This window comes from Lemur catta, chromosome 10 (genome assembly GCF_020740605.2).
Source record: "Lemur catta isolate mLemCat1 chromosome 10, mLemCat1.pri, whole genome shotgun sequence".
Lineage (NCBI taxonomy): Eukaryota > Metazoa > Chordata > Mammalia > Primates > Lemuridae > Lemur > Lemur catta.
The window spans coordinates 79,683,945-79,748,732 of NC_059137.1; the positions used below are offsets into that span (position 1 = coordinate 79,683,945).

General features: G+C 37.8%; 1 protein-coding gene and 3 long non-coding RNA genes across 4 annotated transcripts in view; 3 read left to right on the plus strand and 1 right to left on the minus strand.

Annotated features, from left to right (window-relative positions):
* The window catches only part of LOC123646070, a 6,285-nt gene extending 5,620 nt beyond the window's left edge, over nucleotides 1-665 (plus strand). Inside the window, exons 2-3 of the long non-coding RNA XR_006737784.1 lie at nucleotides 477-505; nucleotides 600-665. This is a non-coding gene — a long non-coding RNA (uncharacterized LOC123646070). The remainder of the gene's footprint in view (nucleotides 1-476; nucleotides 506-599) is intronic.
* A 5,812-nt stretch (nucleotides 666-6,477) lies between these two features.
* Nucleotides 6,478-15,881, plus strand: LOC123645707 (ankyrin repeat domain-containing protein 26-like). The gene is made up of 5 exons (XM_045562141.1): nucleotides 6,478-6,539; nucleotides 7,786-7,949; nucleotides 15,099-15,132; nucleotides 15,384-15,525; nucleotides 15,790-15,881. The coding sequence occupies exons 2-5, from the start codon at nucleotides 7,804-7,806 to the stop codon at nucleotides 15,879-15,881; spliced, it is 414 nt and encodes a 137-aa protein (XP_045418097.1). The 5' UTR covers nucleotides 6,478-6,539; nucleotides 7,786-7,803.
* Nucleotides 15,882-35,476: 19,595 nt separating this feature from the next.
* LOC123646072 lies at nucleotides 35,477-37,198 on the plus strand. Its single transcript, XR_006737786.1, has 4 exons — nucleotides 35,477-35,559; nucleotides 36,059-36,124; nucleotides 36,448-36,626; nucleotides 36,910-37,198. It is a non-coding gene; the product is annotated as an uncharacterized LOC123646072 (long non-coding RNA).
* On the minus strand, nucleotides 36,850-49,695 carry LOC123646071. Its single transcript, XR_006737785.1, has 6 exons — nucleotides 49,574-49,695; nucleotides 43,883-43,911; nucleotides 43,717-43,789; nucleotides 42,121-42,191; nucleotides 38,547-38,663; nucleotides 36,850-37,676 (listed from the first exon to the last, which is right to left on the minus strand). It is a non-coding gene; the product is annotated as an uncharacterized LOC123646071 (long non-coding RNA).
* Nucleotides 49,696-64,788: the final 15,093 nt, after the last annotated feature.

Below are 64,788 nucleotides of genomic sequence, written 5' to 3' on the forward strand. Positions count from 1 at the left end.
GTACTTCCGAAGTTACAGGACAAATTGAAGAACATGATAAATACTTGTAGTACAGTGGTATTTAACATAAATGATTCTGAAGGGGTACTTTGGAGACAGGCTGTGGCATTCTCCCATCGGCTTTCACATTTATCCTGTCAGGGTCATGATTTGCGCTTCTGATGAATGATCACATTTCTCATCAATCAGCAAGTTCACGCTGGTATAGGAACACTTTTCTATTTTAGTTATAGTCATTTGAAACATAATCTCACTTTTTAAATCTTAAGTTTATATGTTATGAAACCCATATTCCTGTCTTTTGTCAGTATATTTGTCATGGTCCTGTCCTACCCAGAAAAAACACCGCAAAACCTAAAGTAATCCCATTCTAGGCAAGCGTGAGGATTCAGTTCGATATTAACTCTGCATGGATGTTTGGTTGGCTTTGCCATATTTATATTTAGTGGATTATATATGTCCCTTTTGCTTTTTAGGGTCTCCTGAAGAAGATCTTCATCTGAAGGTAATAACTTGTATATTTTTGTCTTGAATTATTGACTACACATTTTATGAAATTCACCTTATTTATTAAAGATTTTGCTTCAAAACCCACTCAGCCTACAACTAAAGTGAAAGATTCTGTTCCGGATTATGCAGAAGGAATGAAGGACGTACAAAAATCCCCTTTAGGTAAATTGTGTGGTACAAATTTACCTCTGGAAAGAAGTACATTAAAATACTTGAAACGCTCGTAGTCTTCTTATTCCTAATTCTTTCCTTCCCAAATTTAATGGAAGGATTTGACAAAAGTAATGCAGATGTTGTTTTTGGTATCTGTGTTTGACAAAAAGATACTTAAAAGCATAAGAAAAGGATATTTTAAAAATGGAAGCTTTAACTCAGTTGCTTCTACTTTTATGTTTTGACACCCTAAAGTCCCAGTTTGGAATCCTTTTATTTGTTAGGGATTCACAGAGGTGAATTATGAGACTCTGAGATTTTTCCAGTGTTTCACATTGGAATTCTGATCTTCGCCTAGAGGAAAGCTTTGCTTCCTAACGTGTCAACTGTGTTTTAATTTTAATTATTCATCGCAGTGTTGTCACCCTGATGATCTTAAGCCAGTCAAATGTTCTGATTGGCAGGCTGTGTGTGTGTGTGTGTGTGTGTGTGTGTGTGCTATCTTTGATTCTTAAAGATGAGGAAAGTAATGAATCATCCCTTAATGACTGTTTGGTAGTCTCAGTCTTTTAAAAGAGTCATTCTGAAACTTTTTGGGCTTAGGGCCATTTTATGCTATTAAAAATTATTGTATAGAGGTTACACCAACACCCCGAGTTAATTGTTTATCATTCCCATGTATGTTTAAAACATTTTACTACATATGTATATAATCACATATAATATGTAGAATTTTTTTCAGGTCCTCAAATTTTATATCAGTTGTTTGTACACTGTGTTTATTATTCTGCAACTTTCTTTTGTTTGCTCAGCATTATATTTTTGAGACTTACCCATATTGTCACAATTAGCTTTGGTTTAATTTTCTTATAGTATTCCCTTATATGACTGTACCACATTTAATTAAACTCTCTTCATGCTAACGCAAAAGTAAATAAAGGAAAATAAAAATGATTGTGGATTCCAAAGAGCTTTTGTTTAAGTGGGTTTTATCTGTTGATATTAGTATATTAGAAATTAAAACTGAAAAATTCATTGATAGAATACAAGATGCACAGCCATGTAGTCCAATAGCCATTAGAAGCAGGACTCATTATCCATTACAGATCTGACCTTATGATACATCATGTCCCTGAAAAACTCCACTGTATGCTTCTAAAAGAATGAGAGTAACAATGGCAAACAACATTCTGTATTATTTGACCTCTTGAACCCCCTGAATGAATTTTGAACTCCAGGGAGTCTCAATTCACAATTTGGAATCACGGTCTTATACCAAGTGTGTGATTCATGGATGTCAAATGATAAATGGACCCTAGGTGATAAAATGGCCTTTAAAGTTTCACTCCTACAATTTTTTCTTTTTCCTTTGACTTGTCTTAAAAATTTTTAATCTGAAGATTTTGTTCATAAAGAAGAAAGAAAAATCTTTTTGTTATATATTCATTTCCTGTCTCATGACACTCTGTATTCTTTGGAACTAGTGTGGATCTAGATTTGTCTTGTTTTCACATGGGAACAGTTAGGTCACCTGTAGCTATCATTTTTCATATAAATTTCTGATGATTATCCAAGACTTGAAAGGTGAACTCTGAAGATATTGGTGCAATGATACAAGACCATTTCATGGTAATTAGAGTAGTTCTTTACTTAAAACGTATACATGAAAAGTGTTTTCTAAAGCCTGTGTCTCTAGAACATACAGACTCTGAATACTGTCATGAATATGTAAACTTAAAATGGTTAGACAAAATTTTTGTTAATTACAAAATGTTCATATTCCTGAACAATCATAATTATTAATAAATAAAGCTTTCATGGAAAACAAAATATGTAATAGAGATTGCTGATGGAATCAAAGTAAGTAATACTAAAAAGTAAAAATATAAGGAAAGTAAGAGACGATAGTTAAACTCTTTTTAAATAATATCTGAATGTGAAAGGTGTTGAGTCTTTGTTGTTGGCATATATGAATGCTACTGATTTGTATGCATTGATTTTGTATGCTGAGACTTTGCTGAATTTATTTATCAATTCCAGGAGTCTGTTGGCAGAATCTTTGGGGTTTTCCAGATATAAGATCATACAGTCAGCAAAGAGTGATAGTTTGACCTTTTCTTTCCCCATTTGGATACTGTTGATTTCCTTGATTTTCTTCCCCTATCTGACTGCTCTGCCTAAGACTTCCAGCATTACATTGAGTAGAAGTGGTGAGAGTGTCATCCTTGTCCAGTTTGAGTTCTAAGTGGGAACTGTTTCAGTTTTTCCCTGTTCAGTATGATGTTGTTTGTGAGTTTGTCATGTATGGCTTTTACAATTTTAGAGAAGTTCCAGCTATGCATATTTTTGTTAAGCATTCTTATCATAAAAGGGTACTGAATTTTGGCAAATGCTTTTTCTGCATCTATCAAGATGATCATATGGTATTTGTTCTTACTTCTATTTATGTGGTGAATTACATTTATATGTTTGCATATGTTAAACCATCCTTGCATCTCTTGGTCATGGTATACTAATTTTTTGATGTACAGCTGAATTCAGTTTGCTAGGATTTTATTGAGAATTTTTGTATCTGTACCAATATCTAAGGGATATTTGTCTGTAGTTTTGTTTTTTTGTTGCGTCCTTTCCTGTCTTTGGTGTTAAGGTGATATTGGCTTCATAGAATGAGTTGGGCAGGGTTCCTTCCTTCTTGGTGTTATGGAATAATTTCTGCAGTATAGGTACTAGTTCTTTGTAGATCTGGTAAAATCTGGGTGTGAAACCATCTGATCTAGGGCTTTTATTTATTAGAAAATTTTTTATTGCTCCTTCAATTTTGATACTTGATACTGGTCTGTTCAGGTTTTCCTTCCATTTCTTCTTGATTGAGCCTAGGGATGTTGTGTGTTTACAAGCAATTATCCATTTCCTCCATGTTTTCAAGTTTATGAGCATAGAGATTTGTACAGTATTCAGAGAGGATATTTTCTATTTTTGTGGCATCAGTTGTGATTTCTCCTTTTTTGTTTCTGGTTGAGCTTTTTGGAGTCCTTTCTTTTGTGCTTCTGGTTAGGCTAGCAAGAGGCCTGTTGATTTTGTTTATCTTTTCAAAGACCGCCATGTTGTTTCATTAATCTTCTGTATAATTCTTTTATTATCGATTTCATTTAGTTCTGCTCTGATCTTGGTTATTTCTTTTTTTTGGCTAAGTGAATGGCAAGTCTAGGGCATAGTGTGTTTGTGGGGTAGAGGAGGACGGGGGACTGTGTCTGTGAAGCAAGAATTTATACAGGTTAGCCAAGTTTTCGTTACCATTTAGTTTCTAATGAATGAAAATTTATTTTGATATTCCTTAGATTAGGATTCCACTATTAATATAATAGCTGGACTATCAGTAATGAGATTCCAAAATTTCAGGAATTTGAAAGTTGATTATAAATCTCCATCCATAACAGCATCAGTGACCAAAAATTAGTCAGCATCCACAGAACTGGGACAGATGAACTTAATGCAGAAAGAAAAGATTACTATTGGAGCTATATCTCTATCAGGGAATGCTATTCTCCATGACCTGTGTGAATCACAGCTACCAGACTACAGAGAGAACAAAGAATGTAATAGGCCTAGGGAATTAAATCCTGGAGTGCTTGTGCTTGGCTTCATAATACCATAGTTCTGAATTTTAAAAAATCATTTTGTGGCAAAATGTACTTTGTATTTACTCCCTTTATGCAACCAGAACCAAACTGAATACACCTTTTAGCAGGGCATTTGTATTCTTCCTTTAACCAAAGCAAAATATAAATAACCAAGAGAATGAGGAGAAATAGTCATATTGTTTAGGCTAGTATTTACCATAAATGTGAGAGTAGGTACCAGGATTATGTTTAGATTTTAGGGACTGGATGGAAAAACTAGGTAGAGATCTAAAGATTGCCTACTAAAACACAATGTGGTTTCTTTGCTTTATTTTTGCAGCTCTGAATTCACAAGTATCAGGTATGACTATGTGCAAGTAATGGAAAAAGGCACCTTCTAAAATCAAATGTCAAATGATTTCTCATAGTTTCTATGATTTATGTTTTATAGAATTGAATTTTCTCATTTTAATGTGAATCATTGAGAATTTGTTATATATTATCCTCTCAGCTGTGTCCAGAGGTTTAGTGAATAATAGTTCACTGGGAATATTGGTGTGAAGGTGTGCTGGCTATACCATTTAAAAATAACATACGAAAATCAATCTTAACTCTAGTAGGACACCCAGTCCATATTAGAGTAACAGCATCTAATACGTGTTCCACTTTATGGACCACTTAAATGCAGTGCTCTTAATCAGTCATATGATCAGCCTGTAGCAATAAAATATACAGTATTTTTTCTCCACCCCTATGGTTTTCTTTTCTTTTTTTCTTAGCTGTAGAATTTACATTTCCTTGTACAGAAGATGATCAGTTTTCTCCTAGAGTACTGACTGCCAGCTATAAATCCAAAGTTACCTACCTATACAAGTAACTCATTTGCTCTTATTTCTTTGTAAGCTTGATAGACCCCAAAAGCAGGACTTTTAAAACAAAGCATCTAAATTTGTTTCCTCAACAAAGAAAGGAAACATGAGCAACTTCAACAGTTCATGTAGATCATTGCACTTCTCATTTGGCACCTTTTGTAAACTAATGAGCTGAGATCTATCTCCAGTGCAAATAGACCATGAACCACTCCTTAAAATATGAATGTCCAAGTATCTTAAAATTACATAGAAGGCTTTCATCATCTGACTTCTCCTGAACTGTCCATTTTTAGCCATCCCCACTGCCCCTTTCTGCCCTTTTCTCTGGTATTCCTGAACTGCTGGCAATGCCCTCCTCACCAGTGCCTCTACTATAGGCAAATACCTACGCTCTTTCTGTCTCCTCTCCCTCTCTCTCTCTCTTGCTGCTGCCTGGCTCTCATACTTTCTTGCCCTCTGCTCCTTTCACCTGGCTCACCTCACCGGTTAAGGCTCAGCTCAGGCATGAAGTCTAGAAAATCTATCCGTGACACCTTTTATTTACAGTCTTTAAAACCCCACTGCCTAGCACTTAGCAGGAACTCAGCAAACGATTACTGAGCCAAATAGATAAAGACTGTTTATACAAAGATGATTCAAAAGATTGTCCCCTACAGTCTAGGAGCAAATGGGATACACAGGTCAAGAAATAATTTACAGTTCAGATGGAAAAGATACAGTAGAAAAATGGATGAAGTACTAAGGCAGCCCCAAGGAAGGAGATGCCTGTTTATCTGGGGGAAGATAGCAAAGAATCAAGGAAGACTTCACATAGTCTGGGTCTTAAAAGGTGAAAAGAAATTTGTCAGAATAGTAGAGGAAAAAATTTCTGATATAAGGAACAGGGTGTGCACTGATAAATGTGTAAATGATAACAGTAATTTTGGAAATCGTGAATAAGGTACTACTATGAATTAGAGAATAGTATCTGGTGTTACTTTATGTGTTTCTACTATTGATTTAAATTTTGTTTCATTTCTGACAGTTTTGTTCATTTATATTAGGTAGATGAATTTATTTGTGAATCTTTGAGGTATCTATATGCCTGGAACCTGGGTGACATATGGTGTCTCCCCAAGTGGTTTGTTGAAGTTTTGGATAATTAGAAGTATTTCTTAAAGAAGTATATATCCCACCAAAGATTAAGCTCCATTGAAACCCTTAAATTATAAAATAAAAATACATTTTATTTTTCTGCCTGTTTTGATAAAGACTATAGCTTTCATCTAACTGTTCTATGTTCATTTTAACTCAATATATGAATTTGTCAGCAGAACAAGATTTAAAAGTGACATCAGAGGAAAAGAAAAAAAGGCTTGAAGGGAATAAAAATAACCAGCCACAGGTATGTAAAAATTTAAATTTAAATTACTGTTTTAAAGTTGTTTTCTTTGCTTTAATAACATAGCACAGTCCCAATGACATTACCTTTCAGTCTAGCGTTTTAGAATCATTAGAACATAATTTAATATTTCATTTTAAACATATTTTAGCTAGTTATAAAACTTAAAATATATAGTAATTTGTAGCTAATCCTTACCCTTGGAATTGTGGCAAAAAATTTCTGGAAATTTCAGAATTATTATAACCTCCTTATGTGATAAAGGAGGTGACATCACATATTGACTTATGTTATTAAGTGATATAAATCATGAATCAATTTACAGTGATGGCCACTGACCTGGCTTCATGTTAAAGAAGTCATCATTCCCAGTGGTTCAAAGTTTACAGTTTTACATCGCCAGTCAATAATGCCTGGGTGAAAGGTTCGTTCTACGTCGTGGTCTCTGGTTGACCTCAGTGTCTGTGTCCAGGGAGAGAATGGGGTCAAAAAATCAACCCAACTGCCGATTAACAGAATCACGCCTTTCAGCATGGGACCTTTACTGTTAGGATACAAAGAATAACTTTATACATGATTTCAGTGGAGGAACTAAGTCAATATGATCAAAGTTTTTCATGCACTGCCTCACTAGCAAATCTAAACTTTCATTCTGTTCCTTGTTCTATGGCAAACTTTGGTTCCTATATTTCAGTGAGCACCTTCACTTTTTTCATGTCCCAGGATCCAAATAAAAAAACAAAAAGAATGATAAAAGGCAGTGGGGAAAGAATAGCTTAGTGCAGGAAGTGGAAAGCTTCCTTTCTGTTTCTGAAGCCCCACAATGTCACATCCTCTAAATCTGGCTGTTGAATGTAAAGTCCAGGTGGTAAAGACAGAAGCGGGCACATTTTGTGTCTTTGTCTTTTCATTTCTCTGTTTCTGCCTGTCAAACGGTGAAAATTCATATGAGATGGTGAAGAGTGGATGGCAATAAAAAGACAACATTAAGAAGGGCCCTTTTCAAGTTTCAGGGAATTCTATTTCACTCACTCAAACACAAATGGAGCAGGCCTTAGAAAAATTTCAGTGATAAAATTATAATAATTATCTCTTGTAATCATATAATTATATATAAAGTAACCATAAAATATTTTTGTGACTAAAATCAGGACAGACTGAGTCAAGCAATACAATTAATGAAAACAAAAAGTTCTGTTTATTGAATAAGTTAATAACAATTATTCTTAGTATCAAACTTTCATTAAAGGTTGAGAAAGAAAAGGAAATGCACAAAAGTGAGGAAAGGATGGTGTCAGAAAACCTACACGATGGTGCTGCTGCTGCTACTAACAATGAGGATGAAGCAACTCAAGCAAGAAAGAGTGGAAACACTGAAAATCAGCACCTTCCTAGCAAGGAAGAGTGTGATGGGTGAGCCTGCAACACTGTTCAGCACTCGATCATTGTTACCCTACCGTAAAACTAACTCTAGCTTGGGCTAATGGTGACATTTTATACTCTTCCTAGGGATATTCAGCCTTGCCTGGTAAACAGAAAAGTGCAAATTAACAAATGAGATTTTTTCCAATCATGCTGATATTTTATTAAAAGAATAATAACCAGTGTTGGCAATTGTGAGGAAAAGGCACTCTCCTGCACTGTTGTTAAATGAAATCGGTAAATCCTTTTTGAAGTGTAATTTAGTAGCATGTCTCAAAATTGCAAATATATGAGTCCTTTAACCTAACAGCTTCACTTCTTAGACTAGATCCTACAGGAAAACATGACTCATGTATACGCGCACACACACACACACACACATAGAGACACACATTAAGGACATTTATTGTATATTGTATATAATATACAATAGGCCTATATATAACTTATAGATATAAAATATATAACATATGTTAAGGATCTTTATATAAATATGTCACACATACACATACATATGTTAAGGATATTCGTTATACCATTGTCACATCAAAAATTTGGAGATAGTCTAAATGCCCATTAAGAAGGAAATGGTTAAATTGTGATACCCGTAAAATAATGTAGTATACAACCACTTAAAAAATGAGGTTAGGGTTAGATCTATAGTGTACTGATTATTTCACAGTTCAAGCATATTTAAAGCATTTAGGTTGATGACACATCTTAAGCACATTGTGTTAGAATTCTTGTAATATCAGCTGAGCTGCAAATGAAAGCTACATGCTACCTTAGCAATATACCTTCTTGCTAGCAAAATTGCTAGTTATTAAGTTTCTGCTTTTTGTTTTCAATCATGAGTGCTCAAATATTAGACTCTCAGATCAATCTGAATATTGACAAGGGATTGCACATGTGTATCTGTCAGTATTTGGAGGGAAACATTAAAATACATGAAAGGATCTTTGACCTATCAAACTGGGAGTTGACCAACGTTTTCTATAAAGAGCCAAATAGTCAATTTTTTAGGCTTTATGAACCATAGGGTCTCTGTTGTAGTAGTGCACAATCTGTCATAGACAATACATCAATAGGCATGGCTGTGGTCCAATAAAATTTTCCTTAGGAAGACAGGCAGTGGGCTGGATTTGACCCACAAGCACTAATTTGCTGAGCCCTGTGCTAAGAACCAATGTGCTGCTAATGCAGTGAATCTTCCTCTTCAGGGTACCCTGCATGCATGCCATTGTCCTTCCTTTTAAAAAAGAGTGTATTTCAGTATGCACCGCATCCTATTTTTCAACAACAACTTCATATTATGTAATTTGTAAAGATTCAGTTTACAAAGTAAGATTATTTTCTGCATTTTCCCCTTTTATTCCTGTTATAGAATCAATATTTTAATATGAGTAATTACTTTGTATATTTGATGAGTATACAGTATCCTAGAGTTAAGTGATTATTGTCAAGCAAGAAATACTACCCTTGAAACTGCCTTTATTCTTTCTGTGGTCTTTATTTATAAGCAAGAGCAAGATGACAATCAGCTTATATAACCAAGAAATGTGTGAGGGATCTTGTGGTTGTATAACTTTATGAATTTATTATTTGATACCTTGGTCTGGCATTTTAAAAAAATTCCATATGTATGTAATTATAAAAACCCTTAAAATGTTAAAATTTACTAAAAAAAATATAAGCATTGAGAATCACAGCTAAGCTGATAGAAGAAAAAGAAAGTAGGTCTTCTACAACCATGGCACGTGGGAATGATGCCCTTGAAAGAACTGCCTGTACTTCTGGACTCAAATTTCCTTTCCATTCACTCTTCAACTCACTCCAGTCATTTCACTCCCACCACTCCTACAAAATTGTTTTACTCAAGGTTACCACTGATTTTCACATTAATAAATCTAGACATAACTTCCTGGACCTTACTTGACTGAACCTGTGAGCAGTATTTGACCTAATGAGAGACTCTCTCCTCCATACCCCTGTCTTCTCTTGGCTTTCAGGATGTCAGCCACTCACCTGGGTTTCCTCCTGCCTCTGTAGTCCACCTGTCTTAGCCTGATGTGTGTGCTTCTCTTCATGCCCTACCTTCTACACATTGAAGTGTTCCAAGGCTCAGTCCTTGGTCTTCTTTCTCATGACTTTTACTGCCTTGGGTATGTTAACAGTTTCCAAACTTACATCCAGCCCAGATCTCCATTCTTAATTCCAGACCTGTATACCAAACTGCCTATGTGACATCGCTCTCTGGTTAGTTATTAGGTATCACAACTGTATCATGTCCAGATGGATCTACTCCTGGTCTTCCTCATGCCTACCCCTCCTGTAGTCTTTCCTACTTGCATTAATGCCAACTCTTCCAGTTGTTCTGCCAAAAACCTTGGTGTCACCCTTGACCTGTCTCTCTCTCTTACACTTGGCATCTAATCTGTCAGCAAATCTTGTTAGCACTACCTTGAAAATATATCTAGAAGCCAATCACATCTTCCCTGTCCAAGCCCCACCACCTGCTGTCTAGATGCGTGTAATAGACTGCTACTTGTTCTTCTTGCTTCCTTTTCTGTTTTAAATCCTCTTTCCATCAATTCTTAACCCAGTAGACCTATTAAAACATAAGTCAGATTATGTCCTTCCTCTGCTTAAACCCTTCTGATTGCCACTCATTTCACTCAGAGTATGTGCTGCTTGTTTTCCTAATACAGAAAAGGCAGTACATGATCTGACCTGTTCTCTCTCTGACTTAAGCCTCTATTTTTTCTATACCTTCCAGTCTGCTCCTGACACACTGAACTTCTCACTATTCCTTAAACACTCCAGGCAAAGCTCTGTACTTGGCAGTTCCTTCTGTCTGGAATATTTTTCCCTCCCATAGCCTCCTGGCTTGCGCCTTCCGTGCCTTCAGTGTTTTTCTCAATGGCCACTTTCTCAGCAGTGTTTTCTGGCCATCCTAATATTTGTACCCCGCCTCCCCTTCAACACATAAAAATTTCATTTTCCTGCTTTAATTTTTGTGCTCTAACATACTATATTTTTGCCAGTCTATTCCATTTATTGTTATTGTGTGTTTACTTCACTCTCATGAGTAGGATTTTCGTGTGTTCACTGCCATGCCCCAGTGCCTGGGAAAGGACCTAACATATAGTAAGCAGCTACTCAATAAATATTCATTCAGTGAGCAAATGGAGTTGCCCTGGGCGTATTGTTTTAAATATTAGACTAATTACATTTTTTAAAAAGTTTGGTATGGTTCATTGTGGCCATTTTACCTGGCAATTATATGCACTTTTTGGATTCTTTTGGCACTTCCTAATAAGCTGCATTCTCTGTATGTATATTTTTTCATTGAGGGAGAAAAACCCAATAACATGGCTATCACTATTCTTTTACTGGTAACTATGATAGTTATAATTATGGTAAGATGGATCAAAGGAATTGCAAACTTTGTATTTTACTAGCAAAAATGAAATATAATGGAGGTAAATCGAATGGATATAAAAAATTCTTTCTGAAGGATAATGAGCCTTCACTATCTGAAATAAAAAGACAAGGTTGGAATTTATTGCTTTCTCCAGTAAGAGAGCTATGTTGGTCAGGTACAGTGTCTTCTGACAGAGCAGCTGCTGCTCTTCTGGAATGTTCTTGGAAGAGAGGAGTTTCAGGCTGGGCCAACTTTCAGAAGCATAGGTGGGTTGACATCATCTGTAGCAGTGTGGTTATTTGAGTGAGACTCTCGTGGATTGGTTGGCACTCCAGACCTGTTCATTGGAGTGAGTTGTTCTGTGATTGGCTGTTTTTCAGAAGCAGTGATTGGTTGATGAGTGAGAACAGTGGTATTGATTGATTGACTCCATTTAAAACTGGTTCTAGGTGGCTAAGTTGTTACCATAGCTACAGGCCAGTCCTTTGTCAAGTTTGAGGCAACTTTAACCAGATGTTCTCCATTTGAAAGTTGCCTTCCATCAACTGTGTCCAAAAGGAAAAGTTTTTTCTTCTTCTGGAATTGTAGACTTATTTTTGAAGTTTGGATCAAGAGGAATTGCTTTACAATTACTCTCAGGAAGATCTCCCCTTTTTGTTTTAGGTGCTTAGTCTTAACCAAGAGAGTTATCTATTAATATCTATCTGTCTATACATTACAAATAACTGTTAGTTTTGTTTTTGTTTTTGGTATTTTTAGGTACTCCTGCTCAAATCCTAATGTAATAATCTCCAGTGGGAAATTTTAGTCTCTTTGTGAATTTATGTGGGTATATGATAGTGATATTCTTATGTGTGGGTTTACTCCATAAGAAAGTAATTGCGATTTACTGCTGATAAATCCAGCCTATTATACTGGCAGTAGAGAGTAGTGTTAAAAGCTACCCAATTATTTTATTTAAAAAAAATCAGAATTCATCAGAATATTACTATTTTTGAACTATATATAATGACATATAGGCATTCTAAAAGTAAGGTTTTTCCCGGCGACATAATTTCCCAATTTCTTCTTTCATGTTATATGTGCCTCATGCTATTTTTAAAACTTCATTTAAATGAAACATGGTCATATTTAAAAATGAAATCAAAAAAATAGTACATATCTAATTATTACTCCCATGCCTAAGAGTCATTGCTTGTGGGCTGTGAGCTCCAGCCTTTTAGTGTAGCATTCAAGTTTAGGGTAGCATTCCTCTGTTAGCATTCACTTCCATGTATTTTACACTTTTCAAGTTCCTAGGAGACATCTCAATGCTGTGGGCCTAATCTTGGTGCTCACGTGCTGTTCCCTAAGTAGAATGGTTTCTCCCACTTCTTGGTCTAGTGAGCCCCTCTTCTATTTTGCCTTTTCTGTGAAGCCTTCTTGGATAGAACTTTTCATAGATCAACTCTTACATATCACATTGTGTCATAATTGTAAGAGTATGTTTACCTGTTTTGAATGAGGGAGTATATATTTCCTTGTATGTTGCTGGTACTTCATAATTGTTTTTTGAATTCATAAATGAATTGAGATGGAGAGAGCTGGAATTTTATAAAACTTATCTTTTTATTCTTTGACAGCAGAATTATTAGAAAACATTGACTTCTTTTATGGACTTTTAAAAAGTAGTGGTCCTGCCTTGTACAAGAAGGAAGTCAAGAAAAATGAAAATGGAAAGTGGACCTCAACAGAATCTGTGATGATGCCAGTGTTTGAGAAGGCCAAATGACTAAGTGAAAGTGATGGTCTGCCACAAGTGAATGATGGCAGCAGTTTACGTGAAATAGATCAGGATGAACATTTCCTGTGAAGGAATGTTAGTAGTGATTACTTTTTCTGGAATAGAATAGTGTAGTCTGACAAAGCTAGAGAATACTGAGCTACATGAATGCTGCTGAATGATTGATTAAGACGGGGACAAGTGACTTGCACAAGGAGCAGTTTCAGTAAATGGTCACCATGGAACCCTGACTGTAGTGGAGGAGCGTAGACAGCTCTTGAGAGAACTTCTGCTGGGAAGGGCAATAGAGAAACGGGTGATAACTGAAGAATAATGTGGGGTTCAAGGAGTTTTTTTTTTATAATTTAAAAGCAAAGCTTTAGAGTATGTTTGTGTCATGTTGAGAATGATCCAGTAGACAAAGAAGTATTTATGAAATTTAATGTTTACATGTCTAAGCATTAGAAAACTTAATGCATTATCTTCTGAAGATTTAAACTATTTGTCTTTAGAACCTCTATTCTTGTATAGTCTTAGGGTAGGAAGTTCATTCGGAATTGGCTCACAAACGGAATATTCTAATGTAATTGGACGTGCTAATGATGACCTAAAAGTCAAGCTGTCATACATAAATTTTTAAAACATTATGTACTGATAAACATACAGACACTTAGGCCATAGTGAATAGAGTTTAAACACTCCTTGATGATTGTACATAGATTATTAATACCATATCTTTGCCAGTAACATGATGAATAGATATGATCTAGTAAGGTCCTTTAAAATATCAGGTGTTTCAGCTTAATAGTTGTTCAGATTCTGGGCTGAAGGGGAGGATTTTTTTCATGCATAATGGAAAAGCAAACTATTGACAGTTTGTCATGGATTATCATGTTTGGATTATAATGTTTGAAAGTAAAAAAAAAAAACATGTTTCCCTGTGCCAACACTGTCATTGACATGTTTGCTCAATGAGTATTTGTTGAATGCAGGAATAAACAGTTGAATAGATGAATTTCTTTAGAAAACTATATTTAATGTAGTAATTGTACTTAACTGTGTTTAAATTGAAAGTAGGTTTCCCAAATTTCCTAGGTATAAAGTGTATTTATTTTAAAAACTATTTATAGTGTTTAGAAATTATTATTTATCATTATATCCAGAAATGGAATGATAATACTGATTCATCTGCTATCATATCACTTAAGAACTCCTGAAAATAAATACTGTATTCACAGCATATGTTGAAACACATGCTTTGGAGCCAGAATTCTTGGGTCTGCTACCAACTAGCTGTATCAGCTTGGGCAAGTTACTTGGATTTTCTGTGCCTACATTCTTCCTTCATAAAATACTTAACATGTTACCTACCTCACTGAATTGGTTGAGGATTAAAATGAGTTTAGCACACTTAGAATAATGTACTCACTTAGAATAACACACTTAGAATAATACACTAGAATAATGCATATTATTTGCATAGTAAGTCCTCAGAAAGCTAACTAATATCATCATTAAATAGGGTTTCCTTCATATAAGGATGTAAGTAATACTTTGCAGGTAGGTTTTGATGCCAGTAAAAGCTTGTTTTTATTGAAAAGGACAATCACACACACAAAAATCCTGGTGTATTCCTATCAAATGATACCAGAAACATTATGTTTTACCTGTTGCTTTGACTGTCATAAAGTTTGATCTAAATTTAATTGTTATGATATTATTAATAGTAACTTTTCTTTGTCCATTAATGTTCTTCTTTCTGTTTATAGTTTAATCCGTCTTGTAGGGAATTATTGTATTTTACGTTACCTGGAAAAAAATACCTGTAAACATTGTTATTAAAAGAAACAAATTACAATAATAGAGATTTTATATAAAAACAATAGTTTTAGATATTCTTGGTGTTTTACATATTTACCATATGTCTGAAAGAAATTCTTCATTTTTATTTTAGGCCTGCAAAGAAAAGATCAAAGCAAAAGAACAAGGTATTGTAAAAATAAATTATCAAAAGTATCATTGTTAAAAAAGTTATAAAAGGTAAAGTAGAAAAATAGAGAATGTATTTTTGTAAAGACATTTACTTTGAAAAAGGAATTGAGAAGTAATAGCTGTTGACAAAGGTATCCGTTCTTTGAGGAAGTACCTGTGTTTGTGCTCAGATGAAAAGATGGCACTTTATTCAGTATATGCTATAAATATTTGGGACCATGTTGAAACAGTGTTATTTATTTGATAGGTCAAAGAAGAAGAAATGTATGATATGCATGACCTTGATGATTTCACTGAGCCGGTTTCAGCCTCAGAGGATGCTGGGTTTCCTTTCGCTAATTATGATAAATGTCTATTGCAAATTGAGCAACTGGGGAAGGATTGTGAAGGTAAGATCACTGCATAAATATAAGGCCTGTTTATGTATCCTACAGTAACGTCTGCACACATTGCTTAGCATGGCATCATAGAGCACTGATGTGTTATACTGATGTTCATCTCAGAAAGATGCTTTATGTTACAATAGAATGAGAACTAGTGTATATGGTACCCTCTCAGCCAAAGAGCTAGGATAACTGCACTCTGCTACTCTCAGTGTGAGGGCACTCCCAGTGTTTCTGTGACCCTGCTTCTCTCCTACGCCTTTACCCAAGGTCAGGTTATGGTTATCCCCCACTTGGAATACCGCAAGGACCCTAGAACTGTTTTTACTGCTACCCTACCTGCCAAAATCTTGGTCTCCTAAGCAACCATGATTATATATTTTAATAATTTGAGATGTCATCATGATACTCCCTTGCTTAAAACCCAGCTATCACTTCTCATTGCTATAAGGTTAAAGATCTCAGTCCTCTAGTGTTATCTGGCATCATTCCACATCCTTCTTTGTCTCTGTGTCCCAGCCACAGGCTTCAATGTCCGCTCCTGCAATAAGTAGCTCTAGTGAGGTATAACTGATGTACGACAAACTGCACATATATAAAATGTACAATTTGATAAGTTTGCCATAGGTCTCTTTACACATACAAAATCATCACCATCATCAAGATAATTAACATATCCATCCCCCCCAACAGTCTTTTCATACCCCTTTAAGAAGCTGGTATATTGTTTTTCCAAAGTCTTTGTACCATTTTCCATTCCTATCAGAGGTACATGGCAGTTCATTTGCTCTGTATCATCTATCACTAACTCTTAGTATTAGCATTTAAAAAAGTTTCTTACAATTGTGGTTTTTAATGTGCATCACCCTGATGAATAGTAATGATGAGCATCTTCCCACAGGCTTATTTGCCATCTGTATATCTTCTTTGGTGAACTGTCTTTTCAGATCTTTTGCCATTGAAAAAATTAGGTTGTTTGCTTTCTTATTGGTTGAGTTGTAAAAGTTCTTTATATAGTCTATATGCTATTCCTTTACTAGTTATGTTTTACACAAGGAAATTTTCCCAGTTCTGGCTTTACTTTTCATTCTCTTATTGTTATCTTTTGGATAGCAGAAGTTTTTAATTTTGATGAAGTCCAATTTTTCTGTTTATTCCAGTTTGGATTTGGCTTTTCATGTTATATCTATTAATAAGAAATCTTAGGTGCAGTGTGCACTGTCTGGGGGATGAACACGCTTGAAGCTCTGACTTGGGTTGGGCAAAGGCAATAGATGTAATGTAAACATTTGTACCTCTGTAATATGCTGAAATTAAAAAAAATAATAAAGTTAAAAAAGAATCTTTGCCTAGCACAAGGTCACAAAGATTTTTCTCCTATGCTTTTTTCTAGAAGTCATATAGTTTTAGGTCTTATATTTATAACTATGATCCATTTTGAGTTCATTTTTGTATATGGTGGGAAGGATGGGTTCAAGTTCATTTTATAGATATGGATATCCAGTTGTTCCATTGCCATATGTTGAAATGTCTACCTTTTCTTCGCTGCATTGCCATCTTGCTTTTGTCAAAAATAAGTCTGTTATGTACATATAGGTCTATTTTCAGACTCTCAGTTGTGTTCCATTGATTTTAAGATGGTCCTTGATTTATAATGGTGCTACATTCTGATAAATCCATTGTAAGTCCAAAATCCATGTAGTACCCCAAAAAACCTACCATAAAGTCGAAAGATGGTAAGTCAAACCACCGTAAATTGGGCACTGCCTGCATTTGACTTTCTTTATATGGGTTGAGCATCCCTAATCCAAACTCTGAAATACTCCTGGATTTGACAATTTTTGATGGCCAACATGACACCACAAGTGGAAAATTCCATACCTGACCTCATATATACCAATATCATTTCATGCACAGAATTATCAAAAGTATTGTATAAAATTGCCTTCAGGCTATGTGTATAAGGTACATATGAAACATAAATGTATTTTGTATTTAGACTTGGGTTGCATGCCCAAGATATCTTTTTATGTATGTGCAAATAATCCCAAATCTGAAATATCCAAAATTCAAAACACTTCTGGCTCCAACCATTATAGATACAAGATCCTCAATGTGTACCAGTATTGCACTGTTTTTATTATAGTTTTGTGATAATTGTTGCAATCAGCCCCCCAATTTTGTTCTTTTCTCACGGTTATTTAGGCTATTAGATCCTTTGCATTTCCACCTGAATTTTAGAATCAGCTTGTCAATGCAAAAGTATGCTAGCCAGCTGAAAAACTAGATTGGTATTGTGTTGAATCTGTAGGTTAATTTGTGGAGAATTGACATCTTAACAATAAGGAATGTTTCCACTCCTGAAAAACATGTATCTCTTCATTTATATAGGTCATATTTAATAGTCTCATAATATTTTTTAGTATTTTATCAGATTTATCTATATTTAATCTTTTGCTGAAGTAGATGATTTTTAAAAATTTCAATTTGATTGTTTATTGCTACTACATAGAAATACAATTGATTACTCTATGTTAATTTTGTATACTCCAACCTCTCTAAACTCCTCTTTAGTTCCACTAGGTTTTTCGGTAGATTGAGTCAGATTTTCTCTATAGACCAATGATTGACGACCCTTTTCTTTCTCAAACTACTCTCTTACTAAAGATAGTGAATATTTTAGAGCTGTGGCAAAATGGTCTCTGTTGCAGCCAATCAGCTGTGCCATTGAAGTATGAGAAAAGCCACGGACAATACATCAGTTAATGAACATGAATGAGTTCCAATAAAACTTTACTGAGAAAACCAAGAAAGTGGCCCACAGGGTGGAGATTACCCATCCCTATTAATAAAGGCAGTTTTGCTGCTTCTTCCTACATTCGATGCCTTTTATTTCTATTCTTGCCTGACTGCACTGGATAGAGTCTTGTTTCTCTGTTATTGTTTCATCTTTGATGCTGAGGAAAAGTAGTGAAGACAGACACTCCTTGGTTGTGCCTGATTTTATGGGGAAAGCATTCACTTTTCCACCATGGCACACAGTGGCCATAAGTTTATCACAGATGCTCTTTACCATGTTCCAGAAGTTCCTTTGTAGTCTTTGTTAGCTGAGAGTTTTATTTTTTTAATCAGAAATGAATGTTGATTTTTATCAAATACCTCTATATATTGAGATGATCATAACAGCTCTTCCCTTTTACTTTTTTAATATTGTGAATAACAGTGATTTTTGAATGTTAAACCAACCCTGCAATCCTAGGATAAAACCCATTTATTTATGATGTTTTATCCTTTTAATATATCACTGGATCCAATTTGCTAAAAGTTTGTTTAGAATTTTTAAAGACTTTTGTTTAAGAGCAGTTTTAGGTTCACAGCAAAATTGAAAGGAAGATACAGAGATTTTCCATATGCCTCTGTCCCAACACATGCATAGCCTCCCCCCATTATCAGTATCCCTCACCATAGTGGTACAGCTGTCACAATTACATGAACCCACATTGACACATCATGATCACCCGAAGTCCATAGTATACATTAGGGTTCCCTCTTGATGTTGTGCATTGTGCATTCTGTGGGTTTGGACAATGGTCATAATGTCATACAGAGTAATTTCACTGCACTAGAAATCCTCTGTGCTCTACCTGTTTATGCTTTTCTGCCCTTCCCAACAAATAATCTTTTTTATTATGGCCATAGTGTTGCCTTTTCCAGAATGTCATGTACTTGAAATAGGAATATGAAATATGAAGTATGTAGCCCTTTCAGATTGGCTTCATTCAGTTGCTAATACACATTTAAAGTTCCTTCATATCCCTTCATGGCTTGATAGTTAATGTCCTTTTAGTGGTGAGTAATATTCCATTGTACGGCTGTACCACAGTTTATTTGTTCATTCACCTGTTGGAAGATACCTTGGTTACTTGAAAATGTGGTTGAATTTTTATATCCATGCTCATGAGGAAGTTTTCCTTTTTTGGAATATCATTCTCTGATTTTGGTTCAGGGTAATTCTGGCATTAAAGAATGAGTTCACATGTATATAGACTTCCTGTTTAATGGGGGGGAAGACTTTTTGTAGAATTATCTTATTTCCTTCTAAAGTGTTTGGTAGAATTCACCACCATAGCTGTCTGGGCCTGAAGTTTTTTCTGTTTTCAACTACAACTTTGTGTTCTTTTGTAGATAGAGGGTAATTCAGGTAATCTATTCCTTCTTAAATGAGCTGTGGTCATTTTCATTTTTTGCGGAATTTGTTCATTTCATCTATGTGGTCAGGTGTATTCACATAAGCTTCATATTACCTTGTGTTTTTTAATATCTATAGAATCTGTAATAATGTCACATTACTCATTTCTGAAATTAGTCATTTGTATCTTCTCTTTTTCCTGATCAGCCTGGCTAAAGATTTATCACTTTTATTGATTCCATCAAAGTGTTTCCTTTTATTGATTTTCCCTATGGTTTTTCTGTTTTATTGGTTTCATCTTTCATGCTGTGGTCCATTCAGCCCACTGTAACAAAATAGCATAGATTGGATAGCTTATAAACAAGAGATGGATTTCTCACAGTTCTGGAGGCTGCAAAGTCCAAGATCAAGGCCCTGGCAGAATTGGTGTCTGGTCAGGGACGACTTCCTGGTTCACAGAGGCCATCTTTTTCTCTGTGTCTTCACATGGCAGAAGGGGTGAAGGAGCTCTCTGGCGTCTCTCATATAAGGTGACTAATCTCATTCATGAAGGTATGGCTCCCGTGACTTAATTACCTTTCAAAAGCCCCACCTCCTAGTATCATCACTTCTGCATTAGGTTTCAGTATATGACTTTGGGGCCAGAGACATAGACCTTTGGGTTATAGCAAATGTTTATTATTACCTTTCCTCTGCTTGCTTTGGGTTTAATTTGCTCTTCTTCATTCTAGTTCCTAAAGTCAACATTGAGGTCACTGATTTGAGACTCTTCTAATATACACATTCAGTGCTAAAATTTTTTTTATTGAAGTACTATTTATTTAAGTAGCTGCATTCCCCAAAGTCTGATATGTTGTATTTTCATTTTCATCAGTTCAAAATGTTGTCTCATCTCTCTTTTCATTACCACTTTGATCCAGGGTTATGTAGATGTGTGTTATTAAACTTGGTTTCCAAATAATTGAATATTTTTCAGAGATATTTTTGTCCTTGATTTTAATTTGATTGCTTTGTAGTCAGGGAACATACTTTGTGCAACTGAAAACGTTTGACTTACTCATTTCACTGAGATTTATTGTAAGGCCAAAATATTGTCTAAGTTGGTATGTGTTCCATGCATGCTTGAGAAGAACGCTGTTGTTCAAGTGTACTCTACTCTTGCTGATTTTCTTCCTCCTTGTTCTATCACTTATTGAGTAAGGGGTATTGAAATATCAGACTATACTTGTGAACTTGTCTATTGATAGTTTTATCAGTTTTTGCCTCATGTATTTTGAAGCTGTTATGTTATTAGGTGCATAAATATTTAGGACTGTTATGTCTTCGTGATTAATCTAACCTTTTCTCATTATGAAATTACCTTCTTTATTGCTGGTAATATTTTTGGGTATGAAATCTACTTTGATATAATATTAATATAGCCAACTCTGCTCAGCCTTCTTTGAGCATTAGCATGGCATATCTCCTTCCACCCTTTTAACCAATTGTATCTTTACCTTTAAAGTGCATTTCTTATGGGCAACCTGTGGTTGGGTCTTCCTTTCTTATCCAGTGTGACAATCTGCCTTTTAATTGATGTTTTTAGACCAATTTCATTTCTAATGTGATTGCTGATATAGTTTGGTTTGTCTGTCACCATGCTCTTTGATTTTTATTATTTTTCTTAGTCCCAGCTGTTCTTTGTTCCCCTTTTCTTCTTTTGCTGCTTTCTTTTAGATTAGTCAAGTAATTTTTAGGATTTTGTTTTACCTCTGTGTTTCTGCTTATTAGCTATAACTGTTTGTTTGTTGTCTTACGGATTTTTATACACATTTTTAACTTATCATGGTCTACCTTTAAATCATAAATAGTATAAGAAAATTACAATAGTATACTTTCACTTCTTTTCTACCAGCCAGATTTTTGCTAGACCTGTGGGATTACAGTTTTCATAAAGTTTACAATGGTTTTGACCATTTTTTCTTAAATTTTTTAAAATTTCCGCATACTACAGGGATACAAATGTTTAAGTTACATATATTGACTTGGCCCCACCTGAGTCAGAGCTACAAGCATGCCCATCCCACAGATGATGCATACTGCACCCCTTAGGTGTGAATATACCCATCCCCTCTCCCCCCCCACCCCCGCCACCTGCCCGCCACCCAATGAACTAGCTTCTTATATTATCCTGGATGAAGCTGGAGCCCTTTTTTTTGAGACAGAGTCTCACTCTGTTACCTGGGCTAGAGTGAGTGCCATGGCGTCAGCCTTGCTCACAGCAACCTCAAACTCCTGAGCTTAAATGACCCTCCTTCCTGCCTCAGCCTCCCGAGTAGCTGGGACTACAGGCATGAGCCACCATGCCTGGCTAATTTTTTCTATATATATTTTTAGCTGTCCAAATAATTTCTTTCTATTTTTAGTAGAGATGGGGGTCTCGCTCTTGCTCAGGCTGGTCTCAAACTCCTGAGCTCAAATGATCCGCCTGCCTCGGCCTCCCATAGTGCTGGGATTACAGGCGTGAGCCACCGCACCCGGCCCTGGAGCCCCTTTTTAATTTTTTTTCCTGTCTCTTATCCTCCCTCTTGTGGGACTTAAGTATTAGCTGCTTCAAGTTTTCTCATAGTTCACTGAGGTCTCATATTTGTGAATCTTTTCTTTTGTGATGTCTAATAGGTGCTTCCTTCCATCCCGTGTAGTTTTCATCTCTGACATTATAATTGGCATCTCTACAAGTACAATCTGGTTTTTAAACAATATCTTCCATACCTCTACTTACATGCTTGAGCTTCACTTTGGGATGCAGTTGAGTTACTTATAAACAGTTTGATTCCTTCCTGTCTTGCTTTTATGTTTTGGCCTAATTCCCCTCTCCTGAGTCAAGACCTTTCTGATTGTTCATTGTCCTGTGAAGTGTGAGTTTTTCCAACATGGCTCATGGGAATAGACACTCTTCCTGGCACTGTGTGAGCACCAGGCACAGTTTCCTCTAATTTTTTAGGACTTTTTTCCCTTGGTCTTGAGTAGTTTCCTAGCACCCATGTAGCGTTCATCACGCTCCTGCATGCCCAAGAGGGGATCTCTGCAGGTGTCCGTGGTTCTTTCCCTGTGCTGCTCTCTCCTCTCCCATGTTCTGTCCTGTGACCTCTGTCTGCCTTGGTTTTACTAGACTCTCACCTTCATCACCCCTACCTGGGGAGTCTGGTAGACTTGGCCTCACTTTTTCTTTCCTTGGGTCATGGGCTGGAGAGTCTGTCAAGGCAGGGAGCTAGGGTATTCATAAGGCTTCCTTCATTTGTTTCCAGTGGTCATAGTGTTCATTGCCTGAAGTCCTCTGTCCCGAAGATCATGTTTAATGTACTTTATCTTTTTGGTTTTGGTTGTTTGGTTTGGTTTTGGTTGGTGCCAGTAAGACGGTAACTCAGTACCTGTTAGTCTGTCTTGGCTAGAAGCAGATTGCAGTGGAGCTTCAGCACATGCTGTAGACCGGCTAGAATGCTCTCCTTCCTCCTGTGCTTAGCTGCTTCCTTGTCATCCTTCATTTCTCAGCGTAGCCTTCTCTTCCTCTGGGAAATCTTCCCTGGGCCCAGTATAGATCAGATTGTCTTGTGTGATCATGGAATTCTGTTTTCTCACAGCATCTATCTGAATTTTTACATCTGCCACTTTTTAAGTCTTTATTCTTTACTTATACTTTAAGCTAAATAAGAGCAGAGGTCTTGTCTCTTTTTATCTGCAGAGCTGAGTGTAATGTCTTTCACATTGTAGGCACTCAATATATATTCAGTGTATGAATGAGTGAATGTTAAAATATGCAGTCCTTTCTATCAGAAAAGTACTCAGATCTCTATCTTGTTTTCTCTCTGATACAGATTATGTTACCCAGTTAAAAATTCAAGATGCAGTTTTTTCATGTAAAAGATTACTAAAACAAAAACATAATTGGTGTTTACAGTTAAAATTAAGGAAATGAGAAATAATATTTGGGTACTACAACATGAGCTATCTGAAACCAGAGCAATAAATTCCCAGTTAGAGTATCAAAGAGTGAAATGGGAACAAGAACTCTGCAGTTTGAGGTATGACATCCTACTTTTCAAGAAATATTTGAACTATTTACGTCATACTAAAGGCACATAGAAGAATTTTTGTAATTGCTGACTTACCTTCTTGGATTTAACAGGGGAAAACACTTCTTAGTATTTGGGGTGTGAAAATCTTGCAAATAATATAACAAATTCTTAACTGTGAACACTTCTAATAATGAAATGCATATTCTTTTAAATCATTTTCAGGGCTATATGGATATATAGAAGTCAAGTCCACCATCTGCAGATTTCATTATTTATTTAATAGTATTGTGGGTTTTTAAATGTTTTTCTGTTATAATTAATGCTGAAAGTAACATCGTAAAAATCATTTTCTTACATTTCTAATTATTTACTTTGAATAAATCCTTCAATATAGAATAATTGGACTAAAGAACAAGAACTTTTTTAAAAAAGGTCTTTGATGCATATTTCTAAATTGTTCTCAAGGATGTTCATATTAAGTTACAATTCAACCAACAGAGTATGAAATGGTTATTTTTATCAAACCAGAATCCTTTTTTAGAAAATGTATACAGTTTTATTCTTAGTATCCATGGAATAAAAAGTAAAATGGAAAGTGATTTTTGGTGAATTTATTCAACATCTCTTCCTCATACACAGATAAAATTAATTCAAAGTTCTATGTTGAAAACATATTTTTCTTCATTCTTTAATTAAATATTAGATTCTGTCTTGTTCCAAAAGGGATCTTAAAATTGTTTATGAAATGCATAATAATCAACAAGATAAGTTGGAAGTGTTACCAACTAAAGACACATAAAAAGCATGGGGTAACAGATATGAGATTCCTTAGCTTAGTCTTGGATTATGGTAATCTGCAAATATATGTTATATAGAAAACATCTGAAAGTACTGTCTTATACTATAAATGATTTTTAAGGATACCTGCAATATTTCATGAAGGTGAAAATTTCTTTCTAGTGACATTATAAACCTGTGTATCAACTGTAACTTATTTTTATTTAGTTAACTCTAAATGGTCTGTCTTAATTGAGGAGTAATTTTGACTGTGTGTGGGGGAAAAAGGTAATTATTAACTTGTAACTTTTCTGAATAATTTCCAATAGCCTTTTACTTAATATTTATCAGAGTTACTAGTAACAGAAACTTACCAATTAGTAGCATGTTCTTTCATTGCTACCTTTCAAATATGTATGTCCTCTGGAAGAGACTGAAGTAAGGAATTACAAACCTGAGAACTAGCAAGGAAAAATATTCAAGAACATAGAAATTTTGTTAAGATAACAAACTAATACATGAAGAGCCAGGTCACAAAATGACCTTTTAGTTTTCTAACAAAACAAATTTCAAGATAATCATATTTAACTGCAGATTTACCTTAAAACAAGAAAAAGAGACGAGAAGCATTCTCTATACAGTTTATGAAGAAACGATGGAAAGGTTAAGTACAACAGAAGAGCAATGTGCAAAAGAAGTTGAAGAGAACCAAAAACTTACACTGAAAGTGAGAGCACTACATATAAAATTGAAGATTGCAGAAAATAATGTGGATGAGGTAAATTAATCTGGTAAAAATTTTCATATGTCTACTTTTATTTCATCTATATCACTTAAAATATTCCTTTGATTTAATATATACTATTTAGGCCTAAAGCTAACCAAAAATCTAATCTCATCTTAAAAATGAAGTATGATATTATTAGCTATAAGTATTTATTATAAATCTTGGCATCCAAGTAGTATCTTATTTCAGTACAAAGAACTTTTGAAAACATTAATATGCCACACTATTCTCACTTAGTGATAATTTATTGATAAGTATTTTCTTCCTAGTAAAATAGTTCAATGTATTTTTCCCTATTTCACATGTCCTACTGTTTTAAGCATTATGAAGAGGAAAGAAAAGTTATTGTAATGGCCAATAATATCATGATTTTCTGAGAAGAACCCTATAAATTGTATCTTATTTACCATTGGTGTTTTGAAACAAGATTCGTCTTTTGTATTTAGACATTTACACCATAGAAGGAACTGTGATTTGGTGGAAGAGCACTAGAAGTAGGGTCAGAAGACCTGGGGGAAGTCCTGCAGCTTGCTTATATTTTAACCTCTCCTTTCAGAGTTGTAATGAAATGAATTCATTGATGTATGTAGAAATGCTTACTACAATGCCTAGATTTATAATTTATCAATCAACATAATTCTTATAAGTGCCTATCAAAATGTTAAAAAAGTAGAATGTCTATATCATATTTTCAGGGAAAAGGAACTTAAAGACCTTTGGGAAATTTTATCTGTCCACATATATGCAGAGCTAAGGTTCCTACTATGGTGTGTGTGTAGATTAGACATCAGAGTGGAAACCCAAAGTTTTAACATAGTCAAACTTGTGAATCTTTTGTTTTATACCTTAGAGTTTGTTGTAATTCAGAGAAAAGCTTTTTCAGATTCTGAGATTCTTGAAAATTTCTCTAGTGGTTTCCTTTTTACTTTCATGTATTTGTTATCTTCAAATAAATTTTGAACTTTTGGGAATTTATGCTGTATAAGGTTTGAGGTTTTGATCCAACTTTTTCTCCACTTGGATTTCTACCTATGGTGACCTTTTATTGTACGCATGTACAGATTATTTTTTAATTTCAGAGGAAATCATGATATGTCATTTTATTGAGTGTTAGCTAAAAGTTTCCTTTGTTTTACTTAGATTCCTCATAGTCAGGAAAAAGACAAAGCTCTGTTGCATAAAATTTCCATGCTGGAAGAAGAAATTATAAGGCTAAGACTGGAAATAGACAGCATGAGAAATGACAACCAGAAAATGGAAAGGAAATATTCTGAGAACATTGCAACTGAAAAACAAAAGAGTGATGACCTTCAAAAGCGTGTGAACCAGTATGAGGAAACATTAAGAGAAATGATATCCGAGTATGATGGACAGCTTAGTGTTCTGAAGTCTGAGAACACAATGCTAAATGCTAAGCTGGAGAGTGCCAAACAGAATACGAAAAGCCTACAAGCTGAAGTTGAATCATGCCATTCAAGACTAGCTGCTGCTAGGCATGATCTTAAACAAAGTCAGTTCTCAAAAAATGAAGCAAACTTGCTTTCCAAAGAACAAAACATGAGCTTAAAGAAAAAAACAGTGAGTTAATGAAGGAATGCAGTCACTTAAAAGAAAGACTGCATCAGTGTGAAAATGGGAAAGAAGAAACACTAGTAAGTATCAAGAAAGATACATAATTTTCAAACTTCTTGAAAGAAAATACAAAGCAATATTTGGTTATGGCAAAATGTTGAATCTACTTAGATGTGAAAATATCTAGATTATCAATGTATTTGGTATACCGGGCTAGAAACATAACTTTTTTCCAGCAAATCAAAGTTAGAGATGAGAAATGCTTTACAGTGAGTAAAGACATGGTGTCACTTTTGAAACTTTAAGAGATTAACTTACAAATTGTTAATAGATACAGACTAATATTAATAATGTAGTCTTATACTGCTGAAATTATAATGTTAATGGTTCTATGTTATCATATTTTAAGACAGTGGTGAAGCCGTAAATGGAAATCCTAGTACTTAAAATGAGTATTTTGAAATTAAGATTCATATTTCTGCTTCCATCATTATAACTACATTGATCTTTTAAAATAATGATTCTCCTTAGAGAATTATTTGATTATTAAGAATAATTGGCATAAAACAAGACTATTAGGAAAAGAAAAAATTGTGTCTTAGAAGTTCCATCATATTCTTGAATTGTTCTTAAGTTACACAGTCTAATTTTTCAAATTTTAAATTGATTCTATTGTTCCTTGAACTATCAGATTACATGAATACTAACATAACAATTCAAATCTTTTTATAATTCAGATTCAATTCTCAGTTAATCATCCATTTAGGTGATATTGATGGTACATATTTTAACCTTCACCTTTTATTTTCACATATTTAAAATTGATCTCTGAATCATTCACTCAGAACTAAAGGAAACAAATATCCAGTAATTATTCATGTTATAGTTATTTTTAAAATTTATCCTTTTGGTTTGTTTTAGACCCAAGCAGCACCACAACAAGACTTAGAGGAGTTAAGAGAAACTCACATTGCTCCAGCAGTAAAGCAGCTCAGATGCACAACTCAAGAGCTGGGATCTGACCTCCCCGAAGAGAAAAATCAAGGACACTTTATGAGAAGCAGATTGGAGAGATATAAGCATCTCTACCTACAAGAAGTAGAACATAGAAAATCTGTGTCCAATAAGCTAAATAAGTAAGTCAAAACATAGAATCCTAGAAAATAAATTGAGCTCCTTAATTTGGCTTGAAAGTATAATTTTTAGTGAGACAGGTTTCATGAGATTAGTGGTACTGACTGGAAAAGATTCATAAAGTCAGTAAATTTAGAAAGGAGACTTTAGTTCTTATCGAGGGTTACAACCTGCAGGCTGGCTATCCGGGCAGGCTGGGAAGCAAGACAGGCACTTTGGAGGGAGGGAGGACTAAGACAAGCATTCACCCTGAGTGGATTGGCCAAGTATACATATTCAACATGGTACAGGAGGAGCTATGAATATTTATGAAGGAGACCCACATGCACGTGTATTAGGTTTACATGCATGTAACATACATCCAATGATCACTTTGGGATGTAGACTTAACATATGAATGCATTATAAATAGGTCCTATATGGGAAAATATGAAATGTAGGACCCAAGTCCATGCATGAGCTGTGCATCCTCAGGAGACTGTCCAGAACCAGTCCATGGCTGGCAGTCATTTATTGAAAAGAAACTCTTTGTGGTCTGGAATAGCCATCATGTCCAAACCATAAAAACAGGAGGAGGGTGGAGGGGAGGATGGAGTAAGCAGAGAAGTCTTCTGGGATTTTGTTCTTCTCAAGTCAGCCTTTGATAAAGTCTAGTAAAGATTAGCAAGGGGGAGGGGGGTAGAAGCAAATGGAATGTGGCCAGGCTCTCTCCTGTCCTGGCCAGGAGTTTAAAACATTGAGGTCATCTGCTCAAAGGTCTGTCTGCTAGTCTGCTGAAGTCGGGTAGGAGTTTTATTTCAGTCCTCAGCGGGAAGTGAAAGCTAACTAGACTATATAATTTTGTTTTTTTTTTTTTTTTTTTTTTTTGAGACAGAGTCTCGCTCTGTTGCCTGGGCTAGAGTGAGTGCCGTGGCATCAGCCTGGCTCACAGCAACCTCAGACTCCTGGGCTTAAGCGATCCTACTGCCTCAGCCTCCCGAGTAGCTGGGACTACAGGCATGAGCCACCATGCCCGGCTAATTTTTTGTATATATATTTTTAGTTGGCCAGATAATTTCTTTCTATCTTTAGTAGAGACGGGGTCTCACTCTTGCTCAGGCTGGTCTCGAACTCCTGACCTTGAGCAATCCACCCGCCTCGGCCTCCCAGAGCTAGGATTACAGGCGTGAGCCACCGCGCCCGGCCCCTAGACTATATAATTTTGAAAAATGATGTTAGTAAATGAACCTACCTTTAAAATGTTAGTCCAGGGCACTTTATGTCTCTCTGCCTTTTTTTGGTTTTATGTGGGGTTTTTCCCCCTTAGTATTCTCATGTAGCACCTGATCTGTTAGTCTTTCAGCTAAGTATTTTTGAAACTTTCTAATTTAGACAGTGATATTGATATAAAGTTTCTTGTCAGCATTCTCCAAAGTAAAAATATCAGTAAGCTCAACTATTAATATTTTTTGGAAGGTTACAACATAAACCAAAAGGGTCACGTACTACTACTACTCTGGCACACTCTGGCACTGACTGAATTCTTTCCTTGGCTGTGATCTTTGGTATTATCACTAGAGGGCGCCTTGAGCCAAACTATCCTCTACAGGTTTCCACTCTGTGTAAAGGCATACTTGTGAAATAGGAAATGATTAACATAAGGATGAAGGGAGTATGTAATTCACCAAGTGGTCAGACTAAGAGGGTGTGTGGAAGACAGAACGGACAGGTCCCTCTCTGATGCCTTGGTAACCATGTTAGGAGCTAATTGCCTTTTAGGCTTCATTAGTTCTTTTTGACGACCATCTCAGCTACCTCATTCTCCCCTAGAAGATGTTGCTCTGAATTATTCCTCAGTGCCAAATGCCAAATTTTTCCCAGATAATGTGTGAAATGTACAAGGGTGGTGAAAGCCAATGCTTGAAAATGTCTTTGAGGGATGGCTTTTTAAATTGCTAAACTCATTTACAAACCCAAGTATTTCTAGCTTTTTCTTGTTTTAATTTCTAAATCTATTTTAATGTTACAGATTTATTTCATTCATAAAAAGTATTTATCTTGGGTTCCTCTAAATAATAATATCCATATGTGGTTAAGTATTAGGATGTTCAAGGAACACAGCGTGATGTTTTGATATGTTTATTCATGTGAGATGGTTATTAGTGCCAAGCAAATTAACATATTCATAATCTCACATAGTAGCCCCTTAAATACAAATATATCTAATGGCATCCTCAAGAATCTGATAAGAAGAGCTATTGCAGAAGGCAGCAAGTGTTGCCTGTTAAGCCATACATCACTGATAGCCATTTCTCTCTCCTCCTCATTTTGTTTGAATTACTTGTTTGTTTGAAATCCCCCTAGAAATACACATACTGCTTTAGAACAATTTAAAAACTATAATTTTTGGAAGAAGATAGAGTAATGGTCAACAAACATACAAAAAATGCTCAACATTTCTAATCATCAGGGAAATACAAATCAAAACCACAATGAGATATCATTTATTTCCAGTGAGAATGGCCTTTATCAAAAGTCCCAAAACAATAAATGATGGCATGGATGCAGAGAGATAGGAACACTTATATGCTGCTGGTGGGACTCACAAACTAGTATAACCTCTTTGAAAAGCAATATGGAGATACCTCAAAGAGCTACAAGTAGAACTACCATTTGATCCAGAAATCCCATTGCTGGGCATCTATCCAAAGAAAAAAAAGACATTCTATAATAAAGACATCTGCACTGGAATGTTTATAGCAGCACAATTCACAATTGCAAAGATGTGGAAACAACCCAAGTGCCTATCAATACATGAGTGGATTAATAAAATGTGGCATATGTATACCATGGGGTTCTACTCAGCTGCAAAAAACAATGGTGATATAGCACCTCTTGTGTTATACTGGATAGAGCTGGAACCCATTCTACTAACTATCCCAAGAATGGAAAAACAAGCATCACATGTATTCACCATCAAATTGGTATTAACTGATCAACACTTAAGCACATATATAGTACTAACATTCACCGAGTGTCGGACAGATGGGAGGGGGGAGGAGGGGATGGGTATATACACATGTAATGGGTGCCGTGCACATGGTCTGGGGGATGGACACGCTTGAAGCTCTGACTCGGGTGAGGCAAGGACAATATACGTAACCTAAACATTTGTACTTCTGTAATATGCTGAAATAAAAAAAATTAAAATAAAAAATAAATAAATGCATTCTTGAAAGCATGTCATAAAGCTAAATATGTATTCCAAAAATGGTAGAAAGAACTCCTTCCCTTCCTCAACCCCAGGTAGAGGAATAAAATACATATCCAAATTTTTGATAATTTATATTAGCTTTTTGAAATTACTGAAGACAGGTTAAAAGCTTAGGTGTTAAACATTTGAATTTAAAGCTTTAATGCAGTAGAAACATCATAATCATAATAACTGTATTTTTCTGATTCTTTAATGTATTAGAAAATATACTTATATTTCATTAGTAGAGAGAAGGGAATTATAGGAAGTCAGAATTAATATTTTCAGGAATTCTGCCCCCAGACTGTCTTCTCACTCAAGGCTGCAACATCAATTTTTTCCTGGGTCTCTAGCCTGCCTTGAAGATTTTGGACTTGCTAGCCCCCACAAATTCATGAGCTAACTCCTTAAAATAAATTCCTCTCTCTTTCTTTCTCTCAAAAAAGAAAAGAAATAATTAACATTTTCTAAGGTGTAACACTTTGTGCTGTTACTAAGTTCCAGAGAAAATACTTACACACTGAATCATATTTAAAAGATGGGATACTTGCTATCGAAAGGGATTTTGACAAAAATTCTTTTATAAAGCAAAGATTTGTTTCATGTGCCCTCTGTGTATATAACTCTGTGTTAGGTGCTGTGAGACCAGTTTAAAGATGAGGAAGTGCCTCCTCTCATAGTAATTATAAGAAAAAAATGAACATATGCAAATTACTCAATACTGACCCTACACTACATACACCCAATGGAAACTTTTGATCTCACATATATCATAAGGCTCTTTTTAAATTATTTAACTGCTTTATATATAATATATATCTCAAAATGTATTTTACACGTCAGTGATTGCTCCTACAAAGAGTATTTCAAGAGTGAAATCACTCTTAAGATAGTCCATATAAGTTTACTACCAACATCAGTTGTAGGAAATGGGAGGGGTGATGTTCAGTGTTAAAGTTAGCCTACCAAGAGTACTTCAGGCACGTGGAATATAAGCGTAACATGGAAACACAGGGAGGAAAAAGCTTTTACACACAACTGCTGGTTTGATTGCATACTTTAACAAAAGGCTTAGACTTTGTTTCATCAAATCTAAGCCACCATCATTTAAAAGGCATTTTTTTTTTATTTCAGGTCATCATGGGGGTACATAAGTTCAGGTTACATACATTGTCCATGTCCCGCCCATCTCCCCGAGTCAGAGCCTCAAGCGTGTCTATTCACCAGACAGTGTGCCTGGCACTCACCATGTAGTCATACCTCCATCCCCTCCCCCCACCTCCCCGAGTCAGCACCCTCAAGCATGACCATTCCCCAGACCGTGCACAACACACTCATCATGTAGGCATACACCTATCCCCTCCCCCCACCCCCCGTCTCAGTCTGATATCCAATTGGTACTCTTCCCCAATGTGCATTTAGGTGATGATCAGGGAAACCAATTTTCTGGTGAGTACATGTGATGCTTGTTTTTCCATTCTTTGGATACATCACTTAATATAATGGGTTCCAACTCTCTCCAGGAGAACCAAAGAGATGTCGTATCACCGTTATTTCTTATAGCTGAGTAATACTCCATGGTATACATATACCACAGTTTACTAATCCATTCATGGATTGATGGGCATTTGGGTTGTTTCCACATCTTTGCAATTGTGAATTGTGCTGCTATAAACATTCGGGTACAGGTGTCTTTGTTATAGAATGACTTTTGTTCTTCTGGGTAGATGCCCAATAATGGGATTGCTGGATCGAATGGTAGGTCTACCTGAATCTGTTTAAGGTATCTCCATAATGCTTTCCACAGGGGTTGCACTAGTTTGCAGTCCCACCAGCAGTGTATGAGTGTTCCTGTCTCTCCGCATCCACGCCAACATGTGTTGTTTTGGGACTTTTTGATAAAGGCCATTCTCACTGGAGTTAAGTGATATCTCATTGTGGTTTTGATTTGCATTTCCCTGATGATTAGGGACGTTGAACATTTTTTCATATGTTTGTTAGCCATTCTTATATCTTCTTCTTTTTTTTTTTTTTTGAGACAGAGTCTCGCTGTGTGGCCCGGGCTAGAGTGAGTGCCATGGCATCAGCCTAGCTCACAGCAACCTCAAACTCCTGGGCTTAAGCGATCCTACTGCCTCAGCCTCCCAAGTAGCTGGGACTACAGGCATGCGCCACCATGCCTGGCTAATTTTTTCTATATAGATTTTTAGCTGTCCAAATCATTTCTTTCTATTTCATTCTTATATCTTCTTTTGAAAAATTTCTATTCATGTCCTTTGCCCATTTTTTGATAGGGTTGTTTGATTTTTTCTTGCTGATTTTCCTGAGTTCTAAATAGATTCTTGTTATCAGACTTTTATCTGATGTGTAGTATGCAAAAATTTTTTCCCATTCTGTAGGCTGTCTGTTTATTTTCGTGACTGTTTCTTTGGCTGTGCAGAAGCTTTTTAATTTAATCAGGTCCCATTTGTTTATTTTTGTTGTTGCTGTGATTGCCTTAGGGGTTTTCTTCATAAATTCTTTGCCTAGACCAATGTCTGTAAGAGTCTTTCCTACATTTTCTTCTAGAATTCTAATAGTTTCCCCCCTAAGATTTAAGTCTGTTAGCCACCGTGATTTGATTTTTGTGAGAGGTGAAAGCTGTGGGTCCTGTTTTAGTCTTCTACATGAGGCTATCCAGTTTTCCCAGCACCATTTATTAAATAAGGAATCTTTTCCCCAGAGTAATTTTTTGTCTGCTTTGTCAAAGATTAGATGGCTATATGAGGATGGTTTTATATTTGGATTTTCTGTTCTGTTCCATTGGTCTGTGTCCCTGCACTTGTGCCAGTACCAAGCAGTTTTAATAATCATAGCTTTGTAGTATAGTTTGAAGTCTGGTAAATTAATACCTCCCATTTTGTTTTTGTTGCTTAAAATTGCTTTTGCTAAACGGCGTCTTCTCTGGTTCCACACAAAGCGTAGAATTATTCTTTCTATATCTGTGAAAAATGATGTTGGTAATTTAATAGGGATTGCATTGAATCTGTAGATAACTTTGGGCGAATAGTCATTTTAACAATGTTGATTCTTCCTATCCACGAGCATGGTATGGTTTTCCACCTATTTACATGTTCTGCGATTTCCTTCCTCAGTATTTCGTAGTTCTCCCTATAGAGGTCCTTTACCTCCTTAGGTAAATATATTCCTAGGTATTTTATTTTCTTTGTTGCTATTTTGAAGGGTATTGAGTCCTTAATTTGGTTCTCCGTTTGACTGTTATTGGCATATATGAATGCCTCTGATTTGTGTGTATTGATTTTGTATCCTGAGACTTTATTGAATTCATTGATCAATTCCAGGAGTCTCTTGGTTGAATCCTTGGGGTTTTCTAGATATAACATCATATCATCAGCAAAGAGTCAGAGTTTGATCTCTTCTTTCCCTATTTGGACTCCCTTGATTCTGCTCTCTTGCCTGATAGCTCTCGCAAGGACTTCCAATACTATGTTGAAAAGTAAGGGGGACAGTGGGCAGAAAAGGCATTATTTTTTATATACTACTAAGAAAAGAAAATGCTACCAAGCCATCATGCTAATATGAGGGATAGTAATTAAAACAGAGATCTTAGAATCAGTGAAATATAGGATGTTTGAAGAACAGGATGATCACAAGGACTAGAATAGCAGGAAGAAAACCTCCTTTCTCTGCTTTTTCTTTCAACCCTTTGGGCCAGCCAGCCAGCCAACTCTGGATTTCAAATTCCAACTTTTCACCAGAAAACTTTATCACTACTGCCTAGGACTAGCTAACGTAAACATATTTATTTGGTCTTTTAACTACGGCCTGATGGTTTTATTCATGAGTTCATCAAACATTTATTGATCACTACGTGAGGCACTTGTTTGGCCTGTTACTCTAGTAAAGTCTCAGAAAATCACCTGCAATATAAAAGACTAGTGTGCCCCCTGCCTTTTTCTGTAAATTTCATTTTAAAGTAAGTATTAACACAATCACGTAGATATGCACAGTGGTGACTTGATAGCTTCAGAGATTTCCTTCAGTTTCATTTAAAAAATGTGTATCTTTCTAATTGATGTGTTATAGTTTAATGAATTAGCAGCAAGAGAAATAGTTCTATCTGTAACAAGGGACTGCTGTAGCAAAATCACACTGACCTACTAAAAATCATTCCTTAAGAAAAGTTGTTTCTTGTTTTTGTTTTTTTCCAGTTAATTGCAGTATAATCCCTTCCACTTCTTTCCTCGCTGGATTCAGCATAGTAACACAGGAACCTTGGTCCTTGGGAGTTGTGGTAAGTTTTCCAAGCAACAAAGGTCTGAAGTGGAATTACATCCTTAAAGCCATGATGACAAGTGAATGGATGTCCAGGTGTAGAAGTCGAGTAGATCTGAGCGATTGCTGCAGGTTGTGAGAAATGAGACCACTTTTCCTCAGGTGCAGAGTGTGAGCTGGTGGGAGGGCAGGTAGCCAAGAAGCAAATAAAGGGCAGTGACAGCAACGACAGAGGAAGAAGCAAGCACAGATAGCCCTTGCTCGACTGCTGAACGCATACTGAAGTCTCACTGAGTACCCAGAAATGATCTTCATTTTTATGGCATTCCATGCTTTTAGAAAAGCTTTTCTGTTGTTGTAATATGTGCTAAAATTCCCTAAAAGCATTTTTGAGAGGGCAAGCTATTAAAATGTTTAACAGGGAAACAGTTGTTTTTGATAGTTACAGTTTCTATGTGCATGGCTTGTGCATACAGACATTTGTTTCTTTTTCTCCTGTATCCTCTCCCCTCCCCCAGTGCAACTGTACGAGATCATAAACACCACGACCACCATGTACATGGTCATGGAGTATGCCAGTCATGGTAAGAACATTTATATATTATATATTGGGGTTTTTTTTCTTTCTTCCCTTTTAAAAGAATACACAAGCACACTGCCCATGTAATTGTTAAGGTTTCATTTAACATCCAGAGTCATAATATACTAGGATGAGAGTCAAAAAAGCTGACTCTTAGCAATTCTATGGGTTGCCATTAAGTGTTTCCCTATTAGCTTTGTTAATTGATAATAGCCAAGACCCCGGATTTTTTTTATTGTGCAACAACACTCATTGCATAAAATTTACCATTGTAAGCATTCGAGTGTACAGTTCAGTGGCTTTAAGTGTGTTCACATTGCTTTGCAGCCCTCACCACCATCCCTCTCCAGAACTTTTTCATCTTGCCAAAGTTAAACACTAACCCCTCCCCCAGCTCCTGGCAACCACCGTTCTATCTGCCTGTGTGAGTTTGACTGCTCTGGGGACCTCACATAGGGATCACAGCATTTGTCCTTTTGGGACTGGCGCGTTTCATTCAGCATAAGGTAAAACTTTTCTTTTTCTTAGGGCATTTGATGTTTAAATTAGTATAAGAATTAATGATTATTCTAGCACTTCATGTCTGTTATTGATTATTAATGTGATAAAATTAGGATTCTAATTTGTCTCCAGTATTTTTCTTCTAGAAAATATGTTTTCTCATTACATTAATTAGGAGATATTACCTTCATATTATTACAAAAAGCTTCTTTATGAAATGCCTAATCTTGCAGAGTTCTAATTATATTTTGGTTAAATTTTATTTCTGTTTTGATGTTTTCCCTCTAGCCAGAGAATCTGTTACTTGACAAGAAGTATAACATCAAAATAACTGATTTTGGGCACTCCACTGCAGACCTTTTGCGGGACCACTTTCTACGTAGCCCCGGAGATCTTGGAGGGAAAAAAGTATCACGGCCCCATCATAGACATGTGGAGTTTGGGGGTGGTACCTTATGTGCTCGTTACCGGCACCCTGTCCTTTGATGAGGACAATCTGAAGGTATAATTTCCAATTAGTGGTATTTTGGTCCATGTTTTTTGTTGATTGCACGTCCAACTCTCGGTCTTTGTTCATTTCAACTCCAACAACTTCTCAGTTACTTGCATTATTATTTTCTGTAACAGTATAAAAAGTCGCCTCATCTCTGTTAAGAACATGTTCAGTGTTAGGTTTGTTATTTTCACAGTCTAATTTGTGAACTTCTGCAGAGACAGGCACTTTAGAGGCATATTTTTCCTCACAACCAAGCGTATGATCTGTTAAGCTAGAGGGCATTTCCTTTTAGTTTGTTCCTCCCTCAGTTATCTTGCAGACGCTGTTCATCAGGACGAGGAGGAATTTTGTGTTTTTCACATATTTCACCAAAACTCTGCTTGAACTCCTTTGTGGTGAATTCTGGATTATTTTTCCACTCTACTTTGCCATCTTTAATTGACATTTCTTCATACTTTTGCATATCACGGAGTCCTGAATATCTGGTTGTGGCCTCTCCATCAAGATCCGTATTCACAGGCAAGATGGCAGACGAGAAACACCTCCAGCCATGGCGTCTCTGCAAAAAGGAGGAATTTTACATGAAAGAGAAAAAAGCAAACACACAGGCAAACACAGATCCAATGAGGGTTGGAAGGAAGGGTGCCTAAACCCACATGAGACTCCATGGGAAGAGGTTGTGGAGGAGAACTGGAAGGAGAACGGCATTGGCGTACGTTAAGCCCTGAGAGACTTCTAGACCAGCCAGAAGGGTAGGTGGAGCACTTAAAAGTCCCCTCCCTTGCGTCTCGGACTGCTGGTGGCCTCCCAAGCTGCTGGAGAGACCTGCCGACACCAACCCAGAGGCTGCTGCCACCAGCGAGCAGAGAGCCTCTGCGGACACGGCGCCAGGACCCAGCTCCCTCAGGGCACCTCCCGCCCCACAAACCTGAGCTGGTCGGCAGGCACCACACTGCTTCCCTACCCACTGGGTGCCTCTGTCCCCCCTGGAGGACCTCAACTCCTCAGGATCTGTCTTGCTCATCCCCACACAGACATTTCCCAACTGCATCCCAGACTGCAGGAGCCACAGGGGTCCAGTGGGTCCCCAGGAGACACACAGGACTCCAGAGCCCGCTCATTCTGGGAGGATTGCCTCCTGGAGAGCGGGTCAGACACTAGCATGTGCAGTCCTTCCTCCACCTAGTCTTTCATTCTCCCCTTCCCTTCCCCTACCTTAGGCTGTGGAGAGAGACAATTTAGCCACCCCCCCGGCGCCATCCACAGGGAACGGGGCTCAGACCTTTCCTTTAGGGGCCCTACAGTGGCCTGAGGGGTGCTGGGACCGTGAGCTCCCCATCTGCTGGCCATTCCTGATGCTACTTGCCCAGTGACTCCAGCAGAGCGGGGCAAACCCTGAGGCGGAGAGACCCTGATCCAGCTTGCATACCCAGCGGGTGACTTAGGACCGGCATTCTATTCCCTCGCATGGTCAGAGATTGATCTCCAGGAACCAGGGGACAGGCTGCAGGCCAGATCCCGTACACGCAGGTCTCCATCGCATTGCCTGGGAGCACAGAAGGGAGATTTGTAAATTAGTCTACGGAGGTGCATGTACCTTCAGGGACAGATCATAGCGGGTCCTTGCTGCAGCGTGCTCTAGGGGCACCTCTCCTCCCACAGGAGGGCCGAGCTCCCAGCTCAGGCCGTGATCCCCGGCAGGGAACCTCCAGGCCCACATCACAGTCATGAGGGAGCGCAGCTGGCCTGAGGTCCTGTCTGCCCAGCAGAGGTCAGTGAAAAACCATACAGATGGATGGAAAAAAGCGAGGCCCGCTCCAGACTGCCAGGCTGCGGGTCTCAGACAGCCCCACTTCCACGGATGCAGACTTTCTGGTTGAGTGGGGCCACTTTAGCCCCTCCCTGGCAGCTTTGCCCAGGGTCAGGGAACAGATCTTTAACCCCTGCTAAAAGCATTAATGGAGCTAGAGGGCAGGCTCACCCAACCCAGCCTGTCCCAGCCTCCCTTCCCCAAACTCTCCTGCTGAGGTGGAGAATGAGGACTCACCTGAAGTCCCAGGACCCCACGCACCCCCTGAGGCACTAGAGTGCTTCTCCAGAGGAACTAGAGCTGGTTACAGGACCCAGAACCAACAGTGCAGCTTGCTCCTCCCGGCAAGCCCCGCCTACTGACAGGGAGGTCAATCTGCACACCCTTTTACTGCATTTACTCACTCCTCCTACAGGGTGTCCTCCATTCTCCCCTACAAGAGGGTGCAGAGACTGTGCCTGTTGTTACCTAAATGAAAATCCAAAGGGAGGAAGCAACAGCTGCTCCAGATGGGAAGGAATCAGTGAAAGAATTCTGGAAGTATGAAGAAACAAACTGAAAGGACACCCCCAAAATGGAACACCAGGTATCCAGCAATGAACACCAACCCAGATCAGAACACTGAAATGACAGATGAAGAACTTCCAACATGGACTGTAAGAAAATTCAATGAAATGTGAGAGAAAATGGATACCCAACAGAAACAAACCACAAAAATCCACGAAATGAATGAAAAATTCACTAAAGAAATTGAAATATTAAAGAAAAATCAAACAGAACTTCTAGAAATGAAGACTATTCAAGCAATTACAAAACACTGTGGAAAGCCTCAAGAATAGGCTGCATCGGCCGGGCGCGGTGGCTCACGGCTGTAATCCTAGCTCTGGGAGGCCGAGGCGGGTGGATCGCTCGAGGTCAGGAGTTCGAGACCAGCCTGAGCAAGAGTGAGACCCCGTCTCTACCAAAAATAGAAAGAAATTATCTGGCCAACTGAAAATATATATACAAAAAAATTAGCCGGGCATGGTGGCTCATGCCTGTAGTCCCAGCTACTCGGGAGGCTGAGGCAGTAGGATCGCTTAAGCCCAGGAGTCTGAGGTTGCTGTGAGCTAGGCTGATGCCACGGCACTCACTCTAGCCCGGGCAACAAAGTGAGACTCTGTCTCAAAAAAAAAAAAAAAAAGAATAGGCTGCATCAAGCAGAAGAAAGAATCTCAGGGATTGAAGATAACATCTTATCATTAAATAAGTCTGTAGCAGGTAGAGCAAAGAAATAAGAGAAAAGAGAAAAGCATACAAGAAATGTGGGATTATGTGAAGAGGCCTAAGACTCCACAACACATAGTCATCAGGCTGGCCAAAATAAACACAAAAAGAGGCCATCCTACAAGCTGTAAGGCAAAAGCAGCAGGTAACCTAAAAAGGAAAACCCATCAGACTAACTGCAGACTTCCCAACTGAGACCTTACAAGTCAGAAGGGCCTGGGGCCCCATTCTCAGTCTTTTCATACAGAATAATGCCCAGCCTAGAATTTTGTATCCTGTAAAACTAAGTTTCTTCTATGAAGTAGAATTAAAGACATTCTCAGATAAGCAAAGACTGAGAAAACTCATCAGGAAAAGACCTGCCCTCCCGGAAGTACTCAGAACAGCGTTACACACAGATCAGTACAATAGACACTCACCAATGTAAAATCATCCAAATCTAAAGGTCAAAGGCCAGATACCACAATGGCTCAAAGAGAAAATAAAGCAACAAAGTTCAACTCAAGAGGATGAACAGAAATGTGCCCTGCTTATCAATTCTTTCAAAAATGTGAATGGCTTAGACTGCCCACTAAAGAGACATAGGCTGGCCGAATGGATAAATACACACAAGCCAAGTACCTGCTGTCTTCAGGAAACACATCTAACCCACAAGGATGCATTCAGACTCAAGGTGAAGGGATGGAAAACAATATTCCATGCAAATAGAAACCAAAAGAAAGCTGGCATAGCAGTTCTGATTTCAGATAACTTAGTCTTTAAATCAACAAAAGTAATGAAAGATAAAGATGGTCACTCTATAATGGTGAAGGGTACAATTCAACAAGAAAACATAACAATTCTGAATATTTATACACCTAACTCAGATGCACCCAGATTCATTAAACATCCTACTTGATCTAAACAAAATGATAAACAGCAGCACCATAGTAGCCAGGGATTTCAACACCCCTTTGACAGAAAAGGACAGATCCTTCACACAGAAAGTAAACAAAGAAACACTGGATTTAAACAGAACTCTAGAACAAATGAGTTTGACAGCCATTCACAGAAAATTCTACCCAAAAAACACTGACTATATGTTTTGCTCATCAGCTCATGGGACCCTGGGCCACAAAACTTGCCTAAACAAATTTAAAAAAATAGAAACTATACTGTGCATCTTCTCAGACAAGAGTGGAATAAAATTAGACGTCAACTCCAACAGAAACATTCATCTCCACACAAAGCCATGGACATTAAACAACCTTCTACTGAACAATTATTGGGTTAAGGAGGAAAACACATTCTAAGGTCCACTAATCACAGTGCCTAAAAAAAATTGATCATATTGACTTAGTTCCTCTATTAAAATCATGTGTAAAGTTATTCTTTGTATCCTAACAGTAAAGGTCCCATGCTGAAAGGCGTGATTCTGTTAATCGGCAGTTGGGCTGATTTTATGACCCCATTCTCTCCCTGAACGCAGACACTGAGGTCAACCAGAGACCACGACGTAGAACGAACCTTTCACCCAGGCATTACTGACTGGTGATGTAAAAATGCAAACTGTGAACCACTGGGAATGATGACTTCTTTAACATGAAGCCAAGTCAGTGGCCATCACTGTTAATTGGTTCATGATCTGTATCGTTTAATAACATGAGTCAATATTTGATGTTATCTTCTTTAATCACATAAGGAGGTAATAATAATTCTGAAAATTGCATAAATTTTTGCCACAATTCCACAGGTAAGGATTAGCTACACATTAATATAGATGTTAAGTTTTATAACTAGCTAAAATATATTTAAAATGAAATATTAAATTATCTTCTAATGAGTCTAAAAGGCTAGATTAAAAGTTAATTTCAACAACACTATGCTATGTTATTAAACAAAGAAAACAACTTTAAACCAGGAATTTTAAATTTAAAATTTTACATACCTCTGGCTGTTTATTTTTACTTCCTTCAATATTTTTTTTCTTTCCCTCTGATGTCACTTCTGAATCTTGTTCTGTTGACAAATTCGTACATTGAGTTAAAATGAACAACTTAGAACAGTTAGATAACAAACACAGTATGTAAAAATTCATATAAAATTTGAGGACCTGAAAAAATTCCTACATACCATTTGGGATTATGTACATATGCAGCAAAATGTATATTTTTTATTTTATTTATTATTTTATTTTATTATATTATTTTTGAGACAGAGTCTCACTCTGTTGCCTGGGCTAGAGTGCCATGGCGTCAGCATAGCTCACAGCAACCTCAAACTCCTGAGCTCAAGCGATCCTTCTGCCTCAGCCTCCCAAGTAGCTGGGACTACAGGCATGTGCCACCATGTCCGGCTAATTTTTTCTATATATTTTTAATTGTCCAGATAATTTCTTTCTATATTTCTGGTAAAGACACGGTCTCGCTCTTGCTCAGGCTGGTCTCGAACTCCTGAGCTCAAACGATCTGCCCGCCTTGGCCTCCAAGAGTGCTAAGATTACAGGCATGAGCCACGGCGCCCGGCCAGTAAAATGTTTTAAACATACATGGGAATGATAAACAATTAACTCAGGGTGTTGGTGTGACCTCTATGTAGTAATTTTTTTTTTTTTGAGAGAGAGAGTCTTGCTCTGTTGCCCGGGCTAGAGTGCGGTGGCATCAGCCTAGCTCACAGCAACCTCAAACTCCTGGGCTCAAGAAATCCTTCTGCCTCAGCCTCCTGAGTAGCTGGGACTACAGGCATGTGCCACCATGCCCAACTAATTTTTTCTATATATATTTTTAGTTGTCCAGATAATTTCTTTCTATTTTTTTAGTAGAGACAGGGTCTCAATTTTGCTCAGGTTGGTCTCAAACTCCTGAGCTCAAACAATGCTCCCACCTCGGCCTCCCAGAGTGCTAGGATTACAGGCGTGAGCCACTGTACCCCGGCTGTAGTAATTTTTAATAGCATAAAATGGCCCTAAGCCCAAAAATGTTCAGAATGACTCTTTTAAAAGATTGAGACTACCAAATAGTCATTAAGGGATAATTCATTACTTTCCTCATCTTTAAGAATCAAAGATAGCATACACACACACACACAGCCTGCCAATCAGAACATTGGACTGGCTTAAGATCATCAGTGTGACAACATTAGGATGAATAATTAAAGTTAAAACACAGTTGACATGTTAGCAAGGAAAGCTTTCCTCTAGGCAAAGATCAGAATACCAATGTGGAAACACCAGAAAAATTTTAAAGTCTCATATTTCACCTCTGTGAATCCCTAACAAATACAGGGATTCCAAACTGGGACTTTAGGGTGTCAAACATAATGGGAGAAGCATCCCAGTTAAAGCTTCCATTTTTAAAATATCCTATTCTTATGCTTTTAAGTATCTTTTCATCAAACATGGATACCAAAAGCAATGTCTGCAATATTTTTGTCAAATCCTTCCATCAAATTTGGGAAAAAAAGAATTAGGAATAAGAAGACTGTGAGCATTTCGATTATTTTAATGTACTTCATTCCAGAGGTAAATTTGTACTGCACAATTTACCTGAAGGGGATTTTTGTACGTCCTTCATTCCTTCTGCATAATCCGGAACAGAATCTTTCACTTTAGTTGTAGGCTGAGTGGGTTTGAAGCAAAATCATTAATAAATAATGTATATTTCATAAAATATGTAGTCAATAATTCAAGACAAAAATATACAAGTTATTACCTTCAGATGAAGATCTTCTTCAGGAGACCCTAAAAAGCAAAAGGGACATATATAATCCACTAAATATAAATATGGCAAAGTCAACCAGACATCCATGCAGAGTTAGTATTGAGCTGAATCCTCACACTTGCCTTAGAAAATGATTACTTTAGGTTTTGTGGTGTTTTTTTCTGGTTAGGACAGGAACATGACAAATATACTGAAGACAGATAGGAATATGGGTTTCATAACACATATACTTAAGCTTTACAAAGTGAGATTATGTTTCAAATGGCTATAACTAAAATAGAAAAGTGTTCCCATACCAATATGAATGTGCTGATTGATGAGAAAAGTGATCATTCATCAGAAGCGCAAATCATGACCCTGACAGGATAAATGTAAAAGCTGGTGGGAGAATGCCACAGCCTGTCTCCAATGTGCCCCTTCAGAATCATTTATATTAAATGCCACTGTACTACAAGTATTTATCATGTTCTTCAATTTCTCCCGTAATTTCAGAAATAAACACCTGTGATGACACTTCATTTGACAGTTTTAAGTTGAACAAATATGTTCCCTGACCACAAAGCAATCAAACTACAATTAAGGACAAAAATGTCTCTGGAAAATACTCAATTATTTGGAAACTGAGTTTAATAACACACATCTACATAACACTTGATCAAAGACATAATGAAAACAGAGATGAGAAAATATTTTGAACTGAATGAAAATGAAAACACAACATATCAGAATTTGGGAAATGAAGATACTTAAATAAACAGTACTTCAATAAAAAAAATTTAGCACTGAATGTCTATATTAGAAGAGTCTCAAATTAATGATCTCAATGACTACTTTAGGGATGAGAATAAAGAAATGCTAATTCCCCAAGGCAAGCGGAGGAAAGGAAATAAACATTTGCTATAATCCTAATGTCTGTGTCCCCCCACCAAAGTCATATGCTGAAACCTAACGCAGAAGTCATGATACCAGGAGGTGGGGCTTTTGAAAGGTAATTAAGTCACGGGAGCCATGCCTTCATGAATGAGATTAGTGACCTTATATGAGAGACCCCAGAGAGCTCGTGCAACCCTTCTGCCATGTGAAGACACAGAGAAAAAGATGGCCTCTGTGAACCAGGAAGTCGTCCCTGACCAGACACCAATTCTGCCAGGGCCTTGATCTTGGACTTTGCAGCCTCCAAAACTGTGAGAAATCCATCTCTTGTTTATAACCTACCCAAGTCCATGCTATTTTGTTACAGTGGGCTGAATGGACCACAGCATGAAAGATGAAACCAATAAAACGGAAAAACCATAGGGAAAATCAATAAAATCAAATACTTTGAGGGAATCAATAAAAATAATAAACCTTTAGCCAGGTGGATCAGGAAAAAAGAAGATACAAATGACTAATTTCAGAAATGAGTAAGTGACATTATTACAGATTCTATAGATATTATATGAATCTTATGTGAATACACCAAATTAGATAAAATCGATAAATTCCTCAAAAAATCAAAATGAGCAAAGCTCAGTCAAGAACAAATAGATTACCTAAATTACCCTCTAACTACAAAAGAACACAAAGTTATAGTTGAAAACCTTCCTAGAGAGAAAACTCCAGTCGCAGATAGCTACAGTGGTGAATTCTACCAAATATTTTAGAAAGATATAAGATAATTCTGCAAAATCTCTTCCCCCCCATTAAACATGAAGTCTATGTACATGTGAACTCATTCTTAAATGCCAGCATTATCCTGAACCAAAATCAGAGAATGATATGCCAAGAAGGAAAATTTCCTCATGAGCATGGATATAAAAATTCAACCACATTTTCAAGTAACCAAGGTATCCTCCAACCGGTGAATGAACAAATAAACTGTGGTACAGCCGTACGATGGAATATTACTCACCACTAAAACGACATGAACTATCAAGCCATGAACGGATATGAAGGAACTTTAAATGTGTATTAGCAACTGAATGAAGCCAATCTGAAAGGGCTACATACTTCATATTTCATATTCCTATTTCAAGTACATGACATTCTGGAAAAGGTAACACTATGGACATAGTAAACAGATTATTGGCTGCGAAGGGCAGGAAAGGATAAACAGGTAGAGCACAGAGGATCTCTAGTGCAGTGAAAATATGCTGTACGACACTATGAGGATGGATATACATCATCATACCATTGTACCCATAGAATATACAACATCAGGAGGGGACCCTAATGTATACTATGGACTTTGGGTGATCATGATGTGTCAATGTGGGTTCATGTAATTGTGACAGCTGTACCACTATGGTGAGGGATACTGATAATGGGGGAGGCTATGCATGTGTTGGGGCAGAAGCATATGGAAAATTCTGCATCTTCGTCTCAATTTTGCTGTGAACCTAAAACTGCTCTTAAACAAAAGTCTTTAAAAATTCTAAAAAAACATTTGGAAATTGGATCCAGTGATATATTAAAAGGATAATACATGAGAAACAAATGTGGTTTATCCTAGGAATGCAGGGCTGGTTTAACATTTAAAATTGACTGTCATTCACAAAATTAACAAAATAAAAGGGAAGAACTATATGATCATTTCAGTATATAGAGGTATTTGATAAAAATCAGCATTCATTTCTGATTAAAAAAATAAAACTCTCAGCTAACAAAGACTACAAAGGAACTTCTGGAACATGGTAAAGAGCATCTGTGATAAACTTATGGCCACTGTGTGCCATGGTGGAAAAGTGAATGCCTTTCCCATAAAATCAGGCACAACCAAGGAGTGTCTGTCTTCACTACTTTTCCTCAGTATCAAAGATGAAACAATAAAACAGAGACACAAGACTCTTCCCAGTGCGGTCGGGCAGGAGACAAATAAAAGACATCCAAGGTTGGAAGAAGCAGCAAAACTGCCTTTATCCCCAGCCATGATGACGTATTAGAGATGGGTAATCACCAGCCTGTGGGCCACCTTCTTGGTTTTCCCACCTTCTTGGTTTTCTCAGTAAAGTTTTATCGGAACTCAGCCATGTTCATTAACTGATGTATTGTCCGTGGCTTTTCTCATACTTCAATGGCACAGCTGATTGGCTGCAACAGAGACCATTTTGCCACAACTCTAAAATATTTACTATCTTTAGTAAGAGAGTAGTTTGAGAAAGAAAAAGGTTGTCAATCATTGGTCTATATAGAAAATCTGACTCAATCTACCAAAAAACCTAATGGAACTAAAGAAGAGTTCAGAAAGGTTGGACGATACAAAATTAACATAGAGAAATGAATTGTATTTCTACGTAGTAGCAATAAACAGTGAAATTGAAATTTTTAAAATATCATCTACCTCAGCAAAAAATTGAATACAGATAAGTCTGATAAAATATTGAAATACCTAGACACTAAAAACTGAAAAATATTATGAGAATATTAAATAAGACCTACATAAATGAAAAGACACATGTTTTTCAGGAGTGGAAACATTCATTATTGTTAAGATGTCAATCTCCACAAATTAACCTATAGATTCAACACAACCCCAATCTAGTTTCCCAGCAGGCTAGCAGAGTTTTGCATTGATAACGTGATTCTAAAATTAATGTGGAAATGCAAAGTATCTAGAACAGGCCATATAACCCTGAAAAAAGAACAAAATTGGAGGGGTGATGGCAACACCTTTCATAAAATTATAATAAAACAGTGCAATACTGGTACAGGTTGAGTATCTTACATCTAAAATGCTTGGGACCAGAAGTGTTTTGAATTTTGGATTTTTTTCAGATTTGGGATTATTTGTATATACATAACTCAATATTTTAGGCATGGAACCCAGTCTATACACAAAATGCATTTATATTTCATGTGCATTTTATACACATAGCCTGAAGGTAATTTTATACAATATTTTTGATAATTCTGTGCATGAAATGATGTTTGTGTATATGAGGTCAGGTGTGGAATTTTGCACTTGTGGTGTCATGTTAGCCATCAAAAAGTTTGAAATTTGGCAGTATTTCAGAGTTTGGATTTTGCATTAGGAATGCTCATCCCATATAAAGTCAAATGCAAGCGGTCCCCAATTTAGGGTGGTTCAACTTACCATTTTTTCACTTTATGGTAGGTTTACTGGGGGTATTACATGGATTTTGGACTTACAATGGATTTATCAGAACATAACTGCATTATAATTGGAGGACCATCTGTAAATCAATGGAACAAAATTGAGAGTCCACAAATATACCCACACAAGTATACACAACTTATTTTTGACAAAGGCAAGATGGCAATGCAGTGGAGAAAAAGTAGACATTTCAACATATAGTAATGGAACAATCGGATATCCATATCTATAAAATGAACTTGAAAACATCCTTCCCACAATATATAAAAATCAACTCAAAATGGATCATGGATATAAATGTAAGATCTAAAACTGTATGACTTCTAGACAAAAGCATAGGAGAAAAATCTTTGTAACCTTGTGCTAGGCAAAGATTTCTTATTAATAGATATGACACAAAAAGAAAAATCCAAACTGGAATAAACAGAAAAATTGGACTTCATCAAAATTAAAAACTTCTGCTGTCTAAAAGAAAACATTAAGAGAATGAAAAGTCAAGCCACAACTGGGGAAAAGTCCTTATGAAATACATAGCTAATAAAGGAATAGTATATAGACTATATAAAGAACTTTTACAACTCAACCAATAAGAAAACAAACAACCTAAATTTTTAAATGGCAAAAGATCTGAAAAGACAGTTCACCAAAGAAGATATACAGATGGGAAATAAGCCTGTGGGAAAATGCTCAACATTAGTACTCTTCAGGGTGATGCACATTAAAAACCACAATGGTATGCACAATACACACCCATCAGAATGGCTACATATAAGAAACTATTTTAAATGCCAATACTAAGAGTTAGTGATGGATGATACAGACCAAATGGAACTGTCACGTACCTCTGATGGGAATGGAAAATGGTACAAAGACTTTGGAAAAACAATATACCAGTTTCTTAAAGGGGTATGAAAAGACTGTTGTCGGGGATGGATATGTTAATTATCTTAATGATGGTGATGGTTTCCTATGTGCAGAGAGACCTATGGCAAACTTATCAAATTGTACATTTTATATATGTGCAGTTTGTCGTACATCAGTTATACCTCACTACAGCTACTTATTGCAGGAGCGGACATTGAAGCCTGTGGCTGGGACACAGAGACAAAGGATGTGGAATGATGCCAGATAACACTAGAGGACTGAGATCTTTAACCTTATAGCAATGAGAAGTGATAGCTGGGTTTTAAGCAAGGGAGTATCATGATGACATCTCAAATTATTAAAATATATAATCATGGTTGCTTAGGAGACCATGATATTGGCAGGGAGGGTAGCAAAAAAAACAGTTCTAGGGTCCTTGTGGTATTCCAAGTGGGGGATAATGGTAACCCTGACCTTGGGTAAAGGCATAGGAGAGAAGCAGGGTCACAGAAACACTGGGAGTGCCCTCACACTGAGAGTAGCAGAGTGCAATTATCCTAACTCTTTGGCTGAGAGGGTACCATATACACTAGTCCTCATTCTATTGTAACATAAAGCATCTTTCCGAGATGAACATCAGTGGTCTATGGTGCCATGCTAAGCAATGTGTGCAGACGGTACTGTAGGATACATAAACAGGCCTTATATTTATGCAGTGATCTTACCTTCACAATCCTTCCCCAGTTGCTCAATTCACAATAGACATTTATCATAATTGGTGGAAGGAATCCCAGCATCCTCTGAGGTTGGTTTAACTGACTCAATGAAGTCACAAAGGTCATCCATATAATACATTTCTTCTTCTTTGACCTATCAAATAAATAACACTGTTTCAACATGGTCCCAAATATTTATAGCATATACTGAATAAAGTGCTATCTTTTTATATGAGCACAAACACAGGTACTTCCTCAAAGAATGGATACCTTTATCAACAGCTACTACTTCTTAATTCCTTTTTCAAAGTAAATGTCTTTACAACAAAACATTCTCTATTTTTCTACTTTACCTTTTATAACTTTTTGAACAGTAATTCTTTTGATAATTTATTTTGACAATATCTTGTTCTTTTTCTTCGATGTATTCTTTGCAGACCTAAAAAAAATAAAGAATTCCTTTCAGGCATATGGTAAATTTGTAAAACACCAAGAATATCTAAAACTGTTTTTATATAAAATCTCTATTATTGTAATTTTGTTTCTTTTAATCATAAAGTTTACAGGTATTATTTTTTCAGGTAATGTAAAATGCAATAATTCACCACAACAGGGATTAAACTATAAACAGAAAGAATAACATTAAGGGACACAGAAAATGTACTATTAATAATCTAATAATTAAATTTAGATCAAACTTTCTGATAGTCAAAGCAACGGGAAAAATGTAATGTTACTTATATCATTTTATAGAAATATATCAGGATTTTTATGTATGTGATTGTCCTTTTCAATAAAAACAAGCTTTTACTGGCACCAAAACCTACCTGGAAAGTATTGCTTACATTCTTATAGGGAGGAAACCCTATTTAATGATTATATTAGTTAGCTTTATCAGGACTTACTATGCAAATAATATGCATTATTCTAAGTGTATTATTCTAAGCACACACATTATTCCAAGTGTGTTAAACTGATTTTAATCCTCAGACAATTAGGTGAGGTAGGTAACATGCTAAGTATTTTACGAAGGAAGAAATTAGGCACAGAAAGGCCAAGTACCTTGCCAAGCCCACACAGCTAGTTAACAGCAGACCCAGCATTCAAACCTAAGAATTCTGGCTCCAAAGCATGTGGTTCAACATATGCTGCGAAAACAGTATTTATTTTCAGATGCTTTTAAGTGATATGATAACAGATGAATCAATATTATCATCCCATTTCTGGATATAATGATAAATAATAATTTCTGCACCTTATAAATATTTTTTAAAATAAATACAGTTTATACCTAGGAAATTTGGGGAACCTACTTTCAACACAGTTAAGTATAATTACTACAGTGAATAGTTTTCTAAAGAAATTCATCTATTCAACTGTTTATTCCTACATTTAACAAATATTTATTGAGCACATAATACATGCCAATGACAGTGTTGGTACAGAAAAACATGGCTTTATGTTTTACTTTAAAACATTATAATCCAAACATAATAATCCATGATGGATTGTCAAGTTTGCTTTTCTGTTATACATCAACAAAATCCTTCCCTTCAGCCCAGAATCTGAACAGCTATTAAGCTGATACATCTGATAGTTTAGAGGACCTTACCAGATCATATCTATTCATGATACTACTGGAAAAGATACGGTATTACCAATATATGCACAATCACCAAGGAATGTTTAAACTCTATTCACTGTGGCCTAAGTGTCTGCATGTTTATCGGTACATAATGTTTTAAAAATTTATCTATGATAGCTTCACTTTTAGGTCATCATTAGCATGGCCAATTACATTAGAATATTCCACTTCTGAACCAATTCTGAATGAACCTCCTACCCGAAGACTGCACAAGAATAGAGGTTCTAAAGATAGTAGGTTTAACACTATGGTGCTCACATGGTAGTAATATTCTCCAGGGATTAGCAGTTTGGTGGGGGGTAAACTCACAACTAATGAACACGGTGAGCATTGTAGAGGGGAAGGACATGCCTCTAATCCGCGCTTGGGTGAGGCAAAGACATAAAATGTAACCAAAACATTTGTACCCTCATGATAACCTGAAATAAAATTTTTTAAAAAAGAAAATAAATAAATAAATAAATTCTCTATCCAGGCCAAAAATAAATAAATAAATAAAGACAATTAGTTTAAATCTTCAGAAGATAACACATTAAGTTTTCTAATGCTTAGACATGTAAACAACATTAAATTTCATGAACACTTCTTTCTCTACTGAACCACTCTCAACATGATACAAACATACTCTAAAAGCTTCTCTTTTAAGTTAAAAAAAAAACTCCTTGAACCCCACATTCTTCTTCAGTTATCACCCGTTGCTCTATTGCCCTTCCCACCAGAAGTTCTCCCAAGAGTTGTCTACGCTCATCCACTATAGTCAGGGTTCCATGGTGACCATTTACTGAAACTGCTCCTTGTGCAAGTCACTTGTCCCCATCTTAATCATTCAGCAGCATTGATGTAGCTGAGTATTCTCTAGCTTAGGCAGACTACACTATTCTATTCCAGAAAAAATAATCACTGCTAACATTCCTTCACAGGGAATGTTCATCCTGATCTATTTCACGTAAACTGTCATCATTCATTTGTGGCAGACCATCACTTTCACTTAGTCATTTGGCCTTCTCAAACACTGGTGTCATCACAGATTCTGTTGAGGTCCACTTTCCATTTTCATTTTTCTTGACTTCCTTCTTGTGCCAGGCAGGACCACTAGTTTTCTCCTTGTGCCAGGCAGGACCACTACTTTTTATTGTGTAACTACTTTTTGTTGACCTTGACCTACCCTGAAAGATAATAGAGCACAAAAGACAGTTGTGGTCATCTGTACCTTAAATTGTGTGTATATGTGTATATGCATGTTTGTCTGCATGTACTGGGATCAACCCGGCATGTCTTTCTTTACTTGAATCTGTTAGGACTGTCTGTTGCAGGTGGCAGAAAACCCAGTCCAAACAGGCTTAAATGAAAAAGGGCATCTGTTAGGTCACACAGCTAAAAAAATCCCGGCCTAGGGTGTGGGTCCATCTCCTCCTCTGTGTTAGTTCCATGACTGAGCTCAGCATGGACAGACTTAACTTCTTCCTGCACACGGCTCTGCTCAAGCCCAAGCCTGGGCTTGTCTCCTTGATCTGTGTGTGCTGGCTCTGGGCATCTCTGAACCTGTCACTGGCCAAGGCAGCTGGGAAATTCTGGGGTGGAGCCATCTTCATCTGTAGCCCAGGGACCTAGAGCTGCTTCCCCTAAGGCAAAATTTAAGAATTGTTGCCACAGGAAAAGAATGAACATTGAGTGGCAAAGTAAGAAAACTGACGGCCTTTGTTTCCAGTCTTTCTCTGACTACACAGAGCCATTCTCCAAGGCAGAGGGCAAGATTCTCACACAAAAATGCAGGGGCAAGCAGCTCTTTTTGCCATTTTATTTGGAAGGCTTTGTCTCCCTCATGTTGGGGCTGTCACTGTCAGAATCCCAGTGGCCAGTTGATTCATTAATCTGTTCCGGTAGGAGAACATTGCCTGAGCATCTGCTTTGTTAGGCTTTCTGGTGACACTGGATTTGAGACTCTTTTTAACAGAGGGAGAGTAAAATATTACCAAGTTACTGAAAACAAATGAAACATAGGGATCTCAGTGGATGTCATCAATGCAGCTCGCTTTAAAGCCATTTTGCATTATTGACATCATATACGTGTAATACACACTCATACACAGAGCACTGTATAGCACAACGATAGGAAAGGTGTGGTGAAAAGTGCATATTGGATCAAGTTAGGGGCTGTGCTGTTTGTCAGTCCTCCGACCTGTCCTCCAGGCCTTCCACATTATCTCTTCATATACTCTTTGTTAACTGTTCATTTTTCTTATACTCCCTGCCACTCACTGAGGGATATGGTCCGATAATGTGAACACAAAGTAGGATAAATAAAAACAACACACTTAGGGTATCTTAGTCATACTGCAGGAAACTAAAGACAAACAGAAAATCTCAAAGGAAAACGAAAACTTACACACACAGAAGCAAAGGTATGAAGAGTTCTCATCAAAGACTATGCAAGCAAGAATAGAGTAGGCTGAACTACATAAAGTTCTGAAATTCCCCTTCAAAGCCTAGAATTCCATATCTAGAAAACATTTCCTTCCAAAGGGAAGGAGAGAGTGCCACCAGTAATATGGTGGCGGAGGAGGTCCCCAGCCCTAGTTCCCTCACAGAAACACCAACTGAGTGAGTACCCATAGATGGGAGCACCTTTGTGAGAACTGGGGAGCCAAGGCGAGCGGTAGCAGAACACAAATGGAGCACAAAAGCTGCATCAAAAAGCATAACCATAGTTTTAATCTGCCTGTATTGCCTGTCCCCCCAGACACAACCCCTTTGGCCTTTTTTTTTTTTTTTTTTTTTTGAGACTGAGTTTCTCTCTGTTGCCCGGGCTAGAGTGCAGTGGCATCAGCCTAGCTCACAGCAACCTCAAACTCCTGGGCTCAAGCAATCCTCCTGCCTAAGCCTCCCGGGTAACTGGGACTACAGGCATGTGCCACCATGCCCGGCTAATTTTTTTCTATATATATTTTTAGCTGTCCAGATCATTTCTTTCTTTTTTTTAGTAGAGATGGGGTCTCACTCTTGCTCAGGCTGTCTCAAACTCCTGACCTCAAGCGATCCTCCCGCCTCGGCCTCCCAGAGTGCTAGGATTACAGGCATGAGCCACCGCACTGGGCCCCCTTTGGCCCTTGTTTTATCAAGTAGGGGAAAGTGAGACAGAGGCTGATGTTCAACTTTCCCATGATTTTGGGGCACTACCTCAGAGCCTACTTCTGTCTTATCTCATGTGGAACAGTTGGGGAATTGGCATGGCCATACCACCTAGAGACAGACAGAAATGCGGAAAAAGGGCTCACAGTGACAGGTGTGCAGATCTTAACGGTAGCCCCACACTTTCATCAGTGGTCTCACCAAACAAAGACCCTCTCTAAGGGCCTTGCTAGATGGAGGAAACAATAAACCAACCTTTCTTGACCATGGAGCGCCTCCAAAGGGCCCCATCCAACTGCAGAGTCCAATAAGTGGCCCCATCCAGCCAGAGGGTCCAGCCAGTATCCCTTGGAGAACCTGCAGAGCCCAGCCAGAAATCCTACCCTGCTGAGGAGCCCGAACAGCAGCAAGAATTCAAAATATTTATTTTAAATAAGCTCAGTGAACTTCAAGAGATCACAGGCACGAAACCAAACAAAATCAGAAAAATAATACATAAACAAAATTGGATGCTCAAAAATAAAAGATAAACTACTAAAAACAAACATCCTAAAGCTGAAAAATACAAATGACTGAATTAAAAATTTCAATATAGATCTTCAACAGCAGACTCAATCAAACAAAAGGAACACTTAGTGAATTTAAAGAGAAGTCATTTGAAATTATCCAATCAAAGAAGCATAGAGAATCAAAGAGTAAAAGTGAAGAATGCCTAGGTGAATATGGGACACCATCAAGTGAAACCACATGACACCAATACATATTATGACATTTCCAGAAGACAAAGGGAAGAATGAAGAGGCAGAAAACTGTATTTAAGGAAATAATGACTGAAAACTTCTGAAATCTGGGGAGGGAAATGGATATCCAGATTCATGAAACCAAAAAATGTCTACATACGTGAAACTTGAATAGGTCTACACCAAGACCCATTATTACTAATTTGTCAAAAGTCCAAGACAAAGAGAAATTTGGAAAGCAGCAAGAGAAAAGTAACTTGCCATATACAAGAGAACTTTCATAAAACTAGCTATGGGTCTCTCAGCACAAACCTTGCAAGCCAGGAGAGAGTGGGATAATAAGTTCAAGTATTCAATTTATTGTGGCAACCAAGGATACTATACCTGTCAAAATGATCCTTCAAAAATAAAGGAGTGATAAAATCTGTGCCAGATAAACAAACACTTAGGGAATTGGTTACCATTAGACCTGCTTTCCAAAAAGTGCTGAAGGGAGGTCTTCTAGTTGAAATTTTAAAAAAGGTATTAAATAACAACACAAAAGCTAATTATTAAGGTACAAATTTCACTGACAAATATGTAGAAAAACATAGAATATCATTATACTTCAATGGTTGTGCATAAATCACTTTTAACACTATAATAGTTAAAAGAAAGAAGTATTAAGAATAACTATAACCCCCCCCAAACTTGTTCATGAATACACAATATAAAAAGAAAGAAACTCTGACAGCAATAATATAAAGTATGGGGGAGGGAGTAAAACTGTGTAGCTTTTGTATGACACTAAGTATTTATCAGCCTCAAATAGACTATTATAACTACAAGATTTTGATGCGAGACTCACAGTAATCACAAAGAAAAAAGACTATAGTAGACACACAAATATAAAGAGAAAAGAACCAAAGCATATATCGCTTAAACATTCACTAAGCCACAAGGAAAGACAAAAGTGGAATAAAAGTAGAAAACAATAACAAAACGAAATCAGGAAAAATCACAAATGCATGGAAATTAAACAACACACTCTTGAGCAGCCATTGGGTCAAAGAAAAAATTAAAAGAAAATTTACAAAATGTCTTCAGACAAACAAAAGGAAAATAATACATAACAAAACTTGTGGGATTCAGCAAAAGCAGTACTAAGAGGGAAGTTTATAATGAAAAATGCCTACATCAAAAAAGAAAGATCCTAAGTAAACAACTGAAATTTACACTTCAAGGAACAAAAAAAGAAAAAGAAAATTAAACCTGAAGTTATTAGGAGGAAGATAATAAAATAAATTAGAGGAGAAAAAATAGAGATTAGGAAAACAATAGAAAAAAATTGGCAAAACTAAGTATTGGTTTTTTGAAAAGATAAAGAGAATTGGCAAGCACTTAGCTAGACTAAGAAAAATAGAAAAGACTCAATATCAGAAATGAATGAGGGAGAATTAAAACAAATGGCACTGAAATAAAAGAGATCATATGAGACTACTGTGAACAATAATATATTAACAAATGCGACAACTTAGATGAAATGGATAACTTAATAGAAACACACAACCTACCTAGACTGAATAAGACAAAATTGAAAGCTTAAATAGATTAATAACAAAGAGATTAGATCAATAATCTAAAACTTCCAAAGAAAAGCTTAGAACTAAATGTCTACATAGGTGAATTTTACTCAACATATAAATAAGAATTAATATCAACTCTTCTTAAATTCTTCCAAAAAATAAAAAAGGAACATTTCCAATTTTCTTTTATAAAGCTATCATATCTGTGACACCAAAGCCAGAAAAAGACACCACAAGAACAAACCTATAGGCCAGTATCTCAAATGAATATAGATTCAAATCCCTCAACAAAATATCAGCAAACTGAATTCAACACCACATTAAAAGGACCATACACCACAAAAAAGTGGGATTCATCTCTGGGATGCCAGGATAGTTAAACATACCCAATCAAGCAATGTGATACACCATATTAATGGAATTGACAAAAACTACATGATCATCTTAATAGATACAGAAAAAGCATTTGACAAAATTCAACACCATTTTTTCATTAAAACACTCAACAACCTAGAAATAGAGGAACTCAGCACAATAAAGGTCATATATAACATGCCCACAGCTAACCACATTCAATGATGAAAAACTGAAAACATTTCCTCTAGGATCTGAAACAAATCAAGGATGTCCTCTCTCACCATTTCTGTCATCATAGTGTTAGAAGTCCTAGCCAGAGCAATTGGGCAAGAAGAAGAAATAAAACACATCAGAATTGGAAAGGAAGAAGTAAAACTGTCTCTATTTGCAGATGACATGATCTCATACATAGAAAACCCTAAGGCCTTCACAAAAAGACTGTTAGAACCAATAAACAAATTCAGCAACTTTGAAGTATACAAAACCAATATCCAAAAATCAGTTGCAGGCTGGGCATGGTGGCTCAGGCCTGTAATCCTAGCACTCTGGGAGGCTGAGGCAGGAGGCCCATTTGAGCTCAGGAGTTCAAGATCAGCCTGAGCAAGAGTGAGACCCTGTCTCTACTGAAAAAAAAAAAACATAGAAAGAAATTAGCTGGACAGCTAAAAATATATATAGAAAAAATTAGCCGGGCATGGTGGCGCATGCCTATAGTCCCAGCTACTCAGGAGGCTGAGGCAGTAGGATTGCTTGAGCCCAGGAGTTTGAGGTTGCTGTGAGCCAGGCTGACGCCACGGCACTCTAGCCTGGGCAACAGGGTGAGATTCTGTCTCAAAAAAAACCAAAAAATCAGTTGCATTTCTTCACACTAACAATGAACTATCCTCCCCCAAAATTAAGAAAGCAATCTGGCTTACAATAGCACACACACAAAACAATATTTAGGAAGAAACTTAACCAAGGAGATGAAAGGCCTATACACTGAAAACTATAAAACACTAATGAAAGAAATTAAAGCCAACACAAACAAATGGAAAGGCATTCTGTATTCACAGATTGCAAGAATTAATATTGTTAAAATGTCTAAACAACCCAAAGCCACCTACAGATTCAATGCATTTCGTACTAAAATCCCAAAGATTTTTTTCTTACAGAAATAGAAAAAACTATCTTAAAATTTGTATGGAACCACAAAAGACTCTGAATAGCCAAAGCAATCTTGAATAAAAAGAGAACAAAGCTGTAGGCATCATGCTGCCTGATTTCAAAATATATTACACAGCTACAGTAATTAAAGCAGTACGGTACTGGCATAAAAACAGGCATATAGACCAATGGAACAGAATAGAAGGCCCCAAAATAAATCTACTTATCTATAGACAACTGGTGTACAACAAGGGTGACAAGAACACACAATGGGGGAGATGGACGAAACTCAGATCCAAGGCAGGAGTTGAGATCTCCACCGTGTCTTCCATTCGCTTCCTTCGCCAGCATTGTAGCCCGCGCCTGAAACTGAGCCCGATGGCAGAGACCGCGGAGGCCCCAGCGCGGGGGGGGGGGGGGGGGGGGGAGGGGGGAGCGGGAAGACAGCCAGGAGAACAGCGCTATCTCCTGGGAGTGGACAGAGAGTGAAAGGCTACAGGACGGCGCCCCCAGCACACCCCTTCCTTCCTGCAGATGGCGGGATGTCCAAGGACAACGCCAACCATTTCACCCTGCTTGGGAAAACTGACCCCATGCGAACTCTCGGTACCATCCAGAAGGCCGCTGGGGACATTTGTGACAGCCTCTCGGGCCACAAAGTTACGGACCACCCCCTGTGCGAGGAGTGCACGCACAGGCTTCTAGAGCAGCTGGACACCCAGCTCTTTCTCACTGACCTTGGCTGTCTGGAGAGCGGGGAGCTGGCGGGCGAGGACGAGAGGGACGCGCTGCGGACGGCGCTGCGGGGCCTGGAGCAGGAGGAGGCCAGGCCGGCCCGGGAGCTGGAGGACGCGGACAGGGACCCGGCGAAGGCGGCGGCGGGTCTCAGGCAGCCCAGGCCGAGAGCGCGGAGCTGGAGCAGCAGGAGCGGCAGCACCACAGGGACTACAGTGCGCTCAAGTGGCACCAGGTGGAGCTGCTTGATGAGCTGGGGAGCTTGGAGAACCGGCTGCGGCGCGCCCGGGCCCAGCTGCACAGGCTGAAGGAAATCCACGTCCTCAGCGCCCTGTTCGAGATCCGGGCCGAGGGCGGCCTGGGCGTCATCAGCAATTCAGGCTGGGCTGCCTCCGCGCCCTCCCCGCGGGCTGGAGTGAGATCAGCGCTGCCTGGGGACAGAAGGCTTTGCTGCTCCGGGCCCGGCCAACACGCCTGGGCGGGAGTTTGCGAGGTCTCGCCTAGGCCGCTGCGCAAAGCGCTCCTATCTCAAATCTTTAGCCTTTGACTAGGCTGAGCTGCCCTTGTATTGTCACGCCGGGCAGAATGCTTTACTGGATGACAGATTTGATGGTCGCCCTGCGGGACTGCATGCAGCACTTCGCGGAACAAACTGGGGAGGGCGCGGGGATCCACGTGCAGGGAGGCCTGTTGGAGGACTCCGGGATGGCAGGAACCTGTTCAGTCAGGCCTCCTTTGAACACCCAGGAGCAGTGGACCAGGGCGCTCAAGTTCATGCTTGTGAATTTCAAGAGGACTCTGGCTTGGGCCTCCTTAAGTTATCGTGGAAAGTAACTTTTGGCAGGGTGCCGTGGCTTGTGCCTGTAATCCCAGCGCTTTGGGAGGCTGAGGCAGGAGGATCCCTTGAGGCCAGGAGTTGGAGGTTGCAGTGACTTATGATCCAGCCTGAGCAGTAGAGTGAGACCTTGTCTCAAAAAAAACAAACAAAAAAAACAACTTTTTTTCTAAAATATTGTTCAAATATTATCATATAAATCTTCCTCAATGCATCTTTGTCCTCCCTTCCTTGTGCCTTTCTGTCCCTCATCCACCCAAACATTGAAAATGACAGGAAAACTCAATTACAGGACAATATTACTCCTACATAAGGGGATAAAGGGACGCAGATGGCAAGAACTGAGGCCGAGGGGGAGAGGAGAGAGGTGGTTAGGGGAAAGATAGAGGTTTTCAATTGTTTTATTAAAAAAGATTTGGGGCCACTATATATAAGTAGAATCTTGGGGTGAGAGGAGAATATCCAAAAATTAAGTTTTTGTTGGGATGCAATGTTTATCCCCTCCTTTTCATCCCTGAGAAACTTTCAATAACTTTTTTTTTTTTTTTTGAAATCCCTTGGATCAGCTCATACCCCTTAGACCGTGAGCGCTGTGGGGAAGAAGAGGTCCTGGATGTATTTGTATCTGGAATGGAGCCCTCGGCTCTTAATCTTTGCTACCCACGAGAGTCACAAAGGTAGGTTGTTTAAAATGCAGATTCTGGTGCCCCCTCCTCAGAGATCCATTGGAGCAGGTCTGGGCAGCACCTGGGTTTCTGCATTTTCACCAAGGCCTTAGGTAACTACTCCCTAAGGAAAAATGATCTTAGATGCTTGGATAAAGTCTATGGAAAACTGAGTGTTTCTAAATATCTAAGTTTCAATTGTCTTGTGTCTTTCTCTAATTCTCCCAATAGTTCAATCTCCAGCTTTATTCAAGGGCCGCCTTTGAACACCCAGGAGCAGTGGACCAGGGCGCTCAAGTTCATGCTTGTGAATTTCAAGAGAAGTCTCGCTTGGGCCTCCTTAAGTTATCGTGGGAAGTAACTTTTGGCGGGGTGCGGTGGCTTGTGCCTGTAATCCCAGCACTTCGGGAGGCTGAGGCGGGAGGATCCCTTGAGGCCAGGAGTTGGAGGTTGCGGTGACTTATGATCCAGCCTGAGCAACAGAGTGAGACCTTGTCTCAAAAAAAAAAAAGCAACTATTTTTCTAAAATATTGTTCAAATATTATCATATAAATCTTCCTCAATGCATCTTTGTCCTCCCTTCCTTGTGCCTTTCTGTCCCTCATCCACCCAAACATTGAAAATGACAGGAAAACTCAATTACAGGACAAGATTACTCCTGCATAAGGGGATAAAGGGATGCAGACAGCAAGAACTGAGGCGGAAGGGGAGAGGAGAGAGGTGGTTAGGGGAAAGATAGAGGTTTTCAATTGTTTTATTAAAAAAGATTTGGGGCCACTATATATAAGTAGAATCTTGGGGTGAGAGGAGAATATCCAAAAATTAAGTTTTTGTTGGGATGCAATGTTTATCCCCTCCTTTTCATCCCTGAGAAACTTTCAATAAATTTCTATACATTCTTTAATGTTAAAAATAACCCGCACACAATGGGAGAAATACAGAAGTGGAATTGCATTAACCTATAAAGCTTTTGCACAGCGAAGAAAATGATCAACAAAATAAAAAGGCAACCTACAGAATGGGAGAAAATATATGCAAATTCCATCTCTGACAAGGGGTTAATTTACAAAATAAATGAGGAACTCCTAAAACTTATATATAGTCCTTGTATGTGGACTTTACTCAGGCAATGTAGAAGGTGAGGAGCCCTGAAGACCTCACTGCTTACTTGGCGGATAATCGCAAAGGGGCCTCGGTTCCTCTGTCAGTTTCTTAGATAAAATTAAACTAACAGCATCAGCACAAAACAAACAAAACCCTCTTTTCTCTCTTTCCTAGGCAGTAGGTCTTATTCTGTGTACTTTGATCTGTTCTGCACACAACACAGTATTGCCAGCAATGACATTCTAGGCCATGTTCCCATACTGACCAGTGTGGGTGTCTCCTGGGGCGTCGGAGCTTCTTTAAAATTAAGGATTTGTGACCAACTGGGACTCAAGCTCACTGCTGTCACAAAGGTCCAGGCTCCTGGTCTCATATGAATCTGACCACCGCTATTCAGAGCAAAGGGCACCTTCCTCCTGGGGCTGCCCAGAAGCCCGTGAGCTTGGCTATTTGCAGGTGCGCATCTCAGGGGAACATTTCACAAGCTAGTGAAGTGCCTGACGAACATTACTGTTGCCATAAAATGAGTTTCGATGCTGAAGATGCCAATTATTAATCAGAAATTTAGCAGGGATAAAAGTTCCCATTCATTCAAACCCCATAAGAGTGTAGCACAGAGGGAGGCAATTTCCAAGGTGGCTGCTCCCCACTCTGCCCCTACTTTCCAGAACATTCCCTCCAGGGAAAGCAGCTGAGACAACTCCATGGGCTGCCCACAGTGGGGCCTCAGCCCAGCCATCCTCCTTACCCAGCAACCTATGGGCCGTCACAGGATCCTGCGCGCAGAGGTCAGGGCACCCCAGCTGGCCTGCGTGGGTGCTGCCCTGAGCCTGGCACAGCAGCCTCCTTGGCCCAGCACCCGGGAGGGGCCCACACCCACCCCTGACCCTGCCTGTGCCAGCCCTCTGAGCTTGAACGCTCCTTGTAAATGGAGGTGCCCACCGACCTGTGCAGTCCTTATGCCTAGAGACTGTGCCCCAAATCCCCCAGGGCCAAGTGGCAGTATTCCCATGTTTGGTATCTGTTCCCTCCAAATTCTAAAGAGGCTCACAAAATACTCTTTTAACTGCCAAGATGTTTGAGGTGCAGCACCTCGTCCTTTACCTGAGAAGAAATGTCCTGATATGCACTAGACCTTCCCATTGCATGGCTGGCCGGCAAATGGCCATAGGTTTCCTTGAGAAAGGATGGGGGGGATATTTACTGTATATATTTGTGATGGCGTTGTACGATCTTACTCAAGGGGAACTGGCCTTCCTTTCCATCAGATCGGTGTACTCTGGGTCTGTAAATTTAGATCTGCGAAGTGGGTATAGGGCCTTAAATTTCCACAGAGGTGGAAGTCATTTAGTTAACCAATTCTCTGGGTTTTTTTCTATTTATAAAAACAAATTAATATCCTAATTGGCTCTCCATTTATTTCACCCCTAGGGAATATCTTAACCAACTCAGATCCCTAAAGCATCTTGACTGCCCCGTCCACCCTGCTGGTCCTTTGAGTTTGCTGGAATGGCCTCAGGTGTTCTATCCCAAGTAATAATCCTGAATCAAAGGTGGATGTTCCAAGTCAATAAATTATCTCCTCTCCAGTCTTAAATTCTACCTTTTTTTCTATTTGACACCCCCAAGATTGACATTTACACATGCACCCCCAGTCTTATAAGTTAGGTCCTATAATTCTTTTGTTACATAAGCATTTCTTCCCAGGGCAGGTTTGTATTTCCCCGTCCAGGCTCCACTGGTACTTGACTTTGGCTATTAGCCTGGTGGCAGTGAGAGACAAATGGTAGGTCCTGCGAAGAACGAACATCACCCACCTCATGTGAGGCTAATTTCCCCTGGCAACAGGGAGGACCCAATCCTGCCATCAGGAGGCCTCAGGGAAACCTGGAGTGGGGGAGGTCAAAATTCTCAGATTGTCCCCTCAGAGGTCCCAATCTCCAATCTCAGGGTCTCACTCTTTCCCTATCTGGGCCTCCCTTTCACATAGAGACTGCTGAGTCTGTACAGTTGGTCTCCTTTGCAGCTCTGCCACCCTTATAATCAGATTCGCAGCCGGACTTTCAGCAGTCTGCCCTCTGGCTGCCCTATGGTTCTCTAGCTTTCAGAATATACTTTAATTTCGGGGTTGACTGCCATTTTCTTTTTTTGTAAAGTGATGTGCTATTGTATTTCATTCAAGTACCAGAGGGAAAATTAGTCTCAGATGGGTCACTGACCAAAAGAGAAAGAAGCAGGAGTCATACAGAATCTAAGCAAGTGCACAAAATTTTTATCCCAACATAGACATTCTACCTACAACTACAGAATGCATGTTCTTTGCAAGAACACAGAGAACATTTACAAAAAATGAAATATACTGGGAAATCAAGTCTCAATAATGTTAACAAATTAATATTATACAGAATATGCTCTCTGATCACAATAAAATATTTTAGAAATAAATGACGAAAATATCAATTTCCCATGTGTTGAAATTAAGACATATACTACAAAATAATCACACATCAAAGAATATATTGAAAGAGAACTCTTATTTTTTAACCAAATGAAAAAATATTATGAATCAAAACCTGTGGAATGCAGCTCAGCCATTATTAGGTGAAATTTCATAACCTTTAGGTAGTTATATCAGAAAAGAAAAACAAAGGCTGAAAATTAATAAGCCTCCATCCATCTCAAAATTTAGAAAAAAGAATAAGAAAATAAATTTAAAAATTGAAATGAAATAATAAAGAGGATAAGTTAATAAAAATGAAACAAATGATAAGGTTAAAAGGTGGTTTTTTGAAAAGACTAATAAAACTAACAACTCCTTAGGAAGACAAATGAACATAAAAAAAGACACAGCACAAAAAGCCAACATTAGGAACATCAAAGAGGACATTATTAAAAATCTACAGTAATCAAGAAAAAAACCAGAGAATATTATGAATAATTTTATGCCAATACATTTTCAATTTGGATGACATGGAAAAAAATTTCTAGAAAAGGATTATCTACCAGAAGGAATAGAAAAATTGAATAGTCCTAAAATGATTAAAAATAAAACTAAATACAGAGTTGAGAGTTTCTCCCAAAATTAACAGAGAGGGTGTATGGATGGCAAATAAAGACATGAAAAATGCTCAGGATCATTAGTCATTGGAGAAATGTAAATTAAAACCACCAGTACTAGTACAGGTAAAGTTTTAAAGGAAAAAAATAAAAAATAACAAATGCTGGCAAGGATGTGGGGCAACTGGGACTCTGGCTGGAGGGAATGCAGAATAGTACAGCCACTTCGGAAAACAGTTTGGCTG

Bases quoted from the DNA above. Each gene is read 5' to 3' on its own strand.
- LOC123645707 (XM_045562141.1), top strand. From the start codon at position 7,804: ATGCACAAAAGTGAGGAAAGGATGGTGTCAGAAAACCTACACGATGGT. The intron at 7,950-15,098 runs GTGAGCCTGCAA...TTTTTATTTTAG, and splicing joins AGCAAGGAAGAGTGTGATGG to GCCTGCAAAGAAAAGATCAA. The intron at 15,133-15,383 runs GTATTGTAAAAA...TTTATTTGATAG, and splicing joins GATCAAAGCAAAAGAACAAG to GTCAAAGAAGAAGAAATGTA.